We start from the raw sequence: 71291 nt of genomic DNA, 5'->3' as shown, positions 1-71291 counted from the left end.
TTCTCAATAAAATCTAATGACCTGCTGCATTTATTTACTACGTATTAAATATTGTAAATTATTTACCTACATGCCATGTGACCATTTGAATCACTGCAAATCAAAATTTTAATAAATGTAGCCTGCATTGTACTGTTAAGTGGTAAGAAAGTACATATTTTCCAGATCTAATCACAATAATCTTCAATGAAAAACATTTAACAACTGGCTATAATCTTACCACACCTTATTTTTTTTGTTAGGGTTTATATCTTTGTTCCTGCACACAATCTTCAGAAGCAGCAAAGAAAGCAAAGGTTGCAGAAACAAAAAACTTACCTGAGTTGTCTAGCTCCTTAGATCCCAGAAATATTCATCTTCAACTGACTGTATGGTATATACGTATTACTATCTTATTGCTTCATTTTGACAGCAAATGCTTTATTATAAACTTTAGAGATTATCATTCTACAGGTCTGCAAAAATATACCAGAGCCTATAATCATTCCCCTGTAACAGAAGATGCAATGGGTTCTCAACTTTTGTCATATCATTATTTTATATTATACATGATGATGGTATCAACCTATGAAAAAAGAGCTTTTACATTCACCATTGCACTCACATACTGTAGAAGGTGGTTTCTTGGCTCCATTATGCCCGCCTCTTTCCATGATTCTTGTCTTTTGTATTTTGCAGGCGAGTTGTTAGAGCCTCTCTACATTCTACCATCTTCTGCCTCGCCGCCATGAACTTTGAGTCATTTTTTCTGATGATGAACTCACACAATGGTGTCTATATTGCGAACTATGAGCGCTTATTTATAGTGTCGTCTATGATTATAGATTATAGAAGTTTATGTACATTTAATGTTAGTCTTGAAGATTGTACAAGTCATTTCAGATTTAAATTCATCTTGTATTTGTACTTGTATTGATATTGATGTCTTGTAATTATTATTTAAGTATACGAAGAGGCAAGATGAATATCCTCTTGAATGTAGCCAAAAATTATGATATGCATATAACCTTTCAAATTTCAATGTGAATAATGAATTCGAAATTCTCAAAAAAAACCCAAAATATCTTATCTGGCTTTATTCCAAAAGAAAACTCAAAATGTGTTTTATAAGCCAAAATATTTGAGCGGGAAATTTTGGCTCTATTGTGGTTTCCTAGGTGTGTGGCTTTTTTATATAGTAAGATAAGATATATATATATATATATATATATATATATATATATATATATATATATATATATATATATATATATATATACTTTTTAAAATAATTATCATTTTATTTATAAAAATGTTTCCACCTTTTTATTTATAACTATAGGTACAGAGTACTATTGATACCATTAAAAATTGGAATAAGGTTCAAATTGGCCACTGAACGTAACCTAAAAATGCAATTAGGTCACTGAACAAAAAAAAAAAAAGTGCAATTAGGCCATTGAACACTCTAAAAATGTGCAATTTCACCTGATAGCAGGTTACCCTCAATTTTAGCAGGTTATCTGCTTACGTGGCAGCTGAGTTGGCATTTTTAATAAATTTTAATAATAACTTTTTATTAAATTTTTTTTAAAAAAATAAAAACGACTTTATTTTATTTTTTATTTATTTTTTCCAATTTTTTATAAAATTTATTACTAAAATTAATTATTAAAAATTATTTAAAAATTATTAAAAATGCCAACTAAGTTGCCACGTAAGCAGGTAACCTGCTAAAATTGATGGTAACCTGCTATCCGGTAAAATTGCATACGTTGGAGAGTTCAGTGGCCTAATTGCACATTTTTTGAGTGTTCAATGGCCTAATTGCACTTTTTTTTTTTTCGTTCAATGGCCTAATTGCATTTTCAGGTTACGTTCAGTGGCCAATTTGAACCTTATTCCTTAAAAATTTTCTTAACATGCATATATACAATAAAGTCTCTATTGTAAATTATGATGTTGTTTCTTCTCGTAGTTGACCGTCGGTGAAAGTCTCGTTATGTGTTTTTTCTACGTAGTTGATCTTTGGTGAAAACCTTGTTACACAATACATGATAAATAGAGAAAAAAAAAACTAGAACAGAAAATAAAAAGGAAAAATACACGGGAGATTCTCATTCATTGCATAACAGAATAGTTCATATAATGTATATATTCTAAAAACTATGAAAATAACTAACCACTAAGATAATGACCATACATTTTAAATAATTATAACACTCCCATTTGGACATTATATTCTCATAATCATGCCTCATTAAAAACCTTACTAGAAAAGACTATGGGAAAAACCTAGTCAAGGAAAATAGTACATGATGTATGTATAATTATGTGTTACACTGGTTGCATCATTAAAAACCTTAGACTAAGAAAATCTAGTGGGAAACTTAACTAAGAGAAAAAGAGTACAACCAAATGCCTTCAAGGTTTAATCTTCAAGATTATGATAGCCTTATAGACCAATTGATCAAAAACATCTAGAGGTTGTTGCTACCCATAAAGGTAACAATCTTCCAAGCTTACGCATCCCAATTTTGTGAACATATTTTTCAAAGGTAGGATGTAGGCAGTGACTTGGTGAACAGATCTGCCAGATTGTCATTTAGAGGGCCTGAACAAGAATTTTGTCACTCTTCTATAGTTCATGCGAATAAAAAAAAAACTTACGTGCTATGTGTTTTGTAAGGTTTCTGATAAGTGTAAAAGACACACACTTTTAAGGTCCATTTGGGGTGAGTTCTAAGCCAAAAACAATCCTTTGTGTATCCATTTTATGCCAATTTAGCTATGTTTCACATATTATTGTAAATCATCACCACACTTTGTGTTTTATATGTTTTTAGGTAAGTTTCAGGCTAAAACAAGGCAAAGTGGCACAACTCGGAGGAAAGCATGACAAAAGAGGCAAGCCGAAGGAACCACGCAAGCCACAATGTCACGTTGTAACGTGCGTTGTGGGAAGACAGAAGCAGAGCTGATTTCCAGAAAGTTCAACGCGCATCACAACGTGCGTTGTGACGCGCTTTGGACGGAATAAGTTCTCGGACAACGTGCGTTGTCCGGGGCATTGAAGACGGCATGGAAGAGCTGCGAAAATGGATTGAAATGGGAGGCTATTTAATAGCTTTGAAAATGGGAAACCTTACACTTTACACTTTTCACAATTTTAGATTTGAGAGATTTTGAGAGAATGGGATTTTAGAGAGAACATTTTGTAGAGAGATTTTGGTAGATCCATGCTTGGATTGCTTGGGAGATTCATTGAAGGAAGAGATTGACGACCTCCATTTCAAGAGATCTTGCAAGACTTCTTCTTATTTTCTAATCTACTTGTTTGGTATAATCTCTACTCTTTTCATTTCTATTGCTTTGACTAGTTTTTCCCACGCACTTTGCGCGAAAACTTGTGCCCAATGTTTTAACTTGATTAGTAAATTATTTTTAAATAGATAAATTGCATGTAGTTTTTTTTTTTTTTTTTTTTTTTTATGAAGTTTCATAAATATTCACGTAAAATGTATTTTGTTGGTTTTTAGTACTTTTTCACAAGAAATTCACATTATGATGAATATAAACATTTGTAATTCTTTGTAATGATATTTAATGATATTTTACAACTATTTTGTACTTGTGTTATTTAGTTAACATGTATTGGCAATTGTTTCCAATCTCATCTAAAAGTATGTTTTTTACTGGTCCTATAAGTTTTGTAAATGAATGTGCAAATGTTGTAAGTTTTAGTTCGTGTAATTTTATTATTTTGTTGTTTGCTGGATTGAATATCATAGAATAAGTAATAGTAGTTTTTTTGTTTGAGAATATCATTTTTGTTATATGTAAAATAACTTATTTTATGACGTGAGCACATTGATGTAAACGCAATTGTAAATGGATAAAATTTGTTTAAATATCTTTTTGTTCTAGTTTGAGTTATCTCCCTTATAATTCATATTGTTGTATAGAAATCCAATAACAAGTGAGCCATCATATCCTCTATTCAATCCTGAATAGAGTGATCGTGTGTTAATTTACCAGTAGCAAACAAAAAGAAATATCACTATAAAAATTTCATTTTAAAATTGTAGGACCAGTCTTGGTCATTTTTAAATGTATGTGTTAGTGTTGATATATTTATGTATTTTTGGTTCCATAAATATAAATGCTTGATTTTAAATATCGCATTGCTTGAACATATATATATATATATATATATATATATATATATATATATATATATATATATATATATATATATAGAATTACAATCATATGAGAACCCATCTTTAGGTAGGAACATAAGAACTAATCTAAGCCGTTTATTTTAATTAATCTAGGGTGTGTGTTTTATTATTGTTAAAATTAAGTTTTACGGTGGATTTGGGTTATATTTGGGCGGGTAGGGGTAGTATGGTCAGGTCCATTGCGCGTTGAGGAGTTTTTTATTTTTATCGCTGAGATTTCGCTATCGCACTATTGCTGGAGTTCTCCGAGAAGGTCGAAGCTCTCCAGAGTCCTTCACAGCGTCGTCTTCATCGATTGGAGTGCCGTCTGAGATGGCCGGCGCCGATGTTCGGAATCCTAAGCGCCCATGGCCGGCGGCGAGGTCGGCCGCTGCTCCAGGTCGGTTTTTGCACTTTTTTTTTTAAATTTCGGATTCCTGTGCCTTTGTATGTATTCTTTTGATATATGAGTTGTGTCTTTGTTTGCATTTTTTTTTCTTCACATGTCAGTGTGTAGCTTGACAGTGTGGCTTCTTTGTCATTTGATTTTGGTGTTGTTGGTTTGCCGGTGGGGATGTTCTTTTTTTTTTTTTTTTTTTTGGGTGGTGGCTGTGGGGCGTTGCAGTGTTGGGTTTTGCAGTGGAGGGTGGGTCTTGGTGGGGGTTTTGCTTATACTGGTGGGTTTTGGTGGGGCTGTGACGCCGCCCTTTGTCTTTCAAGGGGGAGTTTGGTTTTGGGAGGGGTGGGGGGAATACTGGTGGGGCGAGGTGCGGTGGCACCTGTTTTTTTTTTTTTTTTTTTTTTTTGGTGTTTGTGTGCATCACTCCCCGATTCAGCAATAACATTATAAATTCCATCAATAACTATATTGAGGATGCATACCATTCATCTAGTCCATTCAATCACTATCCCATTTAGATGAACAAACACCATTCATGATTCATTGCATGTTGTTGTGAAAAGAGAATGATGAAGAAAACAACTGTTAACTAAAACCATCAAATATAGATTGGTATATGCACTCCAGTAATAAGCATTTAAAGCTTTTATTTTACAAACTCTACCTAAAGTTTGGAACACAACATGAAAATGAAAGGGGTAGGGGGTAGGGGGTACAATAGAAACTACCAGTTCCAAAGCTAAAGAAAACAGAAGAAAAATGCAAGCAAGCAAACATAATATTTAATACAGTAGCATAAAGCTCCAATAAGCCTAGTTATTATGATATAATAGGGGAATGATGATTGTTTACTACTTTGCCTATTCAATTTTACTTGCAATCCTGTTCAAAACAACATATTAAATTTGTTAATGTTCCTAAGTTTTTCTATTTAATTGTTTTTTTAATTTCATGAGTCCTAGTGATTCATTCGATTAGTTCTTGAATTTTAATTTAATTATCTTGCACTTGAGAGTTGATTCTTATCTTTGATCTACATTTTTAGCATTTTAAATTGTTAATTTAATTATTTTATCCTACTTTGACATTTGATTCTAGTACTTTAAATTATCAAGTCAACTATTTTTATGTTAAGTTTAGTCAATTTTTTCTTGCATTTTTATTGTTTTTTGGATTAGTTTTTGCTTTTTCTTTATTGCGTATTGTTATGTACTATTTTCTTTTATTGTTTAGTTGTTCTTTGTGGGGACCTCAATGTGTGATTTTGGTTGTCTTTGGTGGGTATACGGTGTGTGTGGTAGGGGGTGTGTGTGTATTGGTTGTGTGCTGGATGGTTGTGTTTATGTGTTTTTTTGGTGTGTGTATTTTAGTACTACTGTGGGTGCCCTTGTGGTGTATTGGAGTTTGGCTGCTGCCTATGTGTGTAGTTGTGGTCTCTGTCGTGTGGATTTGGAGTAATATTGGATGGAATTTGGTCTATTAGATTATTTGTACTTGGTGTGTGCAGTGGTGGGTGTAATGGTAATGGATTTTGTCAATATGCCAGTGTGTTCCTACTTTGTTCTTACTTTGGGCTGTTTCTAGTTGTTATGGTTGGAAGCTAATTATTTTTTTCATGTGCAGTTCATTTTCCCCATTCTTCAGAGTGAGCACTGTTATGTTATTAGTGTTGACACGGTCCGAAAACGGATTGACATAATCGACAATTCGTCGGCTAGTGTGACTAATGGGAGAAAGTACGAGGCTACACCTGATGTGCTGGTATGTTATTGAATTCCCACTACGTTAAGTTTTGGTTATGTTCTTTTGCTATTCGTTGCTGGCGATATTGTGTTGTACCGTCTCCGACTGCTGTGTATACGCACACGTTTGCCGATTGGGCACACAACAGGAGAGTAAGGTGCACACAGTGTGCGCCTTAGATGTGTTTCTGTGGGGTTTACATTGTTTGGCACACACAGATACTCTAATATGCTCACGCTGCTGTTTAATGGGTTTCATTTCCCATCACTTGTGTCCTTAGTCATGCTGTTTGTTGTGGCTTTGTAACGCTGTTGTGTGCTTTGACAGAAAGATTTTTTGTCTGTGTTCCTCGATGACATGGTTGACGAACGGTTTGGGTTTGTTGTACGGAGACTTATCCCAAGGAGAATGCAGATGTGTTGGCGGGATGTGCATAACAAAGTGGATTGTGGAGTCTTTGCTATGCGGCACATGGAGTGTTTCTCGGGGTAGCCCGTTAATCCATGGGATTGTGGTCTGCGTAAGGGTGATAGTAGGGGCCTTGATTTATTGAGGGCAAGTTATATGCGTCAAATTCTGACGGCTGCGTTAAACATACACCATTCCAAAAAACATTCGCAATGCAGTTGAATATCGTGGAGCTAGTTCATTAGCTATTAAGCATTCTTTGTTTGGTTTTAGATTTGTATTTAGATTATGGTATTAAGGAGTTTTTTTTTTATTATTCTTTTGGGACATTTTTACCGAATAAAAGGGTGTTAGAATTCGCAATGTTTGGTAGTTAAGATGTTGTATGTTTAAACAGGTGCTCAGTCTCTAATACCTATGTGCTCAGTCTGTGCTCGTGCACCCACGCTGCTCACTATGTCCTCACATAGGCACTCCCTGTTATTGTTGGCACTTCGCGCGCAGCGCAGGTGCACACAGGATCACTGGGAGTGGCACACTCAGTTTGGTACATGTGCATACCGTCCAGTACAATCTCGTTTTTTCCAAAGCAACTTCTAAAACAGTTCGGGTTTAATCACTTCATGTCGTCACGTGTATGAGTATATTTAACCAATTTGGTACACGCTTATTCGAATACAATTTGAGTAATAGAGATTGAGGATAAAAATAAAGTGTAAAAGTTATGTATGGCACACTGCTGGTCTCAGGACACACTGTTTTTGTTGGCACTTCGATCGTAGCGCAGGTGCACACATGATCTCTGTATGTGGCACACTCTGTTTGTTACATGTGCACACTATCCACTACAATCCCGTTTTTTCCAAAGCAACTTCTAAGACAGTTTGGTTTTATTCAATTCATGACGACACATGTATGATTATATTTAACCAATTCGGTACACATTTATTCGTACACAATTTGAGTAATAGAGATTGAGGATAAAAATGAAGTGTAAAAGTTCTATATGGCACAGTGCTGGTCTCGGGTGCTCTTTTGTTTTCTGGCTTTCAATCGATAGTTTACTCCAGGTTCTATCTCAATCCTGATTATAGGGTTCGTGTATGAATAATCCTCTAGCAACATTATTACTCAGGGATAAGGTCATTGGGGTGTAGGGCGCGGGGGTAGAAAGCTGCGGGAGTGTGGTGGCACACTTTGTTTTGTACAGGTACACCTTGGCTTTGTTCGCACTTTCATCGTAGCGTAGGTGCACATACGGTCTTGGTTTCTGATTTTTGGGTCGAATCAACAAGCGAGGCACACCCTGTTTGTTACAGGTGCACACAGCCCAGTACAATCTCTTTTTTTTCAAAATAAACTTCTAGGACATATTGGATCTAATGATTTCAGGCTGACACGTATGCGTCTATATTAAATCTATTTTACAAGCATTATTCGTTCACACATTGACTAATGAAGAACGAGCGGGAAAATGTACTGTCAAAGCTCTGGATGGCACACAGTACTGGTCACAGGTGCTCTTTTATTTTATTGTTTTCAATCGATACATTACTCTAGTTTTTATCTCAATCCTTATTTTTGCATTTGCGTATGAATAATCTACTTCCAGCCTCATTTCTAAGTGTGGTCTGTACAGGTGCATTCTGGCCTATTTGGCACATTCACTCGTGCACAGGTGCACCTACGGTCATCATGGCTACTGGTGTTAGTGGTTGAAAACTAGAACCAACAATGCCACAGCCCTGTGATGAGGATGTGTGCACTTACGGTTGGATAGTGGGTGCACAACCATAGATACTCATGCCTGTCTGTGCACTTCAGCCTCGTCGGGTGTGCCTTTTTGGCTGAAATGGTCTGAGTTCATTAGGTGTGGCACCCTCTGTTTAATACAGGTGCACACTGACCACTACAAACACTTTTTCTCAAAATTAACTTCCAAGGCAGTTGGGTTTTATTAAATCCATGTTGGCACGTATATGATATATGTGAAAACACTATGGTAAACAATTATTCCAATACAAATAGACTAATAAAGAATTTTAAATAATCTAAAGTGCAGAAACTCTGAATGACACACACTGTTAGCCTGAGATGCTCCGTAGCAACGCATCAGGTGTTTCTGTTCGGCCCGTTTGTCGTACCCTGTTTGATGGTCTTCGGTCGTAGCTCGCAGTTCCACTATCGTGGTGTCCGTATTTGTTGCAGGTCCAACACTTCCTTACATCCATTGCAGCTTGTTTTGATGCAATCTCCTTTAATGATTTCAATTGCTTCCCTGACCCTTTGTTCTTTGCAATGGCGGGGGGGGGGGGGGGGGGGGGGGGTGAACCACGATGTTCGGTGTCGTGGTTGACCCATAGAAACTACGAATGGTATCACTCTTCCTTGCGTAACAAGTGGGTATGGCGCTCCTCAATTACGTGTACCTCATAACCGCCCAGTATTCTCTTTGAATATTATTCGAGCGTTGCACCCCACTCTATTTGTGACACGTCGCCTTTTCGTATGGGCATTGTGTTCGGCCGATTCCACACCTACCCCGTCCCCTTCACTGGTAGAGAGTTTGAACCCAGCACATGAACACAACACATACTTCCACATTATTTGCCCTTGCCGGTCATTTTTCTGGGAAGCGCGTCGCACATCGAACCCAGTAGTAGTGGCGTAAGTTGTGTAGAACTCAATTCCTCCTTCCAACGTAGGGAACACTTGTCCCACGCATGGCTTCTTGGCTTGTTCACACTCTGGAGTCCAATACTTCGTTGATCCAGGAGAAATATTCATCAAACAGCCAGTTGACCCCATTGGTGTGTCGTTTTCACCTGTTTAGGATTGCAATTTCATTAGTCCAGTAAGTAGGTAAGTACTGCGGAGGTAAGTATTACGGCATCCAGTTTATAGCCAATGTGCACATTTAGCACAACACATGTGCACACTCGCCCATTATAGCCAATGTGCACTACCCCGCCCCACATGTGCACGTACACCCTTTATTGCCAATGTGCACTACCTCGTCAATTTGGGGGCACACAGCCATAACGTCCCAGATCTGTGTGTGCACATTAGCATCATAGGGTGTGCCTTGGTGGATGGCGAACCCAGTTTGGGGGGGCCTGAACCGTACAAGTTCCCCTGCGTTTCCCATAGTTCTATGGGACTCAATTTCATGTCGCAGTGCATGCTTAAACACTCCATCACCATTGCCATCAAATTTGAATTGCAAACACACAACATGGTTACGAATTCATAGGGTATATCTCACTTACGTTCATCGTATGCTCTTGCCATCGTTCTAGCCGGAGAGTAAAACTTCGTCCACCGCTTTGGATGCACACATTCGGTTGCTGATCGGAGGCGCTTGTCGGACAGTCTTCTGCACCGGAGTTGTCGTTCGCGGATGTGGAGAGGAATTAGAATTCTTCGTAATCTAGGCTCCTATATTCTTGGACTGAATTTATTTATAATATTAGTTATTATTCCAGGGGTGTTGGAAATTACCCTAGTATCCCTAGTAATTAGTTTCATTAATGGGCTACTTATTAATGATGAATTAATCTAAACCATTGAATATATGGGATTCTAAGGTTAGGATTAGTTCTTATGTTCTTACCTAACAATGGTTCCTACTTGAATCCCTCCCTATATATATATATATATATATATATATATATATATATATATATATATATATATATATATATATGAGAGGTGATTATGTACATCATTAGGAATTACAAAATAGATGTCAATAATTATTAAAAAATATAACAAATATTTAGAATCCACATATATGCATAATAGAATTATGGTGAAAATTGAGAATGATAAAAGGAGTAACCGCTTCATCTTGAAATGTTATAGGTTTGTACAAGTTTCCAGGTTTGGTCTTTGACTCTCTTGTGTTCAACTTTTCAATAACACAAACCTTACAACTCCATTGTTTTATCTCAGTTGTGATTTGATGAATTAGAAGGTGAGATTCCATTTCTGTACAACAAATAATATTATACCTTAAATTAGAAGCGAATATTTAAAAATATTATATATATATATATATATATATATATATATATATATATATATATATATATATATATATATATATATATATGTATGTATGTATATGTATATGCTATGAACATGTAGTAGCAGTACAAGATATTCATGAAAGCATGTGCATCAGAGGGGAGGGAGAGTGGAGTAGATAAGCATAAAAACTATACAACATTCTTAGCATATCAGAAAAAGATATATATTTTCATGGAAATACCGGTCTTTTGTTAGTGTGTTAATTTGTTGCGAAAAACTTTTAATTTAGGGGGTGTAAATTTATTCAAACAATATAGCTCAAGACAGAGTAAAAAAGTTTTTTAGGAAATGAATTGAACTTGCATTTTTATGAGTATTATTTATTGTGAAATAAAATCTCTCTTTGTCATATCAATAAAAATTAAATAAAATACTAATCATTTTTTTTTTGGTAAGAGAACTAAACTGAATAAGAATTTCAAGACATGGATCAAGTTCCCTTTTTTACATCTTTTTATTTATCCTTTATGCGCGATGCGACCATCATAACAAAAGACCGAATAGTGAGAGGAAAATCATCTATAGCTTAAAATAATGTGGTTCCTAAACATCCAAAAGCACAATAAAAGCACTGGATAGTGAGGGGAAAATCATCTAGCTTTACTCAGCACAGTTCTACAACTGTGAATAACTCAGTCCCTTAGATCTTCATAATGAGTTGTGATCATCCTCGCAAATCATTACAGGTCTGTAGAGATCATCAACATTCAACACATCCATCATTGACACAAGAATAAACCAAACAAATCAAGAGAAAGTAATATAGATGCACCAGTGTAGTCCAACAACTTAGAGAAACAATGAAGCACTGGAAGTAGAAAGAACATCACACCCATTTTGACTCCCTTAGAAAAATTATTGCAAATCCACTCCCCATTGTAGTGAGTTTGTTTAGTTATACCAAAATACCAATAAGAAAATAAGTCCTCATCACACTGCTCATGTTACTGTATGCTACATATCATTAAAAATAATTCAGGAGTAGAAGTGATAGACAAAAACTTTCTATAACAACTCAAATTCTCAAACAATTAAGCGTGTGAAGATATCAAGTGTGATGGAGGGATGTGATCCTAGACTTGTGGTTTATCTTTGTCAAACAACCCATATCCGTAGTTGCGAGTCTACTTCATATCATTATCTCATATATAGAGAAAAGAACAACATCACATCAAGAGAGTTTATTTTACTTAAGTCATTATTAGACCCATATAACAATTACTACATATAAAATTTGACCAATAAACCTCAACTACTCTCTTGTATTATACTCTGAATTTTCACAGTGATCATTATATGTTGTTGTGATATACACCACAATATGATGATCATCATGATTTGCTTTTGCTTGTTGATGAGCTTCATCACCAGACAAAACAACGGAGGGCAGACCCGGATTTTGAGTTGTAGCATGTAAATAATTAGATGAGGGGTTTAAAAATTGAATAATAGATAGCACTAATGTGGCCTTGTTTAGTGGCAGCAATGGAACAACACTGGAACAGGGAAAAGAAGAAAAGAAGAAAAAACGGTGGAGTGAGACAGAAGAAACCATCCATGTTGGTCAGGTCCGCAACTTATCATGAGATAAGATTTTCAGTTTCCCACATAAGTTCCCAAAAGAGTACTATCAAGATAGAAATGCATTTTCAGTTTCACAAAAAAACATACACTTCTACCATCACCTATAAAGCCAACCTTGATTCACTATGTTTTTAAATGAACATCATATGCATTACAAACCGTGACACTGAAACCTTAACCACCAGAATTGAATTCTCTACCTAAACATTTTATCTTTTTATTATTCCTACTCTGGATCAAACAAAAATGAAAATATCACCCGATAAAGCAACTTTCAAGACTTCCACACTGTCATAAAGAGTTAAATATACAAACTCTAAGCATCACTATCCATCCAACAATAAGAATAAACAGGGAAAGTAAGAACCTGAAGGTGGTGGAGAAGAGATAACAGAGGTTGGAATTACAAACTAAAGTTTTAGAGAAAGGAACCAATAAAAGCCTGGAATTATTGGATTGTGCCTTCAGTGTACAATGGAGCAGTATAAGTAGCTACATACATCCTAAAATCAAGCAATGTTCCAAAACTAAATAAAGTAATAAGAAATTCATAACTAATTTGACTGGCAAAATTTTGCAATTAGGTATTTGAGCATTCAAGGACTGCCATCAAATTGTATGAAATTAACAACAAATATTAATTAATTTACCTTAGATTAAACATTGAGGCGCAATTGATATTCATACCCATTGAATGCCGCTGCTGTTGATTGTAGTTGTTCTTACCGGTGATGAGAATGTAATAAAGAGGATTGCGCTGATTGCAGGTCCTCATAGGTACCGTATGAGAGATAGGAAATCAAAGATTAGCTTATGAATAATGGGAGGAATCTGCTGAGAAAATGAGCCGTATGAATTAGAGAGAATGCGGAAATAAAATTAGTGGACGAAATGAAGCTTGCCTTTTTTATATCATATTTAACGGTTCTAGCCAAGAAATCAGGATGAATCACAAAGGATGCAGAAGGAAAATGGGTGGACGAAATAGAGTTTGCCTCTTTTATATTATATTTAACGAATCCGTTTAATTAACTTAACACTAACAGAATACATTGGATATTTTTGTCCAAAACAATATACTGTACAACATTAGAAACAAAATGTACAACAACTTAAGCAGTTAAAAATGGGACAAAAACCAAGGACATAACCATCATTGGAACTTATTTAGTTTTTAGATTAGATTTAGATTCATGAATGCTTTTATGATTTCTATGGCTATTGTAGGCTAAATTTGTTAGGGTTTGAATTGTGAAAGTGTGTGATGATGATGCATTTGTGACTTAGTTCTTGAATTAGGGATTGATTGATTGCATTGCTTATATGTTTTGTTGTTGGGGATTGATTTGTTTGCATCTAAGGAGCTTGATCACCTCCTATGATTGTGTTGAGGGATTGACCTTTGCTAGGTCAATTCAAGCTCCAATCCTTAGCATTTCCTAGCTCAAGGAATCTTACGTGACTTGGTTGGTAAGGAGTTGTAGGCAAGGTATTCGAGGAAAGGTTTAGGTGAGCCTTAAACAAGTTCTAGTAGTCTAAGTTACGGAAGGACGCAAGCCATTCCCTAGACATAGCATTTGCATCCTCTATCCCTATGTTAAATGATTGTAAGAGCATCGTAATCCACACTAAGCAATTCAACCTTATCTACTTTACATTTATTTACAACTTGTTAGTAATTGTTCATTAGGTCCACTACAACCATCCATCTTATTTGTGTGCGTGACGTGCGGTCAAACAACATATATCGATGTCTTTATTTTCTGAAATTAGCAACTTAGGGCTAACTCCGATTTGCCGTCCCTTGAGAACAATATAATCCGGGATTCATCCCAACACAAAAATTCTTCTTGACATCCGTCACGTTGTCAGTTTCCCTTAACGTACCCATTACTCATATGTGTAACACATGTCGCATTGTCATCATACAGGATAGTGAGAATATCACCTTTACTTTCTATACTGCATGAGATATTGATATGATATATCAACAATCTTAATCATACACACTCTCGTGAAGCCTCATATAGAGCAATAATCTATGAGTGATTAGATGAGGTAGCAACTAAGGTCTATTTAACAGATCTCCACAAAGGAAAACATAACCAGACTAAGATTTGGCGTTATGGGGATCAGGCATGTAGCCAGCATCTGAATAACCCACCAATGTAATATCCTGGTTGTTCTCAAAATAGAAATCAAGATCTTTTGTACGTTGAAGATATCTGAGGATATGTTTTACTCCATTCCAATGTATTCTAGCTAGAGATACACTAAACCTAGCTAATAAATTCACTAAAAATGCAATATCAGCCCTAGTGCGCAGAACCCTAGAATTCCCCTATAAATAGATTCTTTCATGTTTTGGTAGAGAGAGCAGCCCCAATGAACAGTAGTAGGGAAAATTTATATATTAGATTATTTATAACTTTCCTTGTTATTTTATTGATTTATCAAGTTATATTTTGTGATTCTTAGCTTAGATTACTTGGTTCTTGTGTTTGTTGCTTTTATCTTGTGAATCTTTACTTTATTGAAGGATTATCTCTGTATTTATTTCTTTAATATATTCTTGGATGATGTTATTTATGAATGTTCTTCTGTTTTTCATATTTATTATGAGTGAGTAGTTTAGTATAGGGGTTGGATAGTGGTGTATATTGTGTTTGATACATATTGCATAAATAAAAGGGTTTGAAACCCAACCTAGGGTTATTATTATTGTGAGATGTTTTGTATTATTGTGTTGATGATTTTGTGCACAACCTTGTCAATACTTATTGGTTTTAAGACTATTGAGCTTTCAACGACTGGCCAACACAACCGTTAAAATAACGAGTGTATGAAAATATAGAGAGAATATGGGTATTGTATTGTGGAACATTGTTTGTCCCTCTTCTTCATATATTGGGGGGGGGGGGGTACTTATACATATTTTGGACTAAGAGCCCTACAAGGACTATAAATACTAGATTGCTTCCTATTGAGAATCCGAATTACATTGAAAGTCAATATAAGATAAGTCTAATCCTATCGAAAACTCCTTTACTATCTTCGTATTCGGGCTCCCTCTTGGGATTTCGTGATTCAATCATTTTATTGGGTCGGTCCACCCAGTCAGCTTGGTACACCATCCATCATCCAATCCCACACTTCCTTGAGATTTTGCGGAGTTGGTGTCTCAGGAAAGTAGATTAATCTATAAATTCATCAAAGGCAAAAAAAAAAAAAAAAAAAATTGATCAGTTGGTGGTGCCTATAAGCCTAGGCTATAAGTGGCTGCTGGCGAGTCCCCCCAATTCAAAATTCAAGTTTCCTTTTTTTTTTTTTTTTAAATTAGAGTTAATACCTCCAATGGTTCTCTGAGTATTAGCCATATTCCACCCTTGGTCCTCCAACTTTAAAACGACCACGTGACATCTTTTGTCTTTTTTAAAATAACCACACGTGGTCCTCGCTTAGAGATTGTGTTAAGTAGACGTTAAATGTGGGGCCAAGTTGTCATTTCCCATTTCTTTTCTCTTTAAAGTCGTCGTTCCAAGTATGTAGGTCGCCATTTTCGTCCAAATCTCTCACAACCCTAATATACAGTGAATTGAAGCTCATTGGTTCAGTGTTTGGCAATGGAGGCGTCGTATGGATCAAGTTCCACGTTTAGGAGGCGCAATATTGGAGAGTTTAATGGTCGAGTATGTATACGTGGAAACAATATGAAGCTTAGTACTTCATGGACAAATCAAAATCCAGGGCGTAAGTATTTGGTTTGCTCCAATGAAAGGGTTAGTATATTTTTTTTCCTGTTTTTGGCGTAATTTTATTGTTTAATTCACAATTGTTTTGAATTGTTTGGTTGGATTCCCAAACAACATAGGGGATTAAAAATTGTTCGCTTTTCGAGTGGTTCGATCCTCCCATGTGTTCAAGATAAAAAATGATAATACTGGGGTTGTTAAAGATGATAAACAAGAATGGACAAGAAATTGAGCGGTTGACCGGGCAACTTCAAGAAATCCGATCAATGCGTGTTGAACCGGGCATGAAGAACATTTACATAGGGTTGATATTAGTAGTTGTAATACTATTGGTTTTTTTTTTTTTTTTGAATTGTTTGTGTTTATATAGAAAAAGTTGTAGGTTCTAATAAGATTAGGATGTTGTCCTACAATTACCATTGATGTGTAATGTTAGCAATGGTAATGGTTATGTTACTTGGCAGTGAATTGTGTTGTATGAATTTAGTTGGCAATGGCAGTGAATTGTTGGCAATGGAAATGGTTAATTTTGTTAGTTGGCAATGAAAATGGTTAATATTTGGTAGTTGGCAATGCAAATGGTTAATTTTGTTAGTTGGCAATGTAAATGGTTAATTTTGTTAGTTGGCAAGGACACTGGCTCCACTGGAAATAAACATGAAGTAACTAACATGCAGAAATCAAGATTTGAGTAGCACTGGAAATAAACACAAGAAGAGATTAACATTTGCATTGAACTGTGGCTCCACAAGTGGCTTGTCAGTACAAATTAACATTAACAAAGCTATTCTTAAGCCTAACATTGGTAATTACAAACAAAAACCAAACAATGTCAACAATTTGCCTTGCAAAAGAACTACTGTTTTCCCATGATTAAAACATTCCAAAAACCAAAACCATTCCAAAATGTCAAGTGTTTGCCTAGCAGCTATTCTAGTCAATATTGAAGGGAGTATCATCAGAAGTTGGTGGGAATTTAGACTTGAATGCTTGGCTAGCAGCACGGGTTGGATATTTCCTACAGTTGACAACAACATGCTTAGCTTTCCGAGTTGGAGTTATCCTTTGTTGAGCATTGTGATCATCTGGCTGAAGTTGAGTGTTGTCATCATCCCCATCTATATGTGGCTGAGTAGAGGGGGTGTGTAGGTCTATTTCTTCATGTTCTTGGTGCTGTTGTAAAATGCCTCCACTGGCTCCAATGCCTCCTATAGCAGTTCAAATAAATTAGAGGTTCAAATAACAGTTCAAATAAATTAGCAAACCTTGCTGTTGTCCAAGAGTTATGCCACTGCCATTAATCAACTCAGTAACTAGGGCATCAATATCCAAATTAGCTAACAAATTATATGGAGTATCAGTCTCCATTTCAGCTGTCATGGTTGGGGGTGCTTGACTTGGACTTGGATCAACTGCCCTGGTTGGGGGGGTGCTTGACTTGGACTTGGATCAACTGCCATGTTTGGTGGTTCTTGACTTGGACTTGTACCAATAGGTAGGGGTGTGCATAACCGACCGAACCATTTGCCGTCTTCATTGCATCCGAACCGAACCGTCATCCGAACTGTATAGGCCAAACTGCTACATTAATTTAAATGGTTTTCTTCATTCGGGTAGGGTGTATGGATTACCTACCCGAACCGCCAGAATATTCGATAAAAGGGCTAGGGCTACAAATGCTTAGTATTAAACGCCGTCGTGTAGATTGTGTATATAGTCCACGCTTCTGTCTTAGGGTTTCTCGCTTTTGGCAACAATAGCATAGTTAACCATCTTGTTCTTCCAAATCCATGTGCACCCTTCATGCCTATTAACTAAAGTACTCACCCTCCAATTCATATCAATGTTTTCTTTACTAAGGGTTATCTTCCAAGGACATTCATCATGTTTACAAATAACTATACATCTCACATTATCATTTTTAAGGTATTTCAAGTCCTTCCCATTAGCAAAAGCATAATTCGTTATAGCTTCTTTAAATTGTTCCTTTGACTTAAAAGTTAATCCAATGCAGAATTGTGATGACTTCATCTCACTATGAGGCCTAAATTGTGGTAGTTTTAGCCTCTCATTGTCTGAATTGCTATCCCTTGCACTATCTTCATCATAGTAAGTAATCTCTACATCAATATTAATCTGTTTTTTAGGAATATTGGTTGCTGCCTCCACCTGATTTTCATTACCACAATACTCTACACTTGAGATCTATATTAATGTCATAATCTAAGTCATCTTCCCCACCACATTCACTTTCATCTATTCCCCATTCATAACTACTGTCTTCTCCACCAACTACCCAAACCTCAACCACATCAAACAAATCCAGTTGATTAAATGTTTCCCAAGCTACCCTGCCAGTTACTAACTCCACTAAACCCCCAACAGTAGGTATAAAAAACTGAACACTTTCTACAGATGTATATCCCAATTCCTTCATTTTATCAACAAGAGTGATTAATCCCCATTCACCTACTTCCATGTTGTTAAACATTTCTGTTGCTCCTCCCACATACCTAAGGTTTTCACCTTTTCCTAAAAACCCTCCATGTTTTAACCTAAGAGTAAACCCACTATTTGATATTGTATTTTCTACAAATGAAATCACATAATACTATTAATACACAGAGAAAAGAATTAAAGCACAACACATCCAACTGTGTTTCCAGGAGTAAAGCACAGTACAATACATTTATCTAGGGAGTAAAGCACATGTATCTATGAGTAAAGTTATACAAAGAACACTTTCCCACACACCCACCTGCTAAAGTTAAACAAAATATAGACAAAAAAAACATGGTCCCCGACACTTTCTCACAACATATATAAGTCTAAATATATTGTGGGTACCACATTTGCATTAAAATACACAGCTAAATGCACATTCGGAAACATATATATAAACCTTACCTTCATTACTTGTAGCCATGACTGCTGCTTCGAACACTACTTCTTCTCTGCTTTGTCGACTGGGTGTTATCCGCTTTCTATGGAGGTGGTGTCGTCAAGCTAATTACAAGAACTTGGTCGAGTTCGCAGTTCGCATTCTTCTTCGTCTTCGCTTCGTCTCTCTTATGGTGAATTCACAGATTATGGCTAAAATGAATTTGGGGGGAAATCTCAAACGATATCAGCATTATAATTAAAAGAAATAGAAATGACATGTTTGCCCTCAACCTTTAACGTCCACTTGACATCAACCCTAACGGAGGACCACGTGTGGTTATTTTAAAAAAGACAAAGGACGTCACGTGGTAGTTTTAAAGTCGGAGGACCAGGGGTGGAATATGGCTAATTCTCAGAGGACCATTGGAGGTATTAACTCTAAAAATGATATCAAACTAATGGCCTTATTATGATACTACAATAGTCAATTATACATAGTAGCTAACTATATTGGTTTATCTTCCTAACTGTTAATAGACTTTCTTAAGCTGCCTTGAATTCCAGATGTGCTTAATTGGTCTTCCCTCCATTGTCTCTAGTTGATTACGGGCATATGTTTCTAATTTCATTCTTCATGTTCCTCACAGTCATCGTCTCGCTGATTGGGACATTCTAGAGGGGGTTTTTGTCCTTGGGTCGGCAAGGGTGTGATCCTCGACTGGGGGCTAGGGTGACCGACATTGGTTAGGGTGATTAGTCGGTCGTCCTCTTTGGATGAGGCCTTCGATCTCCATTCGCAGAGTGATGCATTCTTCGGTAGTGTGTCACGCACTCTTGCAGTAACGATAATATTTGGGTCCCCTAGTGCCTGGTCGGACACGTTGCGGCCAGTCACTTGGACGTAAGGGAGGTGGCGACAACAGGTCCGCTGCAGATGTAGGGTGGGATGGTCGTATCTTATACACTAGTTGGGACCTAAGTGCGGGGACCGCTCCGTAACGGAGGTTGATTGGTTATATGTCGGTACCTGTTATGTTTTCCCTTTTGGACTGTCGATTCATCGGATGTGTTTCTGTTTCTTCGCGGGGTTGTTTTGCCTCCTGCTGCCTCTTTTAGCGTAAGGCCTCCTCTGTTTCTTCGTATTTGTTAGCTCGCTGAATGGCTTACGTGTAGGTTTCGGGGGTTTTCCTCCGTAGGCTGGTTTATAAGTCCCCTTATCTCAAAGCTTCCATGAAACAACGTAAGCACTGTTCGATCATCTAGGTCATCTATTATATGTACCACTTTTTGTCACCATTTCAGGAATTCTTTCAATGTCTCTTACTATGTTGTACAAAAGCTAAAACCATGAAGTGTTTTTTAACTAATAGATTAAACATTTTTTCTTAATTAAACATTGATAATTATGTTATAGGTTTAATCTAAATTCAATTTATGTTTTAATGGTGACAAATTATAATTCACTATTATACATGCACACCATAGTGTATCAAATATTTTCCCTAAATAATTTATCTCATGGGAGACCTATACGATAACTGAGGTCTGAGGATCAAAATCTCTTAATTGAAATCTTGTAACATCGTTCCTTTCCTTCTACGCCGAAAGTTTAAACTCCCCAGTACACAGAGCACTGTGACGCAACAATGGCGGACGCCCAAGAAGTCAAGCTTGAACGGTTTCTCCAGTGGCTACAGGTTAACTCGAGTGTTCACTCTCTCATTTGTTTATCTTTTTATTCGTCAAAAAAAAAATCCACTATGAAAAATGTTGTTTTTATTTAATCACAACTTGATTTCAGTTGAATAAAGTGGAGCTACGCGGTAGCAGTATCAAGTGCAGCGGTTCGAACAAAGGGTTTGGAATTTTTTCCTCTAATGATGTCTCTGATGGTAATCTCAAAGTAGCTTTTCAGTGATTTTTCATTGAATGCTAAATATTCAATCTTTTAAACTGTGGTGGCTGGAAGGTTTGAAAACTGACCAGAAAAGGAATACTTTCAGAGTTTCAGCTTTGTGGTGTTAACTGTTAAGCCTAGTAAAGCACTCCAATGAATGATGATGCTTTTGATCTGAGAAATATAGTATTTACTCTTCATGTTTCTTTTGTTCTTCAAGAAAAAAATTTCTCTTGTCAGTCTGTATTCTCTAATTTTTCCCCAATCAATTTTCTTTTGTGATGGCTTCTTCTAGAGTTCATGCTTCCTAGGTTTCAATTGACTTTTAAAGGTGAATTCATGTTCTTGCAAAGAATGATCACTTAGTGATAGTCTCTTACTTTTCACATTGTCATTGCTCACGTTTATCTGGTAGAAGTTGAAAAAAGTAGTAGTGCTTTGGCAATGTATACATCTGAGTTTCTATATAGTTTGGACTTGGGATGAATAAATGTGTTACTTTTAGTGGTGTTGAAAATTTCAGGGATACAGCTGGTGGTTCCACTTGATTTAATTATAACTCCCATGAGGGTGCTTCAAGACCCTCTTTTTGGACCCCATTGCCGGGCCATGTTTGAGGAAGAGGAAGTAGATGACAGGTTCTTGATTATTTTGTTTCTAATGGTGGAACGCCTACGGAAGAACTCTTCTTGGAAACCGTATGCAATGGTCAATAATTTTCATGCTCCCACTACAAGTTTGTCCTTTTATAAAATGATAGTAATGCTGTGTGATTATCTTAATAGGTATTTTGATATTCTTCCAACCGAATTTGGGAATCCCCTTTGGTTTTCAGATGATGAGCTCTCTGAGCTGAAGGGAACTACATTGTATCAGGCAACTGATTTGCAGGTCTAGTCTCTTAATATATGATGGTGCTATGATTAACATAAGATAGTTGTTAGACACTAAGATATGATGATTTAGGTCTTTGGCACTTATACTATAGATATGTACTTTTTGAATTATCATGCTTGACCATAATAACATTTGAGGTAGATCATAATGGATTGATCGAAAGCATATGTTGCAGAGGCAAAAACTGCAGTATCTTTTTCATGAGAAAGTGAAGAAGTTGGCTGAGAAACTTTTAACTCTTGATGGATGCCCTGAAAGGTGTGTGAAGCTGTTCTATGATCATTACCACCAATGTGATCAGAACTCAGCCTTCTTTTTGCGGATTCTATTACCATATTTCTGCTATCAATATCTATTTTATCATATATTTTTTTTTCCTTTTAACATTTGACAGTGAAGTGAGCTTTGAGGACTTCCTATGGTACACATCTTTCGCAATGCTGTTTTCTTGCTTTTTGCTGCTTATGGTGCTTGATTTTCCTTGTACTGCAATGTTATGTTGCAAAACTATATTTATCCTAGGGCAAATTCCATATTTTGGAGTCGAGCACAAAATATACCTCTTCCACATTCCTATGTATTTCCAAAAAGTTCAGAAGGACAAGGTACGTCAATTCCTAAGAAATTTGGAGATTCTGAAACTTTTAGTAATCATATTTTTAGTGACAAATTGGATGATGAAGATATGAAATGTGACCTCACTGTTCAGGCATTTCTTTTACTGCTGAAAAAAACTTTTCTGTTGAGTATTCTAATAATTTATTTCTGTCTCTACTGAACAACATTTAAATCAGAACCTGTGTCTGATGAATCTGCAAAAAAAGACACAACTGTTGCATCTAAATCAGGAGAAGATACAGTTTGGGTAGAGGGTATTGTCCCAGGCATTGATTTTTGCAACCATGGTAAGTTGCAGTTATTATTGCTATACATTAATAAGGTTACCTTAGTTCTTTTTATATTTGACCAACTTGTGTTAATTTTCCATATTAGACTAGGATTTTTTGTCATGTTCTTATACTAGTTTTACTTTTATAGACTTTTAACTATTTAAAGAAAGAATGAAGGACTTCTTTGTATTTGTAAATGTAACATTAAACATATGGTTTCAGTTATTTGTTGCTTACAGTTAAACTAATTGAGGAATTAGCTGATTGTTTCATTTGGTGTGAATTCATAGCTTTCTGATATAATTATGCCCAGGTGTAAGGGCCACAGCTACATGGGAAGTTGATGCAACAGGACTTACAACTGGAATCCCGTTTTCTATGTACCTTCTTTCAGGTATCATCTTCTCCTTATTTTTTAATTTTGGCCCTGTTTGGTAAAAAATTGGCCTATAGGCCAATTTTGGCTTATTTGACCACCTATTAATTATTTGATTTAGTTAAAATATCAATATAAATGTTTGGTTAATTAATTTTTTGCAACTCCAAAAGGCTAAAATTCAAAAAGCTAGTCCAATCAACTTTTTCAATTAGCTTTTTGATAAAAGAAATTATGCCAAACAGCTATCAGCTAACAGCTAATTTACCAAACACTTTTCTACCATCAGCTAATGTTATCAACTATTTATACCCTCTAATTAACACAATTAGCTAACAACTAACAGCTATCAGCTAACAGCCATTTTACCAAACAGGGCCTTTATGTTTCCTTGATGCTGAATTACTTCTGTTTCCTGTTGCTGATATATCTTATTGATTATAATTATTTTCTTCCTAATTCCAAAGTTGGAGAAGTTCCTATCCATAGTGGCGAAGAGATATTAATTAGTTATGGCAACAAGGGAAATGAGGTACAGTCTTCTTTTTAGTTGTGGTAGGCTACATTTTTTGGGTGACGGGGGAAATCCGCAGCCACTACCCGAGGATGTGCACTGGGTAAACCCTGCCTTGTGACCCTAGCCGGCAAAGAACCACAAGGAGGTAAATCAGCCTAGGTTGCCCATAGCTGACCGCCTGACCAGCTCAAACCAAGAAGGTTGGGCTTCGAACTCGTGATATTGTGGTTACAAGTTTGTATTCTTAGCCATCTTGACTGGGGTTACCCCCTAGTAGGCTACCCGAGGATGTGCACTGGGTAAACCCCGCCTTGTGACCCTAGCCGGCAAAGGACCACAAGGAGGCAAATCAGCCTTGGTTGCCCATAGCTGACCGGCTCAAACCAAGAAGGTTGGGATTCGAACTCGTGATCTTGTGGTTACAAGTTTGTATTCTTAGCCATCTTGGCTGGGGTTACCCCCTGGTAGGCTATTATCTGTACCAGAAAATTATTTTTCCATGCTAGATCGATCACTCATGATAAGAACTGAAATTGACCCACTGATTATACAGGAGCTGCTTTACCTGTATGGATTTGTAATGGAGGATAATCCAGATGACTATCTCATGGTAATCTAATCTATGAATCTATCTAAATCCTGCCAAATCTTTTCCTTATTTCAGAAAATTTTCTAAATAGTTCACAGCCATAGATAGACCTCTGGCAAATGTTTCACCAGAAAGGAAAGAGAATTCTTTGCCAGCTTTGTGTAGATGTATATGTATATACAAAATATTTATCTTAGTTCGATATTTGTATTTGACATTGAAGGTTCATTACCCTGTGGGGGCTATTCAGGGCATTGCTTTCGCCGAGTCCAAATCACAGCTTCTTGAAGCACAGGCAAGAAACATTTTTTTGAAAAAATGAGAACGTGTAATCTAACATTTCCAAACATTCCAATTTGATATTTTTAAAAAAAATAAAAAAATTCAAGTGTGAATTTGCCATCTCTTTGAAGACATGTCTATAACATTTTCCCTTCTCTGGTGTCTCGACCCTTTTGGTGTGTGCAGAAAGCTGAATTGAGGTGTCTCTTACCAAGAAGTTTGTTGAAAGATGGATTTTTTCCTCCATGTATGCCTCGAATAGAAAACAATGATAAATGCTCCAGTAATAGTATCAGTGCCTATAGTTGGAGCGGTCAGCGGAAGATGCCCTCTTACTTGAATAGGCTTGTTTTCCCCGAGGATTTTTTGACTGCCTTGAGAACAATTGCAATGAAAGATGAGCTATATAAGGTCACGTCATTACTTACAGAGGTTTGTTTTCTCTCTGTATTGCTCTTAATTCAATTTCTGATAGAAAAAAGAAAGAGCGCATAAAGAAATTAGTACTCCTACAAAGAAATGCGAGAACTCTTGTTGCTATAAGCCTATAATATCTTCACAATGGTTGGAAAGGATTCGTCTATATCAAGGGATGTTTGCTTTGCTATTTAATTTAATAATTTTGCACTTCGACGATGTTATAATCTAAGATTGGGTCAAGGTTACTCAATTGGGCTATAATGCACATGGGCCAAACCACACTAACAGATTGGGCAAATTATTCTGTGGAAAGGTGGACCCAGGTCTAAATGTTCACAATTTACATACTAAATATTCACAATTTACCTTTTAAAAATTCACAATTTGTATACTACGAACACACAATGTTAACATATATGTAATTGATTACCTTTTGTATTCACAAGTTCCTTTCAAATACTGCAGTCACACAATATTAACAGATTAGGATTTGATGACCCTGTATTGTATTCAAAAATTCTCTTCTACAGTTATGTGTTTTGACTTAGAAACACATTTTATATTCTAGAAGTTCACAATTCCAATACTAAAAATACATAATTTATATATCGTTTAGGACTAGGTCCACCTTGGGCCCTTGCAAGGTGGACCCTGGTCCATGGTATAACAACTCAACAGATTGAATCCAATCAATTAGCTAGTCTAACCATAAACCCATATGTTCTCTCTTATATTTTCAATGTGAGACTCTTAATAGACGAATTAGTTCTGTTTTTTGTGGTAATATTCTAATTTCCTTCGGAGTGGACTTTGTTTCATCATAAGCACAATACAATAGTATCCGTTTCATGGTTGTTATTGTTGGTCATTAACCTAGTACTTATTTGTTATGAAGCTTGTTGGAGCCGGAGGCCAAAGGCAACCATCTGATGCAGAAGTTCGAGCAGCAATTTGGGAGGCATGTGGTGATTCTGGAGCCCTGCAAGTGCTTGTTGATCTGCTTAACATGAAGTAATTGCGATGTTTTGAACTATAGTCATGCTAAAGCTAATATTGTAGGCAACCATTTTCTTATCTGTGCGTGTAATTCTACACGGTACTGAGCGTAAAATATACTCATTTGACCTAAACTGCTGATAAAATATAGATAGATCAACGAAAATGCCCGTCTCTTGACTTGGTGAATCTCATGTTTTTAAGGATGACGGAGCTTGAAGAAGGTTCTGGCACAGAGGAGAATGACGCTGAATTACTTTGCAGTGCCCGCTCCATAGATAATTCAGTGGATTACCAAAGGTATGTTTTATACAATGCATTTCCCTTGATATAGTTACTAACCCTCCTCTATCAGGGTACCTCTGTCCCATTGGACATGCGGTTAGGGTTGTCAATGCAGGCTGGCTTGCTCCATCGCGGGTAGTAATTTTTGTAGGCCTTTGTGGACCAGCCCGCGGGCTAGAATTCTTCAACCCTAACCCATTCTAGCCGGCAGGCTAGAATTCTTCAACCCTAGCCCGCCTCATGCAGGTCCCACAGGCCAACTTCAAGTGCTTGTTAGGGCTTCAACCCAACAATCCTAGAATTCTTCAACCCTAAACCACCATGGGGCGGTTCAGGGCTGGCCTGCAGGCTTCGGCCTACTTTGACACCTCGCAAATTATGCCGTGCAAAAGTGGGCAACGCGTCTGACTTAAAAAAAAAAAAAACAGTTTCGATTGCCGTTAACGGCGTTATATTGTGCATAATTTGAACTATATATCCAGAATTAATGAACTATATATCCAGAATGAATGAACTATATATACCAGAATGAATGAACTATATATCCAGAATGAATGAACTATATATACCAAAATGAATGAACTATATATCCAGAATGAATGAACTATATCCAGAATGAATGAACTATATAGTTCAAATTATGCATAACATAACGTCGTTAACGACAATCGAAACTGATTTTTTTTTTTTTTTAAAGTCGGACGTCAAAACGACGTTGTTTTTGCAACTGTGTGCACAATGCACGGTGCACATGGTTGCACAGCATAACGCTCCGACGCCTCTACATGCGAACTCCATCACCTTTCTCCTAAAGCATCGGTTTTACGTGTTGGTATTCTGCTCATTTATTAAAACTATTTGATCCACATTCCTTGCAGCAAATACGATAATAATGGCACCAAAGAGAACAAATTGCTAAGCAGAAACAGGTGGTGTAGCATAGTATACCGCCATGGGCAAAAGCAACTCACCCGCCATTTCTTAAAGGAAGCTGAACATGCCTTGCAGTTAGCATTGAGTGAGGGAAACTAGAATTAGGGGTGTGTGGGCAGCCTTGAAAGTAGTTATATTTGAATAATAATGAGCTTTTCTCGTCATAATATATTTGTAGAAGACATTGCATGCTAAACTTGATTTCTTGAACATTTTACAATGGAACAAGTGTCAAATAGGTCAAAGAATTTATCGCTTTTGTGCAATTGGATTACTGAACTTAAAAAGTGTGCAATCGAACCATTAAATTAGCAAAATATGGACAATGGAGACATGTTTATGATTCCTTTTAATACAATTTAAGTTAAAAAGATTTTACTTTTTCATCCCAACTAATATGGTAGAAGAAAGGGCAATTCTTAGTGCATGCCATCTAAGTAATAAGATTGGATTTTAACTTGTTTAATGGTTTAATTGTACACTTTTTAGGTTCAATGATTTAATTGTACAAAAGGGGTGTTCGGCAATTAGCTGATAGCTGATTGATTTAATTGATAGTTGATTGTGTTAAATGGTTTGTTTGATCAGTTGTTTACTCTTAATTGGTTATATATAAATAACCTGTAAAGATATAAATATATTATGCTATTTTCTTAACTCTTAAAGTACTTTTACAATTATTATCATTATTAATTATTTTTAACTATTATTTTTTGTTTTATTATTAATATAATGTTATAATTATAATTCAATATTAAAAATACAATTTCAAATAAAAATATAATAAATATAAATTACCAAGACTATGTGGTCTAATGGTACCCGGGTTGGACTTCCATTTAGAAGATTGTGAGTTCGAGGCCTTCACTTTTAAGGCTATGCCATCCTAAGGTGTTGCTAAATGGATGGATCTTATCAACGTCCATGAATGAGAAAAAAAAAAAGAATAAATATAAATTGTTAATAATAATTCATGAGTTCTCAATTCAAATGTCGGGTTCTATGCAATTTGATATATTAAAAATGTAAAATTGAATAATATAAACACTATAATAACCCATAACTATTAAAATAAAATACAATAAGCTTATATTGATATTATGCCAATAAGTTAAGTTAAAAAACTGTTTATCAAACACTTATAGCTATTTGACCAATCAAACAGCTAAAATTGGTCAAATAAGCTACACTTTAGTTAATAAACCATTTTTTAAACACCTCAAAAATAATAACTTACTTATTTGACACTTTTTTTTTTTTTTTTTGTTTACAATCTGGTATGCAAAGCCTGATTCTTGAATATTTCATTTCAATGAATTATTACTAACTTCAGGTTTTGATGAAAAGGTAGTTACTAATAAACTACCTAATTAACTGCTTTCCCTCCTTCGCTATGCATAAACCTCTCTTAAACCCTACTGTTAATATTCCTACTTCTTCACTGCAACACTGCCTGCCAGTCTGCCATGAGATCTCAGGCGAAGAGCTTTTAAGATCAGAGATGGCTACCACAGACATCAATGAAGCTCGTCGTCGCAACTATCTCATAAATCTTGACTCACAAATGGTGTACAAGATAATCTCCGACGACCCAATCGGCAGAGATTCCGGCAACATTCCCGTCTACAAAGTAACCCACTCCGCCCTCCATGGCACAAAGGTTACTTTTAATCCCCACGACTTTCTTTGCGTGAAGAAGGCGAATCTCCGCCGCCGTGAAACCAATTCTTCAACAACGCCGCCATTGGACGAAGAAATCTCTACAAGAAACAATGCTTTGCCTCATCATCACAAGAACTTGATGCCGGTGGATGCCCATTTCGTCGACAAGCTAAGTGAGGATCTCTGCGTTGTGATGCCGTTCCCGGAGCGGGGCTCGCTCCGGTCAATCATGGCCGACGAATTCCCGTATGGGTTCCCGGAAGTGTTCATCTCCGTGGCCCTGAGATCGGTTCTCAAGGCCCTCCGGTTCCTCCACGGCGCCGAGATCCTCCACGGAGACGTCAACGCCGGCCACGTTTACGTGAAGAGCGGCCCTAAAATCATGCTGGGTTTCGCCGCCACGGTCTACGAACACCAAGTCTCCAATGTGGAATGTTCGTCTCACTCGGCGTTGCCGGCGACCCAGATTTCGACTTGGGCCGCCGCGCCGGAGGTGTACGATGGTGGGAATGGGAATAAGGCTGCAGACATTTGGCTGGTGGGGATCACCGCCATGGAATTGGCTTATGGGGGAATCAGAGTTCCGAATCGCGAAGCGCTTGAGGTTCTGATCAGGGGAATAATTGAAACCAAAAGGCTTCCCAAGAATTACCAGTTAGAAGAAGAAGGAGAAGAAAAAAGGTCATTTTCCAGGGAGTTTGAGAAGATGGTGGCAGAATGTGTGGCGTGGAACCCTGCGGATAGGCCCTCTGCTTGTACCCTTCTGAAACATGAGTTTTTCAGCAGGAGGATTAGGGGGTTGAAGAGGTCCACCTTCAAATCACACTTTCAACAAGTTGTGATTGATGAAAAGATAGAGAACTCCAATACCAACTCCTCGTCCCGGTCACCGTCACCGTCCTCGTCCTCTCTGGGTTTCTGGTCCTCTCCAGATGTTAACAAGAGGTAAGCCCGCTCTTCAAACTTATCAACTCTTCTGTAGTTATAATTGAAACTAACGCATATTTCATCTCAACTAAAAGCTAGCCTAAACAGACTTTTTAAACCTTTTGAATTGAGCTTGCTCTTGAAACTTATCAACTTAACCCGGCCCTTTGTAATTATAATTGAAACACATGTTTCATCTCACTTAAAAGGTTAAATAGACTTTTTAGACCTTTTGCATTGAAACACGTGTTTCATCTCAACTAAAAGGTTAAATAGACTTCTTAGACCTTTTGCATTGAGATGCTCTTGAAACTTATCAACCCTTCTGTAGTTATAATTGAAACATCTACTTCATTTTAACTAAAAGGCTAAACAGACTTTTTAGACCTTTTGCATGTGAAACAACATATATACTTTTTAGATTTTTGGCAATTTGCATGGGGTTAATCTCATATCAAATTGAAACTTTGCAATTTGCATGGGGTTAATCTCATATCAAATTGAAACATGTGTTCTAGTTAAGCTGATAGTTGGATTTATTACACGTTTATGCATGTGTATATATTGTATGCCAACAGTTATCCTTATAGTTTATATAATAAATTGATGTGCTTACTATACTGCTATGAGTCCCACCAATAATTTTCCTAATTAAGCTTGTGTACAATATAATGATGTTTCTGTAAACACTTTAATTTGTTTAATTTTAAGCAAGCCTGATTAGATTCTGGGATAACTTACGTACTGCATATATATATATGGTATGATATTAAGGAGGGTGAAATCTCACATTTCAATCCCTGGCCGGCCTGAAAGCTTTGATAATGTGTTTGATGATGAACCACTTAATCTCAACTTCAATTTCCCCAGCAGGTACGTATTAATTATATAATTAACTCCGATCCTCGCTCATATATATATAATTATTGTTAATTGCTAATTAATTAGGCACAAATTTCACATGTGGTCTACAGTCTACAATTTTACAATGATATCATTAAAGAAGTATCACCGAAGTTGCGGTTTTACAAGACGCCCAAGAGGTACGTACGTAATTAATGTAAACAATTAATTAAATTGCTTAGTTACTAACTCTTTCTTCATTGTATTGAACCTCGTACGTACACTTGTTTGTATAGAAAATTGTTTGACGATGATCTACCAGCAGGCCTCCATGAAGAATTAATTGATGAATATATAGGGGGTGATGAATGGAAGCTAACACTCGGCCGGAAAAACAAAAAAGTTACGTTGAAGAAGAAGAAAGATGAGATCAAAGAAGATAAGTAGCGCTGAATTGAAGCTTCCAATCAGACCCTAAAGCTAGGAAGAGAGAGAAATAATAATGTTCAAACCCCAGAATCATTTGATCAAAATACGGGGATATGATGCTTGATGAGACAATATAATATAATCTATATAATTCTAATAAAAGCAAATAATGTTAGGCCTTTAATTGGAATAAAAAAATGTCTGTAGTATTATTCTTAAAATGAATGATTCATATTAAAATGCATGACCTATGTACAATAGGAGGGAAATTGATGATGAGATCCAATATTTGAATGCATGCATGCATGGAAGTAGCTAGCTAGTTAGCTTAGGGCTTTAATCTATGAAAAAAACAATAATACTATTGGAAAGCATAATGCCTAAGCTATTGAGTAAGAAATTAAAAGTAACCACTAAAATATTGACCTATTTAATCATTATTAACAGATTTAAGTTTAAATAATTAATCTAAGTATGTAATAGAGTCAGTAACATTTAAAAAAAAATACTCCGTATTTAATTAACTTTTTATAACAGTTAAACACTAAAATTTAAAAAACTGTTCAAAACGTTATTTTCGATCTAACTTTTTTAAAAGGTCATTTTGTATTTAATTAAAATTACCAAACATTTTTCAACAATTCATTAATGCTATTAATCAATTACATTTTTCTACAATAATTAATGTTATTAATTAGTTAAATACTCAAATTCACAAATCTAACAGCCATTTACCAAACACCTCTAAGGCCCTGTTTGGTAAAAAATTAGCCTATAGGCAAACTTTGGCTTATTTGACCACTATTAATTGTTTGATTTAGTTAAAATATCAATATGAATGTTTAGTTAATTAACTTTTTGCAACTCCAAAAAGCTAAAATTGAAAAAGCTACCCCAAGCAACTTTTTCAATTAGCTTTTTGAAAAAAGAAATTATACCAAACAGCTAACAGCTAACGGCTAATTTACCAAACACTTTTCTACAATCAGGGTTGTAAAAATCCCGCCTAGGCACCGAGTAATCGGCGCCTAGGCGCTAGGCGCCGATAGGCCGTGGCGATTTCCGCCCTAGGCTCCCGCCTAGGAGACCGGCCGCCTAGGCGCCCGCCTAGCGCCTAATTCAGCCGCCTAGCACCTAACTCGTCCGATTACGCCGAGTTAACTCGTCAATTTCTGTCGAGTTAACCCGACCGACTCGACTTTGCTAATTTTTTCCATTTATATGACATATACATATAATATGACATATATACACTCATAGACTAATTTGATACTTTCAATCTTTGGATGATTGAAGTATTTGGATATTTCATTTGAGTTTTTTTTTTTTTTTAATATTCTTTTGATGGTATGACTTATGAATTGTAATTATGTCATTTATTTGGATGTGTTATTTGATTGAATGTTGAAAACAACCTCATTAAAATTGTCAAATTGCAAGTTTGCTACTATTTTTTTCGCGACCGCTTAGCGCCGCCTAGATTCCGCCTAGGCGCCAACTAGACCGCTTAGGCGCTAGGCGCTGCCCGGGCGCCCGACTAGCGCCCAGCGCCTACTGCAACCATGTCTACAATCAACTAATGTTATTAACTATTTATACCCTCTCATTAACACAATCAACTAACAACTAACAGCTATCAGCCATTTTACCAAACAGGGCCTAAATCTCACTGCAGCTAAGTGTTCCCAATGCTTTTGTGTGTGTTTCCTGCCTGGTTCATTATCTTTGTATTTCCTTTCTGGGCTCTTCAATAGTTAGTTCCTTGAAGTGGAAGTTTTTGGGGGTTGAGCTTAATCCCTAGCCGGCTAGCCCTTCGCCAATTCGCCTCAGCTGCGAGCAGCACCAACGACGACGACACTTACGACGCGACATTGTGTGTAGAATCAAGACATTGTGTGTAGTGTGTCTCAATGTGTAGTTTCACTATGGCTCATCAAAAAATATTCGGTTTGCACATTATACATATATTTCCTGGCAGAGCTGAATAGATTCACCCAATTAAGTCAACCTAAAGGAATGCTCAAGAAATCTACTTCCTTTTATGGTACCAAACATTTTCTTTCTTCCATCCTGAGCATCCCATGGATTTACCTCCAAAAACAAACCTTGCATTCTTCCCCTCCAAATGTTTCGATTCTTGAAGCTCTATGCTCCGATGGTGACTTAACAGAAGCCTTGATTGAGATGGGCAAACAAGGAGTGAAGATGGGTTTCAGGGACTATAACAGTCTGCTAAACGAATGTATAAAACAGAGGGCAATAAGGGAAGGGCAAAGGCTGCATGCCCACATGATCAAGACGCTTTACCGCCCTGCTGTCTTTCTCAGGACTAGGCTGATTGTTTTCTATGTAAAATGTGAGCTTTTGGGGGATGCTAGATGGGTGTTTGATGAAATGCCTGAGAGGAATGTGGTGGCTTGGACCGCGTTGATTTCTGCCTATGCTCAGAGAGGGAATTTCTTTGAAGCTCTTGATCTTTTCGTTCAGATGTTGAGATCAGGTAATTTCTTGTGAGGAATCATTAAGATTACACTTGATTCAGCTATATTGGAATGAGTGGGCATTGTTGTTTAGTACGGTTCCCTGTGATCATAAGACTAAATTCATCTGTTTTGTCCGCTGCAGGAATGGAGCCAAACGAGTTCACTTTTGCCACGGTGCTCACATCTTGTATGGGTACGTTTGGTCTCCAATTCGGAAGGCAAATCCACAGTCTCTTGATCAAGACTCCCTTTGCATCTCATATGTATGTTGGAAGCTCACTTCTTGATATGTATGCCAAAGCTGGTAGGATACACGAAGCTCGCCTTGTCTTTGCAGGTCTGCCAGAAAGGGATGTTGTTTCCTGCACTGCCATGATTTCGGGCTGTTCTCAATGGGGGCTTTACGAGGATGCTATCGAGATATTCTGTAAGTTGCAGGGAGAAGGAATGCCATCTAACTATGTCACTTATACAAGCCTTTTGAATGCAGTATCTGGACTTGCTGCAATTGAGCATGGCAGACAAGTTCATGGCCATGTTATCAGATCAGAACTACCTTTTTATGTGATCCTTCAGAATTCTCTTATTGACATGTACTCCAAGTGTGGAAACCTCAGTTATGCTAGAAGGATATTTGACAGCATGTCTGAAAGAACTGTTAGCACGTGGAACGCCATGCTTGTTGGTTACAGCAAACACGGGATGGGAAGAGAGGCGGTTGATCTGTTCAGAAAGATGAGAGAAGAAGATGAAACTAGCCCGGACAGCATCACGTTTTTGGCTGTGTTATCGGGCTGCAGCCATGGAGGAATGGAGGAGACAGGCCTGGACATCTTCAATGAGTTGGTTGCAGGAGAGAACAAGGTTGATCTTGGGATGGAGCACTATGGTTGTGTTGTTGATTTGCTTGGCAGATCGGGCCAAGTAGAGAGGGCTTATCAGTTTATTCTACAGATGCCTTTTGAACCGAGCACCTCCATTTTGGGCTCGCTTTTAGGTGCCTGCAGTTTTCACCTGAATGTCGACATTGGTGAACTCGTAGGCAATCGCCTCCTAGAAATCGAGCCAGGATGCCCGGGGAATTATGTCATCCTTTCTAACATATATGCATCTGCAGGAAGGTGGGGAGATGCAAGAAGAGTAAGAAAGTTGATGGAAGAGAAGTCAGTCGTGAAGGAGCCAGGAATGAGCTGTGTTTAACTGAACTAAACCCTGCATAGCCTTTTATCCTAGTAAAATGTCAACTAGGATAAGCAGAAGAGGAGGGAGAAAATGCTGCTTTAGCCTGTGGGACATTGGGAGAGTTGATTGGGGTCTGATTGTGATTCAACTGAATTAGACTCATTCTGCAGAACACAGATATTACAGTACGTTTAGTTCATGGAACAAGGCAGAAATGAAATAACCTTCTCGAGACTAAGCTGTGATTGCTTTTGCACCAATAAAAAAGGTCTTCTTGTCATTCTTGCTGATGTTTCAACTTTTTGCTTGAGGAGCTTATAGTTTATTAGTGTAAGCATAGGCTGAACCTCAAGAGGTCTTAGGTTTAATATCCGTTCCAGCGCCCGATTAACCATTTGCTTTACATGGATTCCCAGCTTTGTGTCATCTTGGAAGCCATTGTTGTCAATTCAGTGACAGATGACATCTTGTTCACACTTCTTACTCGATGTAAACCAAAGAGAATTCTGCGGTTGTTCCTTGTTCGAAAATGGACTGATGTTATCTTTTTTTTTTTTTTTTTTTTTTTCCCACCCTTTCGGTTGAATAGGTCTCTCATCTGGTAAAACATCATAGAAGTAGATAATCTTTATAGGAATTTGAAAGAGATTTCGGGGAATTGTTTCATGAAAAGGGATTAGTTAACTAATCTAGGTGCGTAATCTTTGGGGCTCAGACTGTTATTCATATCATTGATTGTTGCCCATATCATTAGGTGATACAGCAGGTTCTGGTCAGGCTGTGCCCTTAAATTTGGTCAAACATAGGTTGAATAGCTGTAGCCCGGTGCTCTTAAATTTTGAAGACCTTGCTTGTAGATATTGTTAGCTGGCATTCAAATTAGATGTAAAAGGAGGTTAAGTGTGAAGAAATTTCACTCTGTGTGGTCCTTTGGAAACACTCTTTGGTGCATAAGAATTAAGATGTGTGACTGTGGGTGTGGGCCCCAATCCTACCTACAGATGGAATTAAACTCGTTTTTCTTATTATATATTGTCATAATACATTTAATTTTAAAAACGAATGTGTTTGGTTTAAATGCATAGTTAGAATTTATTGTGGGCTGAGATAATGTAGTGGTACCCGTAAAGAAACCTTATGTATGAAGTTTGGCAGCATTGAAGAACCCATGCCAAAACTCTAGAAGGGGCTTTTCTTCTCTTGATTAGCTGCTAACTAGCTATAGAATACTAAGACTGCCTACAAGAGCCTTTTCTTCGATCTGATTTGCTCTGAAGTCCTTGACTAATTGGACATAATGCTTTTATTGCCTCTATTATCCTCAGTCCTTTTTATTATGTGAAACCATTGCAAAGAGAGGGACGCTTCCCAATGCTACAGAGATAATCATTGCATGCTATCCAAGCCATTGCTAAGGCACCAACATGATTTCTCAAGTCCATTGATATTTAATGAAAGGTTTCATTGATCAACTGCAATGATATTTAATGTTAGTTCTTATTCCAAGGATGTGAAAATACAATTCGATGCTTGAATTGTACTTTGTGTAAAAACATCACTATTTTGTAGGGCAGAATCTTGGTCAAAAATAGTAAACTAAATAGTATAGAGTACAGCCATCTGTCTTTCGTAGGTAGAACAGTGTTTCACTTTGGAAAAAGCTTAGTTGAAGGAATCCCGTAGTGGCTTGTGGTTCTGCATCTCCCTGGTGAATTATTGCTAGGTCTCAAACTATGCTAAGATTCAAATTCAACCTTATAAGCTATAGTTCACAGCTAAAGTATATTCTATTCTTTCTCCACCTTGAAAGAAGCTTGTAGTGGCCATTCCATAACAAGGATCAACTTGGTGTAGTACCCAAGTGTTCATCCCTCGGATCAAATTTTTGGAAATCGTTTATGTTGCATACATTTTCTTCCACAATCCATGCATGGGAGTCGTATACACCATCTCTGACCTTTATAATAGGTCTTTAGGACAATTCTTTCATTTAGATGGCACTCGGTAGTTGGCGTTCAATTTGCTGAAAGTCATTGCTCCTTTTTAAGCCTATAAATCCATTTACCTTCTAACTTGCTAATTTCGTGATCATTTCCTTTGCAGATTTCAGGTACTGCAATGGTGCTGGATGACTGGATGAGATCATTAACCATGTCCAATACCTACAGCGTCAAGTGGAGGTTAGACTTAACGGACCATTCATCTAATTTATCATTGATGAAATATGTGTCTTCACTAAAATACAACTGTCTCAGTTACAAAATTGATGAAATATAAGGCCTTTAGTAGTTTAGTTGGTGATTTTTTCGATAGTTGTTACTCTTCAAGAGATGGTATAGTTGCTGTAATGCTATAACAGTCCTTAAGTTGAAGTGTAGGTGGGTGGTGTTTCGTATATCATAGATGGTTGGTGGTAATGCAAAATGATGGAGGATGGGGGGATATTTGATGCTAATGATCGGGAAAAGAATATAACGTCCTGCAGTTAGGCCTCATTGTTACTAATCTACTATCATATGAGGCTACAGTGTGTTTATTTCTTCGTTCTTTTGATAAGTGGCTGTTGCCTGTTGGTAATCCTACTCATAAAATTTAAACTTTACGGTCGTATAGTATTTAATGCTTTGTTGCTTTAAATTTTTTTTCCTGATCGAATGTTTATTTGTCTACAGTTCTTATCAATGAGACTCACAGCTGTTAACCCAAGAATCGATTTTAACGTTGATGCTCTCTTTGCTGCTGAAGTAAGTACGATGAAACCCTTTAGTTGTAATAGCTATGTAAGAACTCCCGATTTTAGATTAGATCAATGACACCATCTGTGATACTATTTCGCTAAGTTAGCTAATCTGTAAACATTTTCACTCTGACATGTTCATATGAATATCTCTCACCATACCTATAATGTTGCTTGCCTTTGGAGTAACCTTCCGTCAGAGTCTGAATAGGTGGGTCCCTATATTCATAAGCCGCAAAATGTAAAACATTATCACGAGCAACTATATTCAACTTGTGAACAAGTTAAGGACTGTTGTTTTCCCCCAACAAACTTAAAGACTTCCATCCTTGTTTAATTGGAGATGTCCATGTAATTTATAGTTTGCGTATAGCATTTATTGATCAAACTATTGTTTAATTCTTAACATTTGCAGACTGGTTCCCCATTAGAAAGCAACTTTCCGGGCATGATCATGCCATCGATGTGACCTGAGGGACAAGCCAACTAACGGAAACAGGCAACCTTATCAACAGCTATGGCATTTTGATGGACTTCATCGACCTGTGTGGAGTAGGGAAGACGGGAACTCAGTATTAACTTACTACTCAACAAATCCAGGTGCATACCAAATCTATTATCCCATTATCATCTCCATATCTTAGATGGCAAAGTATTCCAGACAAATCTCACTAGTAATTCTGTATCCTCTACTGGCACGGCTTCTTTGCATGCAAATAAGCAAAAGATGGAGCTATGAAGGTAAAACGCGAAGCTTTTGGCTGTAGTTAGGCATGTATATATGACGTGGTAGTAGATTGCAGGGAAGTAGAGAGGCGGTCACAACAACTGGAATTCGGGTTTCCATGATCTCTAAATTGCAGCGAGCTGGAAATCCTGGTATTATCTTGCCAGAAGGGATGACTGCTTGCTAGTCTTAGTTACATATATACCCATATACACACACACACTGGTGTTTTGTGTCTTTGTGAATACTAACAACTTGAGAGTCATTCAATCTTATTGGGTGCATGAAATGATTGGAGTGATCTTGGGAATTAGACCAGAATCACTGCAGATTACGAGTGATTAGTTATGATTATGGGAGTCTGTTTTCTGTTTATTTACTATTTGCTCACTGAAGATTATTGTCTTTCTTGAATGGCTGCCCGTTTCCCAGGCTGGATTCAGAAAAAATAAAAAAAGAGTTAATTTCAACAATGGTCCTTTAACTATAGTGATTTTCCAAATTTAGTCTCTGTCTTTTAATTTGGACGAATTAAACTCTTTGACTATCAAAATCGTTCCACCATTAGTCGTTCCGTGAACCTAGCATTAGTTAGAAGTTAAAAGCAGGGATAAAATCGTCCATTCATCTGTTGGGTCTTTCTTGCTCCCACCTAGCTCAAAAAGTTAAGGACAAACCTCTCTGGTGCATGGCAAGTAAAGATGGCTTCTCAATCACAGCAAAGTGGCAAGACAAGAGAGATATGACAGTTGAGATTTGCATGATATTCTTGCATAGCGGCTGGTCTTTTCTCTCGTTGACGGTGGCGACTGGTGAGATCCGGCGACCTTCCTTGTACAGCGGCGAGCTCTGGCGACCTTTCTTTTACAGCGGCGAGCTCCGGTGCAACTGGGACTTCCGACGACGGCAACAACAGTTCCGGCAACCTCTGTTTACGGTTGAGCAGTAGCGGCGACTTGTGAAAGGGAGGGGAAACAAAATCATAGCCACAAGAAGCTTAAAATAGCGACTTTACTTCATAGAAACAACCTTTCTCTAGTGAAGTGACGTCTTTATGACTAGACCCATTCGATACCTTTATGTTCTCATCAGGTGAAGTTGTTCTGCATTCATCATCATTATTTGGTGAGGAACTCCAAAGCTGGGAAGTGTTGTACCTTTCTTCTTAGAATGTTTCGGTTGGACACATGGGATTTCACTAGTTTCAAAGTCCGGAGAACCCTGATCACTGTTCTGTTTAACACTCAACTTTAAGCTAAAATTGGTCTCCACATGTAAGTTTCTGAGCATATTTAAAGCACACTAACACCCACTGAACACTCAACTTTAAGCTCAAATTGGTCCCCACATGTAAGTTTCTGAGCATATTTAAAGCACACTAACACCCACTACCAATTTCACACAAATTAAGTAAAGTAATCTCAAAGTCTTACCACTGACAGCCATTCGATTGCCTAGTGTGCAGCGCGAGTAAATAGAGACTGGTTCACTTCACTGGAGCGCGAGTAAATGGAGCTTTCTTCCTTCGTCGATGGAGTCTGATTCTCTTCACTGGAGCTTTCTTCCTTCGTCGAATGAATTAGGTTTCACAGGTGGGTTAGTGGAGTCAATTAGAATTAGGCGGGTAGAATTACATTTAGGCGGGTCAGGTAAAAATTTGGTCAACAATCCGTTTTACCAAATCGTAGAAACAATATAAAAATACGATTTTGTCCCTTCCAAATCAGTCCATTTGTTAACTTGCGTTTTTTCGGTCACAAATCGCCGGTAATTTGGCCGGCGTGATCAAAATTGATAGAAATCGCATAGTCAAGGTACTAAATTAACATTTTTGATAATCAAGTGCTGCAATTAACACACCTCTAATAGTCAGTGGACCAAAATTGAAAATTTTCTCTTATTAAAATGAAACTAGTATATGAAAAATGAAACTAAAATCCAGAACTATACAATAACATATATTGTCAAATGAACGTGGAGTGTAATTAAAACAATACTTTAACATATTATTATAATTGAACTAATCTGTGTGGCGGGGTGAATCCTGTGGATGTGGAGCTGGATATGATTGATATGTGGGTACAGCTGCATGACATGCCGAAGGGGTACACATCTCATGCAATTCTGGAACAGGCGGGGAATTTTTTGGGCTCTTTTGTTAAGCATGATGAGAGATTTGAAGGAGCACCATGGTTAACCTTCCACCGTATTCGGGTATCAATTTCGGTTGATAGGCCGCTTAGGAGAAGGATGAGGTTAATGAAGAGAGATGGGACTACAACATGGGTTAATTTCAGGTATGAATGGCTGCATAAGTTTTGCTACTTTTGTGGTTATATGGGTCACTTGCATACTTTCTGCCTACAAGCTAGGGAGGAGGGAATTCCAGTGGAAAGGTACCTGTACGGTCCAGATATGCGGGTTGGTGGGTCCCGGAGCGCTCCTAGAGCGGTTGGGATAGCTGGCTCGTGCCGGTAGGCGGGAAACCACGTCCATTGGTGGTGAAGCCACGAATGATTGAGGCGGTAGACGGGGGTCGGGGAGGTGGTGGAGTCACACCCACGAGTATGTCTGAGGATGAGGTGGTGGTGGCTACGGCGAAGCGTCGTAGACATAGGACGGAGTCTGGGGAGGATGGTGGGAATGATGAGGTAACAAACACTGTTGGTTCAAAAAACTTGTCCATGGCGGGAGCTGATGTCCAGCCCCGCCCATCATCATGAGTACGATAAGCTGGAACTGTCGTGGCTTGGGCAATCCACGCACAGTTCGAGAAGTAGTGGACCTGGTTTCCCGTAAGAAGCCAGAGTTTGTGTTTTTAATAGAAACCAAGGTGGCACGGAGTCATGCGGAGAGAGTTCGTGTCAGGCTTGGTTATGAGGGTTTGTTTTATGTGAATAATGAAGGCCTGAGTGGGGGTATGACACTCCTTTGGAAGAAGAACAACACAGCTAGATTGTTGAGTTACTCGCTCAACCATATTGATATTGAGGTTAGTATGAATGACATGTTATGGCGTATGACATGTATATATGGATGTTCGGATCGAAATAGAAGACATGAAACCTGGGAGCTGCTGAGTATGTTGAAGAATAGATCTGGGTTACCTTGGGTGGTGATAGGGGATTTTAATAATCTTCTCTATCAACATGAAAAGAGGGGGGGGGGGGGGGGGGGTGAATCCATACCCGAATAACCTCTTACAAGGGTTTGGGGAAACCATTGATGAGTGTGGTTTGGTGCAAATGCCAATGCGGGGACGCCAATTTACTTGGGATAAGAGTAAAGGCACAGTGAATTGGATACAGGAGAGGCTTGATAAGGTGCTTATTACGGAGGAGCGGGGTGGTATGAATGAGAATGAATGGGTGGAGAATATGCAGACTAGAGAATCAGATCACTCGGCTCTATTTCTAAATATAAATGCTCTCAGTATGCGTAGAGTAATAGGACCGAGGAGGTTTAGATTTGAAAATACATGGTTATTGGATGAAGGGTGCAACTGTGCAAGGAGGTGGTGGAGACAGCCTGGCAGGAGGGGAGGCCGGAGGGCTTGTTGCACTGTCAGCAATTTTGTGATATAAAGTTTATGAGATGGGGTGGGGGGGGGGGGGGGGGGACCAATTCCATAAATTTGGTCACCGAATAGGGCAGTTGCGGAGGCAGCAGGAGGGGTTCTGTGATATAACGGATCCGACCGCATTGGCCGAATTCCAACAGAATGAGAATCAGTTAAAGCAACTGGAGGCCCATCCTCCAGGAGGATGTTTTTTGGAGACATCGTGCGAAACAACACTGGCTCCGGGGTGTAGATGCTAACACCAAGTTCTATCACAGGTATGCTTCTGCCCGTAGAAAGAAGAATTTTATTGCTAATATTAAGAATGAGAGTGGGGATTGGGTGGAGGATACAGATATGCATACAATGATTCTGGATTATTTTAAGAGCATATTTGCGTCTAATAATTTGAGCTGTGATGATCCCCTCTTTAATGATTTTTCCCTCCGTGTGTCGAATGAGAATAATGAGATGTTGAATCAGCCTTTTTCGAAAGAAGAGGTAAAAACCGCACTCTTTTCTATGTTCTTGGATAAAGCACCAGACCCGGATGGAATGAATCCGGGCTTCTATCAACACTTTTGGTCTATTGTGGGGGATGATGTGTCCGATTTTATATTGCATGCTTTGAACTCTGGGGTGTTTCCAGAGGGTCTGAACGATACTAACATAGTATTGATTTCTAAAAAAGAGGTCCCAGAGACAGTTGCAGATTTGAGACCGATTGGGTTAAGTAATGTCATATATAGAATAATGGCAAAGATGTTGGCAAACAGAATGAAAATTTTGATGGGAGATATCATCTCGGAATCCCAAAGTGCATTTATGCCTAACAGGTTAATTACAGATAATATCTTGGTGGCAGCTGAGGTGGGTCACTACTTGAACAGGAAGCAGTGTGGTGTAGTAGGCTGGAGTGCACTGAAGTTGGACATGTCAAAAGCATATGATAGACTGGAATGAGGTTTTCTGGAAAAAATGTTGACAGTGCTGGGTTTTAGTGATAATGGGTTAATTTAATAATGTTGTGTGTGACAACAGTGAGCTATACTGTAATGGTGAATGGGGAGGTAGGGGGACGGGTCAAACCGACTCGTGGACTCAGACAGGGAGATCCTCTTTCTCCTTATTTATTCATTATCTGTGCTGAGGCACTTTCGATGTTGTTGCAGAAGGAACAGATATCAGGATCTATACATGGATGTAGAGTGGCCAGGGGTACTCCCCCGGTGTCTCATTTATTCTTTGCGGATGACAGCCTGCTTTTCTTTAAAGCAAATATTCATGAGGCTATGGTGATTAAAGAATGTTTGATGAGGTATGAGAAACTATCTGGACAGGTGGTGAATTATAACAAGTCAAATATATGTTTTAGCCGAAATACCCACCACATGGTCAGAACGCAGGTGGTAGACTATCTTGCGGTAGTGCAGGTAAGTAATTTTGGGAAATATCTGGGCCTCCCATCGTTTGTGGGCAGAAATAAAAGAGCAGTTTTTTCCTATGTGGAGGAAAAGATCAGGCAGAGGATTGGATCGTGGAACACAAAGTTATTATCTCAGGCTGGTAAGGAAGTTTTATTGAAAAGTGTGGCTCAATGTATGCCAACTTTTTCAATGAGTGTTTTTTTGTTGCCTGAAACAGTTTGTCAATCCATTGAGAGAGCAATGAATAGATACTGGTGGGGAAGTGGCAAAGATAAGGGGATTCACTGGAAGGCATGGGATAAGTTATGTATCCCCAAGAAGTTTGGTGGTTTTCAAGGAATTGAGGGCTTTTAATCTAGCTATGCTGGGCAAGCAGGCATGACGTTTTTTGACAAACCCAGAGTCTCTGGTGGCAAGAATATATAAAGCCAGGTATTACCCCACTTCTAGTTTTGTTGATGCTACTATTGGTAATTGCCCAAGTTTTTGTTGGAGAAGTATAATGGCAGCACATCCAATAGTGGTAGCTGGGATAAGACGCAGGATTGGAAATGGTGAGACAACTCTAATTTGGGGACACCCATGGCTGCAGGATAATCCAAGTCCCTTGGTACAAACAATTATGCCTGAGGAGTTAAGAGAAGCACGAGTAGCAGGTTTGATTGACCCACAAACACAAACATGGGATCCACATATTTTATCTGATTTATTTATCCCTGAGGATGTGAGCCGAATAGTTATGGTTCCTGTTAACCCTGATTATGATGACTCATGGTACTGGACAGGTGACCCAAAAGGAATTTATTCAGTAAAGAATGCCTACAGGCGTATTGTTGGTGATTATGAGAATAACCCAGGTAATTTTGATAAATGGGTTAAGATGTGGAAATTGAAAGTACCACCAAAATGGAAGACTTTTTTATGGAGAGCAGTATGTGATATTTTACCCACTACCACGAATCTAATTAATAAGAGGGTGGAGATTGACCCGACATGTCCTATGTGTAGACTTAATAATGAAGATGTGTTGCATGCATTAGTTTATTGTGAATATTCTGCATTAGTTTGGAATATAACACAATTACCTATCACGAATATTATTACAGATTCGTTTGCGGCATGGTTAACTGGGGCTATGACGATTCTAACCGAGGAACAAACACAGCTTTTGGTGGGAGTTCTATACAATATTTGGAGGAGCCGCAATGCAGCCGTGTGGGAAGGGGCCATGTCACTGCCGCGGGCTGTTGTGAAGGGGGCGGCAACATTGCTGAAAGCCTATGGTGCGGTACACGGCCGTTCCACGCGAGAAGATGTACAGCCACATGTCGAACCAGTGTTGTCCAACAATCACATGCGATGCTATATAGATGCGGGGTTTCGGCAGGAAACCGGGGAGGCTACGTATGGAATTGTGTTATTAGAGCTCGGTGGCTCGTTTGTGGCAGCTAAGAATGGCAGATCACCCGTTGGTTTTTCACCACTCATGGCTGAAGCTATGACTTTTAAAGAGGCACTGTCCTGGTTAGTTGAAAGGAGTGTTAATTCGGCCAATCTGCTCACGGATTGTATGGTTCTGCGATCCACCATACATCACCAGATTACTCCCATTCACTCGTATGCGGGGTTGATAATTGACCAGTGCAAGACAATGATGTCTTTATTTAATTTTATTTCGTTAAGCTATGTGCCTAGACAGATTAATTTACATGCTCTTGCTTTAGCTTCGTTAGCTTTTACTCAGGAACATTCTATGTATTGGGATTCTATCCCTCCTGAAACTATTATAACTTTCATCAATTAATACAATCGACAGATTGATTTTTCAAAAAAAAAAAACTAATCTGTGTGAAAAATGAAACAACAAAATAGAGCTCATACAATATATATTGTCAAATGAAACTCTAGTAAAATTAAAATGATACTTTAAAATTTTCCTAATAAAATTAGTAAGTGTAAAAAATGAAATTAAAAAACAAAATAATATTATAAAATAAAACTAAAGTGTAACTAGAATGATACTTACTTTACGAACCAAATTAGTGCATGAACCATGGTCCACAGTAAAATTTGCCATTTGGGTACCATTTAAAATTTCAGTACTATCTAAAACATAAACGGGATCGCAAGTTCGCAGCTCTGTTTTAGCAGTTAAGCAAAGATGCCGTCCGCGAAACCCTTCGCGACCGCCGCAGGGATGCTGAAATCCAGATTGAGCTCGGGCCTTCGAACCCGAGGAGGACATGGCCCGAATCCATTCCTTACTCCCGGCCACCAGGAGCGCCCCAATGGCTACCTCTTCAGCCGTACGCCGCCGCCGCCTGGGCAATCCCGGAAATGGGAGGATTGGGAGCTGCCGTGCTACGTCACCAGCTTTCTCACCATTGTGATCCTCGGCGTGGGGCTGAACGCCAAGCCCGATCTCACTATCGAGACCTGGGCCCATCAGGAAGCCATCAAACGGCTCGAGCTCGAGTCCGAGTGACTGATCGGATCAATCTATCTTGGTATGCTTTTGATTCGCCCTACTTTGGAAATTTTTCTAAGTTAGGGTTTTGGAAGAGAAGATGGGGAAGTCTTCTGTTGATATTTTTTGGTGCAGTTGTTGAAAAATAAGCATTGCGTTTATTAACTCATGATTTGAATTGGTAGCTTACGACTTTGTTCCGGAATAACTTCAATTTACTGCAATGTTTAACCTGGTAATATTGTGTTGTTTCAATGATAATACATTTCCTCAGTATACTATGAAAAGTTGAATTTTTCCCATTTCCTCAAGTTTGTTGTAGTGATTATACAAGAACTTAATTAAATTATCCAGTATGTGTTTCATGAGTTTAGAGAGTGATCTTTGTTGCTGGAGTTGCGGTTGAGTATGTTTTGAGCCCAAATGCTTTGCATAGGTTTAAGTCAACCACATTATTTAGCAGGAAAGTCAATGCTATGCAAGTGGGGGATGCAATGTGTTCATTCATTAGTTCTAGTTTAAAAGCCTAGAAGAGTTGTGTGCATTGGATTTTGAAGGCTTAATTATGAAATGATTGTTAGTCTGGTGTAACCTTGTCCCATTGAGATAAGTTATTTCTACCATTTGCAAACCCCTTCTGCTTTTGAGCTTTTCTTATGACCTCAACCAAAAGTAGAGCAAACAAATTTGATTTGCATAATAATGGGGTAGTATAGCTGCTGTAATTTAGTGTAATTTTCTTCATGTTACTAGACCTTATGTATGAATTATGATGTATTGATATTTTGCCATATTGGTTGGTTTCCTTGACCATTTAAAATAATACAAACAAAATGGCATTGTAGAGCGTGTAAATAATAGAGTATCTAATTGCTTCATAAACTTCAGTCTGACAAACTGACAAAGAAAATTGAACTTGAATTACAAGAATATCTATCAAGCTAGATAGGGTTCTTTTATCACATTTTTGTACCTTGAACCTTAGGCGTAATAGCATGGTTTGTATAATGAGCCTCATGCCTTCATGTGTTCAAGATTGGAATTCTGTTGATACTTTTGGGCTGTGTCAGTATTAAATGTTTCTAAGCCAAATCAATTTACTTTACTTGATTATTATTATTATTATTATTGTTATTATTATTATTATTATTGCTTTGTTTTTACTTATTTATTTCTTTATTTTATTAATTTTTGAGAGGTGATAGTGCTCATATTGTGACATCAACTTCATGTTCTTTTTTTTTTCCCTGTAAAAGTGTAAATTTAACTTTAATGTTTTCCCTCTCCTTGATTAAATATATTTGTTCAAGGAAATTGACAATCTAGGCTAACTCCCTGCCCTGCCTAATGTTCTGTTACCATTAGCTGTTTAATTGAATTTTGTTATCCTGCAGTCTATGCACATAATCGATCAATGTCTTACAATTTGCTTACAAAATTTCTCATATATGGTAGCTGTTTGGTTTGAGGGGTGGGGTAGGATATTAGTGATGATTGATGAGAATATTTATTCCTTGTGTAGTGCAAGGATAACCAAACCCTTCCCCTCCCCACTTGTGTTTAATATAAACTTAACTTTCGAGATCAGTCGAGGACCACAATTTATACCCATTGTATTATTGCAGCAAAGTTGAAGAACAGATGGGAGTAGTGGAAATTTCTAGTCCAAACCCCTCTAATGCTATGAACAAAATGAGCCTTCATTTCCCCAAGTTAGCCATGTGTTGTTTAGAGAGTTACCCTTAAATTAGCATGCACAACTGGGTGTCTTCTAGTCTTATAGATCAAACTATAATTTATAAGGCTTGAGATGGAGAAGTGTTCTACATACAAGTGTGATGAGAGGTATGTTGCACACATAGTTCACTCTTCCTTCCATCCAATATAATGGGTGCATTGAATTCTACTAACCTCTAGTATGAGGAAATGAACATTTTGTCATTCAGGTGTTAAATTATTTGTGTTCGTGTTGTGAGTTTATTTAGTTTCTTCCAGTCTTGCGAAGCCAGTCCCATTTTCAGGTCTTCCTTCTGAAACGCGGTTTAGCATTGAAATATAATTAGTAGTAGTAGGTGAGTGCATTTTCAGCTTATCTTTTAGAATATAATATGCACTTACATACATTTTTACTTTGTTTGAATTGGCTTATGAGATTTTGAAAAGTTGTCTTGACCTCATTTCCATAAACCAATTTAAGGAGTTGATTAAAATAAGCTGAAAACATCTTTTAAAGAAGATGTGAGTTTCTGAACTTATTTATCTATTTTGATCTTTTCTTATGGAGAATATTTAAAAAGTGTCCATTATAAAAACACTTATGTAAGATCTTTATCCAACTTGGCCTTAATCGAGATTATATTAATCCTGGCTCTAAAACAAAGCAGTTTGCTGTTAAATATTCCAGACTATAAGCTTTATCTAATGTTTCTCACTGAATTCTAGCTGCTTAATGAACAGATCTGGTATTATGCACAAGTCTCTGATTCTCCACACATTTTTTTATTTTTTTTTCTGGAATTCCATTGTGGGTATTATCTATAGTTAGATATTCTGTGAATACCATATACAAGGAAATGAACTTTATTCCTATTGGCATGCATTTGTTATTTGTACTACTCACTGAATGTGAACATTTATTTTAATGAAACTAATAGTAAAATTGAAGAGTTTGCAAAGGTTCATGTGGTCTGGCTAGCTGCCTCCCATATTTTATTATGGTGACTCTGAATTGAGATCGAGAACGTGAATGAGCAGCAAGCCACCAACTTCTCTTCATTCATCCTATCACCACCAATTTTTTTTTAAGCAAAAGAAATGATAAAGAAAGATATTAGAGTGTGTTTGGAAACCAGGAAAATGACTTTTGAAAAATGTTTTTTTGGATAATGAGTCATTTTTCAGAAAACATTTTCATTTTTCGTGTTTAGTTGCATTTCACAAAAATGTCCTTGTGTGTTTGGTTCGTTTTTTAGAAAATGAGCAGAATTGTATAATTAAAATTTTAATTGTTAACTAAAAAACGATTTGATAACAACTATTTTGACAATAGCTATGTTTTGCCTGACTATTATTTTTGAAATAACAAAGAAAAAGAAAGTGGAGTAGAGGTTTCCGACGGAAATCAGTTGGAAACTAGTTTGTGTGTGTATATGTATGCTTGAGAACACTTCCATAGATAAGAAGGAATAAGAAGGTGCAAACAAACATGCATGAGTGCAAAATATACTCAGAATCTTCACTATCATTTAAGCATGAGTGCCCAATATATTCAGGGTCTTCATCATTAGGGGTGGAGCCACAGTGGGGACAATAGGAACAGCTGTCCCTCTCTCTCACCCCACGCCTTTATATATATATAACATTAAATGTTATATAAAAATTATATTTATGTTGGAATTGTCAATAGTTTAATTAACTTAGTTGATTGAACTCTAAATTTGATGTTAAAGGGCGTGTGTCACACACTTTTCTTTATCTTCTGCCATTCATTTTATTTCTTTCATTTTTTCATAAGATAAATTAAATATTTTTGTCTATTTTTTTAAGCATTTAGTTATCAAATTAAATGAAATTAAATATTTTAATCTATTTTTTAATCATTTAGTTATTAAATTAAATGGTCTTTTAATCTATTTTTATAAATCATTTACTTAAATATAGTATACAAGTTTATATTATACTTTATTGTATTCGAATTAATTTATTGTATTCAAATTAATTTAAAAAATTGAGCTAACTAAAAGAAATTAAAATTAAAAAATATTTATAAATATAATGTTATTCAAATTCTTTTATTCTTTTATTTAATTAATTATATTTCATATTTTGTCATAAATATTTTCATATTTTCTCCGCTCTTATCCACCATCATTTAAGCATACCTGAAAATAAGCATACCTGAAAATTCATTTGACAATATGATTTTGGGTTTCCCTCGTGAACCTAAAATAAGTAGATAAAAACAAGTGGAAATCAATAATAAAAGAAAAATGAGATATATTCATAAGGTAAGGACAGACCACCACTGTTCGGTCTAACTTCTACGTGCTATTTGTTTCTGCAGGAGATGTTAGCTAGGAGCTTAGAAGCATTTTAAATTATACATAACATTAATTTCTAGTACAGTGCTCTAAAAGAGTAATATATATATATATATATATATATATATATATATATATATATATATATATATATATATATATATCAATCTTCCAAGCCAGCGACATTCCTAAGCGTCCACCCAATGGCATAAGCAGATGCACCAGCAATGGCACCATTGGAGAGTGTTATAGCTACTGAAACAGTGTAACTCTGGCTGGCAATCTTGGCCTTGGCAATGCCAAGCAGTGTAAGGGCAAGCGCCGAGAGCGCACAGGCCGCCATGAACTTGTGTGTTACGTTCTGGGTGAAGGGGATGAGAATGATGAATGCGAGGATGGGCGCACACCCGAATACAACAAAAGCCGCGAATGTAATCAGGCCGTTCTTCCACGGCTTAGCAGGCTTCTTTCCCTTTTCCAGGGGTGAGGATAATCCTTTCTTGGCTGCCATTTTCTCTGCCACCAATATGTCCATGTACTTGGCAAATATGGTCACCACCTGATGGAATTGCATCATGATCAGAGAAACCCCATCACCCATATCATATATAATAGAATGTAATTAATGAATTGAAACAAGTAGAAAGAGATGATGGAGAGTAGTATGAGTGTACGCACTGTAGTGGCATCATTGAGTTCCATTCCAAGTGCTTGATAATGTTGAAGCAATTCCTGCTGCAAAGCTATTGGGGTATGCATCACATCCCATTCAGCCACTATTTTCTCCTTCGCAACTACGTCTCTCTCCGTGCTGGTGGACACAAAATCCCCAAACCCCATTGATATTCCATCAGCCACCAGATTAGCAAACCCCAACACCAGAACATCACCTGCCAAGTACAGAAAAAACAAAGAAGATAAGATTTATTGAATAATGTGCATACATTCACGGGAATGAAACTATTCTTTTATTAATTGTAATGATAATATACATTATATTTATGATGAAACACCCCTGTATATGGGGCTGTTCCCAATCTATTTTACTCTTATTCCTTATATACCAGAAGAAAGGCGGCCGGCGGAGATGGAAGAAATGAGGGAGAAAGAAGTGACAATGGCATCAAGGCCGGCGAACACAATACTCCTCACGAATTCTCCTTTCCATGGTTCTTTTGGTCGTCGTTTCTCACTTTTACCCTTTTTCTCCATTTCTCCATCCTCCACACTTCCTCCTAGTTGCACATATCTGCTACTTTCAGCCATTTCTTATCAAACTTTGTTTTCTTATAATTGTTTAGTTTTTACCGCTCCCCCCTGATGCCCTCTTATTATATTTTCACCGCTTTAGCTGTTCAGCAAGCCAAAAGTGGGTAAGGTAAAAACACCGATCTGAGGCGTCACCATGCATGAGTATGTGTTGTCAACTGGAGAAGGTTTGCAGAGTGTCGACGTGGCGGATTGTTTGCCACTTTTCTCCCAATCCCCTATAAAGCACACAGTTGTCAATATTTGGACTATCCTTACTCACTATACCTATATATGCTATGTTAGCCTCTTCTAAAAACAAAAATTCAAAATACAATTCTTTTACTTCATATTTTATTGATTCAAGAAAAAAATAAAATTAGGTGAAGTTTGTATATTTATTTCCTTTTTCTACCTTCAATAAAATGGAACAAAGATTTTAGTCATTATGGTATATTCAACTTAATTAGATAAATGATTATACCAAGCACCTTGTGCACAGATGGAATCCGGATTGAACTTTCATATGGAAGGTTGTGAGTTTGAGACTCAGTTATTGGCTCTTTGTGCTTCAATCAATAGGTTGACATTGTAATAGAGTCACTAGCAAATCAATCTCAATTTTACATGGCATTTTTGTAATTATTATCAAATCTACTATACAAATTTGAACACTAAAATGTAGGAATGGATAATTCAGTTCAATTTTCTCAAACCGAACGGTAAAAATTTAAATCGAAACGAACCGAGTACGTTTGATTTTTTTTTAATAAATAAAAATTTAATAATAATAATAATAATAATAATAATAATAATAATAATAATAATAATAATAATAATAATAATAATAATAAAATTCAAGTCTCTTGCTGCCTGATTCGCCGTTCATCTCATATTCTCACTGGTATCTCTCTTAAATTTTTTATTTGATTACTTTATGACTTATTCTCTACTGCAATTGTTCTTTGCCTCACAATTGAGTTATTCTTACAATATTCAGTATTTTCCTTAGTTTTATGTTTGTATGAAATTAATGTGCTTCAACATCATTCTACTTTTGATTTCTAATGCTTGGAAGCACTGGAATATTTTTCCAGTACTAGAATATATTTCCAATGCACTAGAAATATATTTTGCCAATGCAAGTGATAGTGTTAATTGCCACGCAAGCGGAAATAAACAAACACAAGACCAATTAAAGTAATTAAATGTCTCTTATTGATCAAGGTGAAGGCCCTAAGTACAATCTAAATGGCTGTTCCGAGTACCGACTGACTGCGGTCGGGATTCTCTGATAACAACCTATCGATCGTCCAAAAGTCCCCCACACTGTTGCTATCGCGGGTAATTATAGCCGTGGAGCCAGAGACACAAGTTCGGCCGTCCTGCATGTCGCCCACGTAGCAACCACGTGTCGCCCTCCCGGGTGCCCTGCCTGTCAGCACGTAGTGCTGCCACGTGTCTCTTCTCAACTTTCTTGTCTAAGGGCTACCGCTCGGTGGTCGACGACGCCGGTCGGGTGCTGCCCGGTCGGGGTCCGACCGGGTGTCTTCTAAAAAATCCGACTTGTAACCTGCAAAGACAAGAGCAAAAGGACGAAGGCATGTCGGTCGGGGTATTCCCTACCAAGAGCCCTCCAGCCCGTGCCTTTTTGAGCGTCCGGGAAAAAACGGGATGGGATGAAGAAGCCCCACCGCCCGCCGCCAAACCGACCGGCCAGCTGTCATTCCCTTCGTGCCACGTGTCGATGACTGCCGGCCTCTGCGATCGCAACGGTCACCTCGGAATCAGGAGCGGTCGCGTCACGCAAGTGGATTGGTTTCCCGCCCAAATGCTCTCCTATAAATAGGCCTTTGAGGCCCTCATTTGAACTTTTCCCAATCTTCTTGAATCGATCGGTACCCTCAGAGAGTCCCGAGCGAAGCATCTCAGCAGATCGGTCGAGCAACTATCTTTCAAACTTTCTCAGCACTCGGTAAGTTCTCTGGTCTTTAACTTTTATTTCTTGCTTTACATTTCCACATAGCCATTGTAGGCGATAACTGACCTTGACCCAAACATCCCGAACCCTACTAACCCCGACCGGCCTTTAGGTAGACGAAATGTCACAATCGGATAGCCAGAACGCGTCGTTCGCGGACTACGACGACGAAGTCGAGCAGATCAGCGAGGAAGTGGACATAATGTCCTACTCGCCAGAGGTCGTCCAACGACCACAAAAAGCCCCCGAGCGATCCCCCGAGCAACGAAGGTCATCGAGTTCATCTGGGACGTCGGGGACTAGCTCGAGCGAATCGGGGAGCTCGAGCGGAGAGAGCGGGGAGACGTCCACAAGCGGGCGCAATCTCCCGAGCGAAGGCGTTCGGGACACGCCAACTAGGGTAATTGGGGATTACCCTCAAGCCGAGCCCCGGGAAGACGATCGAGAAAACGCTGCAGAGCCGGTCGAGGAAGACCCGGCCGAACCGGCAGTACCGGCCGCAGGCGGATTCTAGTTCTTGAACAGCGAGAACGTCGAACTTCAGATGAGTAAACTGACGAAAGGAGAGGCAGCCAAAATCGCCGCAACACTCAGTGGTCGGGTTGAGTTCGACACTAGTCGCCGGCTCGGGAACGTCATTGAGCGGCATTGGGGAAAGTGGATCGGGATGCATTATGATTCACTGACGGTCCCGATCACTTTCCCCTTCACTGGCCTTCTAACCGCATTCCTGGGCTACTACCAAGTCGTCCCAGCGCAAGTTTGCCCGAACGCGCACAGGATGATTGCCTGCTTCCCTCAAATATGCGCTCGGCACGACATGGCCTGCACAATGGAGCTGTTCAACTTTGTGTACCAGGTGAATGTCCTCGCAGCCTCATATGGGGGCGGGTTCCTAATGACCCAATCCCGAGCCGAGATGTGCTCGATTAAGGGCCTACCCGGGAATAACCGGGGATGGAAGAACAGGATCTTCTCGGTCAAGTATGACCCGTGGATCCTCCCGGTTGAGAGGACTTGGAGCAGCCATTTCCGGAAACAAGTTACCCCGGTCGAGACAAAAGCCCTCCGGGACGCGGTCACAAACATCTCGGGCGAGATCTATGAATAAAAAATCTTCCGGACGGCCGAGAGCTACGAGGCAGCCCAACTACCCGCGCCGATCTACGAACTGACCGAGAAGTACAAGCTCGAGCCGATGGGCGTAACGATCGCAAGGGCGCCCGCTCGGGGCAAGCGGAAGGACAAAGGACTAACACTAACCAATCCTCCCCGACCTTAACACCCCGAACGCCCTTTATTCCCGGTCTAACCACCTTTTCCTATTTGTTTGCAGAGATGGCAGGTTTTGATGAGGATGATGCACCTTCGGCCCCGGTGGCCAAGATCGTACTTGGGAAGAAGAAGCCCAAGACCAAACCGGCCGGGGATAAAGAAATCCCGATCGCCCGACCGATGGGTGCCTCGACCGTCACTACGCCCGAAGGCTACGTAGTCGACACGTCCGATGTCCTAATTGCCCGGGTGGCTGTCCCCAAGGGCAAGGAGAAGGTGCCGGAGAAAGGAGTGGCTGAGAGTGGCGCCCTGAAGCGCCGTAGAGAGCAGCGCAGCCCGAGCCCCTCGGTCGGGGGTACTAAGGGCGGCTCGTCTGTCCTCACCCGGATCGGCAACGCCGGGCCAGTCGAGGAGGATCTAAGCAAGCTAACACCGACCCAGGTGGCCGAGAAGATCGGCTACGACCTGACAGAGGTAAGACACTTTCGTCCTCTCGTCCTTATACGTAAGTAGTCTCACTCGGGCTGACTCCGATCGTACTTTGCATTTGCAGATCTCTCGAGCGGCTCAGCTTCTTCAACGTCGGGCTCTGCAGGCCAACGAGGCCGAAGCCCTCAAGAAGGTCGCCGACCGGCGATTACAAGAAGTCAAGGACCTCCAGGCGGAGTTAACAAAGGCCAAGGAGGACCTGAAGAAAAGCCGGGAAGATCGGGATCTTTCCGAAAAGGTCGCTCAACAAGCGATCGGGGAGGTCGCAGAACTGAAGGCCCGACTGAACAATCCGGGCGAGCTGGCCCAGTTCCTCTTCCAGGACAATGAGTCGGGCACGCAATTCCTCCGGGCAGTTCGGGATACGAAGGTCGGGGAGGAACTGGTCTGGACGTTCGGGCGGTGGGCGTTCAAAATCGGCCAGAGGAAGATGCGCGAAAAGACGCAAAAGATCATGGAGCAAGCGCTCGAGGGAGAAGATCTTCAGTTGGTCCTGACCACGCTTCCTCAGGATATTCCCGACCCCGGGCCACCACCGTTCAACCCGAAGGAAGAGACGGCCGAGCCAAGCGGGGCTGCTGCTGCCACACCGAGCGACGTGGAGCCTACGAAGAAGTAGATTTAGTTTCTTCTTCGTTTTTGTAAGTGAACTCGATAGGGAGCCCGGTCCCGAGTTGTACCGGGCGTATTTTGAAGTTAATGAAATTTGTTTTTTGTTCAACTCCTGTGGCTCGTAGCTGCTCATACTTTACTTTTATTCGCATGCATATCGATCGTCTAATGCCCAACCTCGTGGCCTCATGGCCTGATCGTGCACCTTTCGACCGGAACATCGACATTCTAATGGCCTACCCGATCGGGGTTTACGCGACCTTCTGGCCTTGTCGATTTTTTGAAAATTATAAGGCCTCTTCACTCGGGGTGTTCCCGAGCGACGGACCTATTGCACTTCCTTCATCCTAGCCCCCACACTATTGTGCGCTCGAGGCACGAGTGGGTGCAATAGTGGAAAGAAGTTGGACGGATCGGGGAATTCTGCTGTAGCTCTGACTTTACCGATCGGTGGCGTGACCCTGATGTCCGCCGAAGAAGACCACATTTGACCGGTCGATGGATTCGCCCGGTCGAGATAGCGTGGTGATAACGCGGGAGTGAAACTACCCTACGTCTAACGAAGGCAATGAAAAAACCGATCGGGCCGCCGTGTGCAAACGGTCGATCAATCACCGATTGTATATACATTGACTTTTCCCGCTCGCAGGCGGTTGAGAAAATATTCACAATTTACAGACTAATGACGAACGAGGTCGACTCGCAGGCCGAGCCCCCACTTCGCCTAACATTACAAAAAATAGGCTAGTGCCTAAACATCACGAGGTGCTCGGAATTCCACGTCCCCTCGATCACTCGACCAGTTGTCGTCTCCAGTCGGTATGTTCCCGGCCGTACCACAGCGCTGATAACGTACGGCCCTTCCCAGTTCTGAGCTAGCTTCCCGCCTTCCAAAGGTTGACTGGCTTCCCGTCGGCGTAAGACGTAATCTCCCACCTGAAAGTACCGAGGGCTGACCCGGACGTCCTTTGAACTTTTGACTCTCTTTTGATACTCAGCCATACGCCGAGCGGCTTGCTCTCGATTTTCCTCGACCCCATCGAGATCCACGACCATTGAGTGTTCGTTCTCCTCCGCGTTGTAAGTTCGCTCCTGGTCGGTCGGGATCCACGCCTCGATCGGGAGTCGGGCTTCAGCTTCGTAGACAAGGGCGAACGGCGTCTCCAAAGTCGCTTCTCTCGGGGTCGTCCGATAAGTCCACAAAACATAGGGCAACTCATCGGCGCAACTACGACCAGCCGAGTGTAGCTTCTTCTTCAGACCTTCCAGAATTGTCCGATTGGTGTTCTCCACTTGTCCATTTCACTGTGGGTAAGCCACCGACGACCGGACGTGGGTCGTCCTGATCGTGGCCAAGAAATTCTGGAAGTATTGGCTTACAAATTGGCGGCCGTTGTCGCTGATGAGATGCACGGGCACACCAAAGCGGGAAATCACATTGCGCCACAAGAACCGAGCACATTGTTGAGATGTAATCGTAGCTAGCGGCTCGGCCTCGATCCACTTGTAAAAGTAATCGATTGCGACAATGACAAACTTTCTTCGACTAGCAAGTTGAGGAAACGGTCCCAAAATGTCCACCCCCCACCTTGCGAAGGGAATTGCAGTCGTGACCGGCTGGTAGAAGTTGGCCGATCGTCCGGGCGTCCGGGCAAATAACTGGCACGTCTCACATTCCCGAGCGAGCTTCTCACAGTCTAGCTGGAGGGACGGCCAATAATATCCGATCAACATGATTCGACGAGCTAACGATCGACCTCCTTGGTGTAGAGCTGTCAAAACGGGCCAGCCTGGCCCATATGGGCTGGCCCGTCACGGGTTGTCAGAAAACGGGTCCGACCCGACCCGACCCGTTTTCCAATACGGGTTGGGAAACTTGGCCCAACCCGTATACGACGGGCTGGCGGGCTAAACGGGCCAGCCCGTTTATTTTTTTTTAAATTTATTTTTTTAATTGTTATAAATATTTGTGTATGATAAAAATTGAACCTTTGACCTCTCATGTAAATAATCAAGCTTTATTCCACTTGAACAACCTATAACTTTTGAAATAAAATTGTGTATAAATATATATAGATATATATGAAAAGTACACATAGTCACATATACCCACGTGTAACTACAATTAACTTATAGAGTTTATAAAATATATAAAATAAATAAACTTTATGTTAACTATATAATTATATTAATATATACATAAAATTATAATTAATCATATAAATAAAGCTTGTAAACATAATATGATTAATTTAACTATATATAATTGAGTTTATAATTATTTATCCGTTATATATATATATATATATATATATATATATATATATATATATATATATATATATATATATATATATAATGCTAGTTCATTAAATGTCAACCAATAAAATGATTTATGAATTATACAAATATATAATATATAATTATGAAACATAATGTATGTAATTATGAAAAAATATAATACATGTTCATATGTTGTATGGTTATATATTTATATAAATAATTTACAATTGAGTCTCCGTACAACTACTCATGTACAGGCGTACAGCCGGTATAGCTGTGGTATATGTCTAAATAGTTGAGCAATATATGTTTATGTACCAAGGATATCTATATTGATACTTGTTTTATTTTATACCGTAAATCAATAATGAACCTCAGCTCGCTTAACTATTTAAAGTTATGACTTTTGTTGTGTAAATGAATTTCTAGCATCATAATTTCATTATATACATTCAAAAAAATATATACATTCTTGAACAAAATTATATTCTACGTACTACAGTTGAAACATGCTTTCTAGTAAAGCCAATTATTTATATAAATAATTAAATATAATTAAATATATAACCATACAACATATAAACAATAAGTACAATTAGTTTAATTGGTTAGATGTTTGTAGTAGAAGTGAATTAAATTGAGAGGTTATGGGTTCAAGTCTTGCCATAAGTAAGTATTTTACACTTAAACTAAAATATATTAAAAAAAAATAAAATTAATAATGGCTAAACGGGCCTACCCGTGGTTGGACCCGTGTAACAGTCGGGTTACACGGGCCGGGTCTAAAATTGCATGACCCAACCCGTCGTAAAAACTGGTTAAACGGGCCCAACCCGACGGGTTGGGCCCGTTTTGACAGCTCTACCTTGGTGTGACGAGCAAATGCCGAGTGCAATTCCTTCATAACAAGATCGGCCTCAAATGCGGTCAAGCAACGCATAAGAGGGCTTCCATACGATCGCCTATAGAGACGACCATCCAAGACTTGGAACCTCGGGGCTCTAAGCTTGGCCTTCCGAGCACGCTGGGGGTCGTCTGGGAGCCGACCGTGCTCAAGGAATTCCTTCAGATCGGTGATCCAGTCGTCTTCTGCCGGTTGGATAGGATTGACCGGCAATCGGTGGATACTGTGTCTCGGGATCACCAAAATCTGAGCGATCTTTGACATGTGTTCCGGGGCGTCTTGGGCCAATTTGGACAAGATGTCCGCATCGGCATTATCCAATCGGGGTATGTGCCAGACGGTGTACCCCCGGAACAAACCAAGCTTCTCCATTGCAAGGTCTCGGTATAGCTGCAGTCGTTCTCCATTTACTTCATAATCACCGAGTACCTGCCCGACCACGAGCGCGGAATCCGTTTGAGCCCGAATATATACAGCCCCCAAATCTCGAGCACACTGCAAGCCGTTGACAAAGGCTTCGTACTCGGCTTCATTGTTGGTCGGATGGAACTGATACATAAGGGCGAAGTAGACCTTAAATCCCTCTGGGCTCGTGACTACTACTCCTCCTCCTGCCCCTTTCTTACTGCTCGACCCATCAGTAGCCAGCGACCACCACTCGGCCTCAGGGTCCGCGACCTCGGGGGGTCGGGTATCCCGAGCGGTGCACTCGACCAAGAAATCTGCAAGGGCTTGACCTTTGATGGCTGGCCTTGGTCGGTATTCAATCGCGTACTGGGTCAGCATTAACGCCCACTTGACTAGGCGACCGGATGATGAAGCAGTTCGGAGGACTGGCCCGATCGGCTGATCGGTCAACACGCGAATTGCTCGACCCTGGAAGCAGGGAGCCAATTTCTTCGCGGCAATATACAAGGCGTAGATGACCTTCTCAAGCCGGGAGTACCGGAGCTCAGGCTTCGACAGCACAATTGGTGACATGAGATACTCCTTTAGCTCGTCGAAAGCCGCTCGGCACTCGTCGTCCCAGATGAATCCATTGACTTTACGCAATACCTTGAAGAAAGGTAAAGCGCGCTCGGCTAATTTGGAGAGGAACCGGCTAAGCGCAGCCAACCGACCGGTCAATTGCTGGACCTCCCGAACGGTTGAAGGTGGTTGCATGTCTAGAATTTCCTTAACTTTGGCCGGGTTGGGCTCGATCCCTCTCCTGGTCATCATGTAGCCGAGGAATTTCCCGGTCTGAACCGCAAATGTGCACTTGGTTGGGTTCAGCCTCAACTGGTACTTCCTCATGATTTGGAAGCACTCCCGGAGGTCCCGAGTGTAGTCGGATCGGTCCCGACTCTTGACCAGCATATCGTTAATATACGCCTCTATCATTCGGCCTAGCAGATCGGCGAAGAGCATATTGACCATCCTCTGATAGGTCGTTCCCGCGTTGCGGAGGCCGAACGGCATCACTCGGTAGCAATACAGCCCGTCCGGGGTCACGAAGGCTGTTTTGCTCTCGTCTTCATGGTGCATCATTATTTGATGATATCCCTTGAATGCATCCATGAAGCTCATCAACTTGGCCCCGGCCGTCTCGTCGACCATCTGGTGGATACTCGGTAGTGGATATGGGTCAGGCGGACAGGCCTTGTTGAGGTCGGTGAAGTCAATGCACATCCTCCAAGCTGGGGCTTAGGAACAAGGACAATATTGGCCACCCACTCGGGATAGATCACCGGTCGGATGTGCTCGATCGCCGCCATTTTCTTGACCTCCTCTCTGACGAACTCGCGGCGATCGGATGAAAGGTGCCGGGTCTTCTGCACGACCGGCTTTGCTGCGGGATCGACGGCTAGCCTGTGACAAATTACCGTTCGGTCGATCCCGGGCATGTCTTCGGGCCCCCATGCAAAGATATCGGCATACTCCCGGAGTATTGCCAAGATTTCCGCTCGGAGCTCGGGGGTAAGGTCCCGGCCAATCTTGATCTTCCTGTCCGGTCGGTCCTCGGACAGGGGAACTTCTTCAATTTCCTCGGAAGGCTCGGGTTGTTCCTTCTGGTCTTTGGATACCTCATTGGCGATCTTGTTCACCCGGGAAGACGGACCGGAGTCACGCCTATTGACCGCTCGGGTGTAACACTTTCGGGCGGATTGGACATCGCTACGGACCATACCGACCCCATTGGGGGTGGGGAATTTCATGCACAGGTGGGGCATCGAAATTATCCCACTGATCTTCATGATTGCGGGTCGGCCCAAGATGATGTTGTGGACGCAATGCAGGTTGACCACAACTAATTCCATCTCGGTCTTTATCGACTTCGGCAGGGTGCCGATCTCAACTGGGAGCGTTATTTTTCCTTCGGGATAGACGAGAGCCCCGGTAAATCCCGACAAGGGTACGCCGACCGGAGTCAGTTCGCGCTTGTCGAGGTTGAGCTTTTCGAACACATCCAAATAAAGGACGTTGACACTGCTCCCAGTGTCTACCATAACCCTCTGGACGTCCGTCCCTTTCACGTCAATAGTGACCACGAGAGCCTCCATGCCGTGGTCACCGCTGCTAGGTTGATCTTCGAGGGAGAAGGTTATGGGTTCCATCTTCTGTCTCTTCCCGGTGTCTCGGGAATCCACGATGGCGACCGGGCAGTTCTCCCTTGGTCGGGAAGCGTCATCCAATCCACCAAAGATTACGTGGATGGTCGGCTTGCCTGCCGGTTGGCTGCTAGATGGGGGGTCAGGGTCCCGTCGGTCATCTCTGCGGTCATCTCTTCGGTCCTGACCCGACCGATCGGAACGTCCATCACGATCAGAGCGATCGGAGCGGTGATGGGATCGTCGATGATCTCTCCGATCGGTATTCTTCTTCGTTTCCTCTCTCTTCCCCACACACTTGTCCAACTTTCCAAAGTTGAGCAGATCTTCCAATAGTTGGCGCAAGTGGGTACACTCCTCAGTGTCATGCCCGGCACATCGATGGTAAGCACAGTGCTTACTCTTATCCGGTCCGTCTTGATCGGGATGGGGGAGTTTGATGAGATTGCAGGACTGGGCGTACTACATGGCCTCTGCTGCAGATCGGTTTAGGGCCGTAAACTCGCCAGGCCTGGTGCTAGATCGGGGATGGTCATCTCCCGATCCATGGTCCGCCCGGCCGGCCAGTTTACGGGATGAGGACCCGACCTCCTGCGAGCGTTTTACGGCATTCGCCTCGCCGGCGTTGGCATAATCTGTGACCCTTCGGAGGGCCTCTTCATACGTGGCCGGGGGGTGAAGGATGAAATCCTGATAAAGATAACCCGCTCGGAGAGAAATATGGAGCATGTGGGTGGCGGTGGCATCATCCATTGGCTCGACTTCCCCGATCGCAGCCTTCCACTTGATAAGGAAATCGGTCAAGCTCTCCCCTTCGAGCTGCTTGGCCTTTTCCAGATACATATAGGGCTTCCTCACCACCTTGGAGGTGACGAACTTTCTCACGAACTTGATCGCCAAGATATTGAAATCGGCAATAGACCCTGGCTGCAACGTTCGGAACCATTCCGCCGCCTGACCGGTAAGGGTGGAGTAAAAAGCCCTGCACATCACGGCGTCTGTCATGCCCTTCATCATCATATTGCCGTATTAATCATTGACGTGGACCTCAGGGTCCGTACGGCCATTATCTCCGCTGTAAAAGGTGTCCTCAATAAGGACGACTGGTCGATCGGGGGTCTCACAGAATGCTCGTTCCGAAATTGAGTGAACTCCGCCTGGAGGTTATAGAAAAGTCCTCGGGTCTCGTTGAGCTCGGTCGTCTGGGCTTGGGTTGACTCCTGAGCGCGTCGTCGACGGTGAGATCTCGACCCACTGTGCCCGGATGAAGACTCCTGGCTGGCCTCCTGCATCTGTACATCTCCCGGGTGTTGGCTCGGGTCTTGTGGTCCCAAGCATTGTCGCATCGCCGGTCGGAGGCGCTGAAAAGCCGCCGCCCGGTTGACTTCTTCGGGGTCCTCCGCTCGGGCTTGAACCACCGGTTGTACTTGTGGAGCCTGCCGTGGTACCTTCATCGCATCAGCACCCCCCGACCCCAACCGCGAACAAGCCGAGCGTCGAACCCAGGAAGTGGGCTGATGCTGCGGCTCGACTTGAGCAGACGGGTATACTGGAGGGGCGGCGGCTGGAGCCGTGTACGCAGGCGTGTAGGGGGGATACCCGGCCGGTGGTGAGTAGAACATGGGTTGACCGGGCCAGTATCCGTATGGTGGAGGCGGGGCCGAGTAAGGATATTGCCCGGGATACTGAAACTGCTGGCCGGGTGTTGGATATCCCGGCTGAATGTAGTTGACCGGCTGTTGGGCAGCCGGATAAGTGTTTGATAGATGTGGTGGCGAGAGGTTAAGGTTGAGGTCCATATTCTGACCTTGCTGCTGGGTCGGCTGATGATCGGATGAGCTGGCTGCATCCGCTTGATCATCGCCGAAGAGGTTGTATGCGAATGGATACATGATAGAGAAGAGACCGGGTGCTCGTCAAACGATAGCTTGCTTGCACGGGTCCCACGGACGGCGCCAAAATGATAGTGTTAATTGCCACGCAAGCGGAAATAAACAAACACAAGACCAATTAAAGCAATTAAATGTCTCTTATTGATCAAGGTGAAGGCCCTAAGTACAATCTAAATGGCTGTTCCGAGTACCGACTGACTGCGGTCGGGATTCTCTGATAACAACCTATCGATCGTCCAAAAGTCCCCCACACTGTTGCTATCGCGGGTATTTATAGCCGTGGAGCCGGAGACACAAGTCCGACCGTCCGGCATGTCGCCCACGTGGCAACCACGTGTTGCCCTCCCGGGTGCCCTGCCTGTCAGCACGTAGCGCTGTCACGTGTCTCTTCTCAACTTTATCGCCTAAGGGCTACCGCTCGGTGGTTGACGACGCCGGTCGGGTGCTGCTCGGTCGGGGTCCGACCAGGTGTCTTTTAAAAAATCCGACCTATAACCTGCAAATACAAGAGCAAAAGGACGAAGGCATGTCGGTCGGGGTATTCCCTACGAGCAAGCAATGACGGATTGTGTCCAAAAATTAACTATATAGTATTTGACACTTGTTCTCCAAATATTAACTATACAGATGAATGATTCTTCATCTTGTCAAGAAAATGATCCAAGTGAGCCACTTGAAGAGTTGGTTGGGCAAAAAAGCCAACTGATGTTTGCTAATTAGTACTTAGTAGTGTGATTGAACTTTGGATTGCTATTTTGTTATACACATATGACCACTTAAAGTCTAACATTTATGATTCAGATTTAAAATTTAGCTTTTTCGTTGATTTTATAAAATTTACCGGGTTTGCGTATTTAGTTGTTAAAGATTGCATGTAACACCCCGAAATTTTAAAACTTTTGAAGCTTATATAATGAAGGTAAATTCTCATTAAAATCCAAAACATAATATAATAGAGTACGGGGTGCTATGCCACACCTGGGCTCGAGAACCCAGGTGCACAGGCCAACTAACTAGGGATGGCAATGGGTCGGGTGTGGGTCGGGGAGGGCTACATCCATCACCCGACCACCTTATATTTTCTCCACCCACCCCCACCTCCAACCCGCATCGGGTGAACTTTTTCAGAACCCACCCCCACCCCCACCGAGTGCGGGTGCCCACTACGGGTACCCACCACTTATCATCTTATTATGTTTTTCAAAAAATAATATTTAAATTATTTACACATAATAAAAAAATAAAATCCATTAGTGATACTAAAACATAAATAATGGAAATATTTAAATATAATAACTAAATTGTTAATTTTAAAAAATAAACTTAGTAGTTTTAAATTGATATAAAAAATAGTAAAAAGATACACGGAGTTATATAAACTATTATAAATAACTACATACTAGTATTTATTTTACTATTATATATATATACACACACACATGGTGGGTCGGGTGGGGTTCTAGGCGGGTCTTGTACATAGAACCCGAATCCAACCCGACCCACCGCGGATTTTCTTTTTTAAGACCCACCCCCGACCCACCACCCACCATCACCCAAAAAAACCCGATCCATGCGGGGTGGATTCGGATGGATATTCATGGGTCGGATTGAAATTGCCATCCCTACAACTAACTAATATCCTCGATAATGTAAATACATAAGCATGGCACGCAGGCCGAAAGGGAAAACTATCTACTCTACGCTCCAAATCTCTAGCGCGCTCCAGTGTCTACTCCTCTGTGCCCGAAAGCCAAATATATCTGTTCAGCGAGAGATGCTGGTAACCCACTCCAACGCGTTGAAATACATTATATATATATATATATATATATATATATATATATATATATATATATATATATATATATATATATATATATATATATATATATATATATATATATATATATATATATATATATATATATATATACGAAAACCATTTTGAAGCAGGAAGATATATTCTTAGGAGACACTAGTTTTAAAACCAAGAATAGACTGGACAGATAGGGATAAACACATTCAACAGTTATAATCAAGCACATAGAGACACTAGCACATATCCTATGGTCACAGATTCACTTCATCTCATCCATATCATCATCCCAATTCGTATCTCATCACACACAAGCACACTTTGGTGGCGCCACAGGACCAATCGCATGCCCATACATGAGGGTCAGCGCATATAGCTCTGACACGGCCCCGCAGCACCCTGTCTCGTATCGCAATACGAAGGGGTCGATCGCAACCGACCAGTGAACCGCAGCTCATCATAATGTTTGATCGCAACCAAGCAGTGGACCGCAGCCCAAGAGTAGTCATCTGACCGCAGCCAGGAATATGAACCGCAGCTCATGTAAAACATTTGATCGCAACCAAACGGTAGACCGCAACCCAAGAGTGTAATTCTGACCGCAGCCAGCTTCTGAACCGCAGCTCAGGAATAACCAATTTGATTGCAACCAAATTGGGGTATCATGCACACATAACACATAGCAAGCACATGCAATCCATATTAACACATTGGGGAAAAGGGGAGAAAACGTATAACGAAACCTATGCGTGGTCATCCACATACTAGGAATAATCCTAAGGGGTTCATACTTCTTTCACCTAGGCCAATGGGATACCAATTCAACTAGCATGCGATATATAAGACTCATTTATCCTACGAATGGTACCCGAAATATCAAACTAGACTTAGGCACGATAAACGGAGTCCGTTGGGACACCACGAGGGTCGGGGAAACATCAAACGGGGAAGCCGGAGTCCCGAGTTGGGATGATTTCCAGCGGGTAGCCGGTGGGTGGTGGACCACCCGCCGGCGTCAGGTCTCCGGGCAGCGGGTGCCCGGCGGGCAGTCGCCTGCCCGCCGGCTGCCCGCTGCCGGCGACGTCTCTCTCAGGTAGCGGGTAGGTGGTGGGTCCCCCTACCCCCCACTGACTCTTTATCAAAATAAACATCCCGGGATCCGTTGTGGAACCCGAAACCATGCTTAGACACTTTTAAACGCAATTGATGACACCACGTAGACAATTAACGGATTAAAAGCAAGAATCATATAGCACATATCCTATCATGACTTCTAAACATAATCAACACCCGAACATGCAAAATCCCACCCAATCATATCAAGAACAACACAATACGAAATTCCCAATTTTAACCTAGGGCTCTAATCATATTTAAATCAATAAAACCATAGTTCATCTTTTAGTCATCTAAACATCAAGATTCATCAAGAACATCACATAATCATCAAGAATCTCTTATCATCATCAAGATCATCAAGATCACACATAAAATCATCTCACAATCATCAAGAACTCATCACCAATATCATAAATGATTCATCAAGACACAAGTATAGAGAGGAGGCCAAAGAAGATAATTATAGCAAGGAAAATAGGTTTTGTTGACACATGGGTTACCTCTTAGCCTTAATTAATTTCCTTGGCTATGAAGGGTCTTTCTTCAAGATTCCTTCTTTCTTGATTTCTCCTAGGGGGATTCTTGGAACTCCTTGTGTGGTGAGGGATTATTGTGGTGTGGGTTCTAGGTGCCTCCTATGCCCCCTATTTATATACCTAAGAGTCCCTAATTAGGGTTAGTTCTATTCCTTCTAGAACTAGGGGATTGGGTTTAGGGATAAGGGCCCATGGACTATAGTGGGCCTTTTCTTAATTAATTATTGGAATTTAGTCCTTTCTTTTGGGTAATTGATTAAATGATTAATTGGTTTTAGGGGCCGTAACACGGGGTGTTACATTGCATATTTAAGTGTTCAAGTTTGCATAGTAAAATTTATGATAATTACGAAAATGCCACTGTATTTTTTTAAAATATGATCAGATCCACCAAATTTTTACAGATGTAAGACTGAGATTAGTTCTTATTTATATCCTATAGTACTGTTTTCATAAGATCTTTAGCCTATATATATAAATGCACACAATTGACTACACGGATGCATACAATCTGCTCCAGTGGTAGATTGTGTGCATTGTGCACCTGGAATATTTAATTGTGTGCATTTATGAAGTAAGTAATATGCATTGATATAGTAGTTTGCAGATTCTCACCTAGATGAAAAGAATCTTGTAATTTTTTTAATATATTAGCTAAATTGAATAAATTAGACCATATCCCTGTTAAGTAATTCCAGACAATATATTTGTTAAGTACAATTTTATTAGAAAAATTAGTTAAAATGTTGTTAACGAAATATAATTAAATTCAATAAAGAACATATTACAAGCATTTCATCTATCTATTTTTTTTAAGAAATACTTTTTAATCTCTAATGTACCATTACCAATGAAAATAACAGCGGTCCCTAACTTTGCGAGTAAATTTTACACCTCCATAGCTATACAAGAAACAATAACACATGACATCTGTCTAGAAATCCCATTTTATATTTGCTTTCAGTAGAAAATAGAGATGTGATTCCTGTTACGAACAAGCTAAGGGCAGATTTAGAGGCCTCGGGAGGTCAAAACTTCCCTTTATTTTAACATTTTTACTCCCTTCCCAAGTGGAAAGGGGCTTTATTATAATATTTTTTTTACCCTTAATATATTTGTAATTGACATCAAAACTCATAATAAATTTCTGAATACGTCCCTAATTATGAATATTTTAAATTTGAGTGCTATCACTAATATATATAGTAAATGTTTTAATAATAATATATTATTATTTATAATGATTATTGAATGTTATAGTAACTTGATTTGGTAATAAGTCTCTTATTATTGTGAGAACATATTGGTGGCCCGGCCCACCCTGCTGGCCTATATTGACAGGTGACTCACACACACAATAATTGAGTGATGAAGACATTATCTTTTTTTTTTTTTTTTTTTGTGACCCAGAATTGTAAAATGTAAGTTCTATTTTTTAATCGTTCTTGGCCATGCAGGCGGTGGCGGAGCCTCCGCTAACCGCTCTAGTGGAGGTGGGGGAAAGAATGGAAGGGGAACCAAGGCTCACCAAAAGAATTCGTCTAACTAAGTGTACGTTGCTGAAACCACGACGTCAGCACTTCGTTTGGGGTGACGTGGGGATATAAATGATGATGCAGATTGGTTTGAGGAGGCAGTGGATGTTGAGTCGGATATAGAGGGGATAACTATTCACCAGATGATGGGATTTCAGTGGTTCACTTACCTAAGGCGCTACGTAAAGAACTTGTCTGACCTTGGAGGAATGCCAAGGAAGCACGCAAAGCCAAAGCAAGAGAAAAACTAGTGAAGACGTGAAGCAAGTATAGGAGAAGTCAAGACTTAGCCATCACGATCAAGTCATGAGTTTTCAAAGGAACCATGGCACGGTGGATAGCAAGGATAGCCCAAGTCAAGACCCAAGTGTAACAAGGAAGAACAACACTGGAGGAAGACTCTATCGTTGCAAGAAGTGCGGGAGGGATCACCCAAGAACCAACTGCAATGGGAACCCAATAAGGTGCTTCAAATGTGGAAAGGTTGGACATCGAGCCTATGAGTGCTGCGCAAATCAGAAAGGGAACACCTTAGGTCAATGACCTAATGAGAGTGGACGCCAGCTGAAGAAAAGATCTTATAGTATCCAGTCTGGGAACAAGAATGACAAGGGTGGACAAAGGGGCAACCACGACAGTATCAAGAACAAGAGAAGTAGGAAGATAAAGCAAGACCAAAATGGTGGTCGCGGTAATCAGCCGATGAAGAGGGCTCAAGTGAAGATTGTTGGCGTGGAGACAGGTACACTCCTTATGAACGCCATATCTGTTTAAGTAACATAGTTGATTTTGAAATTTCAACCTTCTATGTCTGTTATGATTTTGGATTGCTAGTGAAGAGACCTTTAAAGGTTAGACACGAAGAATAAGAGTTGAATTAGAAACATAGAGAATTGGAACGTAAGATTGGGTTATTCATAAGCAAGACAGTTCTTTCTATCTTTAAGAAGTTAAGGAAGATATGAACTAGTTAGGGGTTGTGAACTCCGAAAGAAATGAAGTTTAAGATGATTGACAATGACTTTGGACTTGTGAGGTGTATGAAGGTGAGGATGAAAGTTGTAAGTAAGTAGTGTGTTTTATGAAATGTGAGGAACTAAGAATGGAATTAAGTAAGAAAAGAACAAGTTAGGGTATGTGAACTTGGAAATGATAAGTTGTGAGAGAGTTGAAAGAAAGGAACTTAGTGTTGAGATTGAAGAAGTGGTAAGAACGATAAGAATAAGATGAGTAACAAAGAAACTTTGAGTTAGTGAATTCTAGTAGTTAGATTGAGCTTAACACCTTAGTTATTTGGGTGCTTGTTTGGAAATCAGAGATTCCATTTCTTCCTAGCATTCCAAGAGAACTTCAAAGTCAATTCTTGAAATTCTTGCCATCTTTTCGAAAGCTACCGTTCTGAGAAAATCAATCTGTTCCTTCTAAGTTTCGGGACGAAACTTCTTTTAAGGGGGGTAGAATGTGACAACCCAAAATTTAATTTTATAAATCCAATTTTAAGAAATTCCAAAATAGCCATTTTCACTCCGTTAAAATTTTTTGAGATAAATTGGTGTTTGAATAAATTATTTTGAGTTACATTTTAAATTAATTCAACACCGAAACTTATTTTAATTCTAAAATCTTAAATTTTTGGGTACATCGCGTACCAAGTTTTAATCCCAAATGTCAATCTGAGTGAAACCGGGAGAAATCGGAGGAACCTAAACTAAATAGTTGTCTAGAAAGTATTTTTGAAAAAATACATTTTGACCCCAAAAACTATCCTAAATTATGATTCTAGACTTGAACACCTTGTCTGATCTTTTTAGAACAACCACCAAATTACCACTTTGTCCCCCACCAATCATTGAGCATCATCCTAGGGTTTTGAACCCATATAAAATGAATAGTAAGCTCACCTCTTCTCCTGATTCCATTCTTTGTCTTCCCCAACCTTGAGCTCTCCAAACAAGAAGAGAAACACAGTGAGTTTTCCAAGCCAATCTCATCCATCCATTTCCTTCTCTAGTTTCCATCTCTGAGGTTCTTGTCTTAAGGATGTTTAGGTGGTTTGTTTGTTATGTTTATGAGGTGAAGGAGGGTGTAGCTAGCTTGGGAAGAAGGTGGAATCCCAACAAGAAGAAGAAGTCTACAAAGGTATAACCACAACATGGATTCCCATCTTGATTTTTGGCTCTGTGAAGCCTTTGTTTTATAGGTAGAAATGAGTAGAAATGCTAGAATGTTGTGTGTTTGAGCCATTAGATGATTTTTTGGGGTTGTATGATGTTTTGGAAGTGGAGAAATACCTGGTTTGGCATTACAGATGAGGAAGAAGCCACTACTACACCTCATAGTGTGCACCAGTGGAAGTCACGGACCTAGCCAACGACCCACGAGGGGAGCCGTTAGCTAGAGCCGTGGCTGGGCGGCCCTAGGGCACGACCCTAGGAAAGGGCTGTGGCCTTAGGCCGCCGTTGGCCGGCTCTAGGCGGCGGGCCTCTCTTAGCCCCGCCGCTAGGACCTTTGTAGGCCTCTTGTGCAATGGTCAGGCCCTTGTGGCTCAGCTGCGTGTCGTTTTGGATCAGGTGTCACGGGTCCTTGTGGCTCGGTACCTTGGGGCCGTCTTGACCCACGTTTTGGCTTTGATTTCGTTGAATTTGGATTAGAAATGAGCATGTTATGATGGATTTAGTGATGAATTTGCTTCACAGTAGTATGAATTGAGTTCACTGCCTTTGGAAATTACTGTGTGTTATCTCCCTAATGCTAGTTGTGTATTAAATATAGAAGCATGAACACTATGTGTTCAGTTTGGATAGAAAAGCATGCCAAAAATGTTTAGATGATTGGTTGTGTTGTTTGCTATTGTTTAGCATTATTGAAAGGGTACAGAGCATGTTCAAATTGAAGGTTAAACTACAGTAAATGAGTTCCTTGAAGCAATTTGAGTTCCAATAGTATGTTAAATACTTGTTAAGTGTTTATTGAAATGAATTTTTAAGTTTTGAGTAGCAAGCATGATTTATGAAATTGTTGAGTTTCACAGTAAATATAAGTTAGAGGCATCAATTCACAGTAAATGGCATTGTTGAGTATATCATGTTTTAAAAGTGCATAAGTGGCCAACATGAGCCTAGGTATTACTTTCAAAAAATTCATGAGCATACGGTATATCATTATCTTGTTGCATTGAGAAGTTGTTGAGATGTTACATGCATAAGTTTGGTGCATGAGAGAGATATATATATTATCTATATCAGTGAGGTTTTGGAGGGCCCGTTGGGACTATGTCCTTTCGGAGTAAAAGAGAAAGTAACGGATATTGCGATTCGACAGATTTATCATGTAACGCGGTGCATTCCCACGTTACGAGGTTGGAGACTGCCCGCCAGGCTT

The 71291-nt window shown here is 39.8% G+C and overlaps 6 protein-coding genes across 9 annotated transcripts; 5 read left to right on the top strand and 1 right to left on the bottom strand.

Annotated features, from left to right (window-relative positions):
- Nucleotides 1-20580: 20580 nt before the first annotated feature.
- Nucleotides 20581-27487, top strand: LOC109157650 (ribulose-1,5 bisphosphate carboxylase/oxygenase large subunit N-methyltransferase, chloroplastic). Of its 2 annotated transcripts, XM_019305504.1 has the most exons (16): nt 20581-20761; nt 20866-20956; nt 21485-21659; nt 21747-21852; nt 22034-22116; nt 22253-22279; nt 22381-22463; nt 22653-22763; nt 23062-23142; nt 23592-23656; nt 24195-24251; nt 24454-24525; nt 24699-24944; nt 25828-25943; nt 26133-26228; nt 27092-27487. In XM_019305504.1, exons 1-16 carry the CDS (start codon nt 20711-20713, stop codon nt 27243-27245), a joined length of 1614 nt encoding a protein of 537 aa, XP_019161049.1. In that variant the 5' UTR covers nt 20581-20710; the 3' UTR covers nt 27246-27487. The 2 variants fall into 2 exon arrangements, with proteins under 2 accessions (XP_019161049.1, XP_019161051.1); XM_019305506.1 differs by lacking the exon at nt 27092-27487 and having other exon boundaries at nt 25828-25987; nt 26133-26224.
- A 1052-nt stretch (nt 27488-28539) lies between these two features.
- Nucleotides 28540-31065, top strand: LOC109157598 (serine/threonine-protein kinase 10-like). Its single transcript, XM_019305452.1, has 4 exons — nt 28540-29753; nt 30510-30608; nt 30710-30778; nt 30875-31065. Exons 1-4 carry the CDS (start codon nt 28540-28542, stop codon nt 31023-31025), a joined length of 1533 nt encoding a protein of 510 aa, XP_019160997.1. The 3' UTR covers nt 31026-31065.
- Nucleotides 31066-32911: 1846 nt separating this feature from the next.
- LOC109157651 (putative pentatricopeptide repeat-containing protein At3g13770, mitochondrial) lies at nt 32912-38518 on the top strand. Of its 3 annotated transcripts, XR_002050263.1 has the most exons (5): nt 32912-33507; nt 33633-34940; nt 36776-36852; nt 37345-37416; nt 37825-38518. XR_002050263.1 is itself a non-coding variant. In XM_019305507.1 (2 exons), the coding sequence occupies exons 1-2, from the start codon at nt 33024-33026 to the stop codon at nt 34688-34690; spliced, it is 1542 nt and encodes a 513-aa protein (XP_019161052.1). In that variant the 5' UTR covers nt 32912-33023; the 3' UTR covers nt 34691-35185. The 3 variants fall into 3 exon arrangements, 1 of the variants encoding a protein (XP_019161052.1); XR_002050264.1 differs by lacking the exons at nt 32912-33507; nt 33633-34940 and adding an exon at nt 35898-36676; XM_019305507.1 differs by lacking the exons at nt 36776-36852; nt 37345-37416; nt 37825-38518 and having other exon boundaries at nt 33633-35185.
- A 5106-nt stretch (nt 38519-43624) lies between these two features.
- LOC109157596 lies at nt 43625-44777 on the top strand. The gene is made up of 3 exons (XM_019305451.1): nt 43625-43979; nt 44229-44646; nt 44765-44777. Exons 1-3 carry the CDS (start codon nt 43625-43627, stop codon nt 44775-44777), a joined length of 786 nt encoding a protein of 261 aa, XP_019160996.1.
- Nucleotides 44778-45283: 506 nt separating this feature from the next.
- Nucleotides 45284-45607, top strand: LOC109157595. The gene has a single exon (XM_019305450.1). It carries the CDS (start codon nt 45284-45286, stop codon nt 45605-45607), a length of 324 nt encoding a protein of 107 aa, XP_019160995.1.
- Nucleotides 45608-49792: 4185 nt separating this feature from the next.
- On the bottom strand, nt 49793-51001 carry LOC109157636 (vacuolar iron transporter homolog 2.1-like). Its single transcript, XM_019305488.1, has 3 exons — nt 50694-51001; nt 50308-50519; nt 49793-50188 (listed from the first exon to the last, which is right to left on the bottom strand). The coding sequence occupies exons 1-3, from the start codon at nt 50893-50895 to the stop codon at nt 49793-49795; spliced, it is 810 nt and encodes a 269-aa protein (XP_019161033.1). The 5' UTR covers nt 50896-51001.
- Nucleotides 51002-71291: the final 20290 nt, after the last annotated feature.

This window comes from Ipomoea nil, unplaced genomic scaffold (genome assembly GCF_001879475.1).
Source record: "Ipomoea nil cultivar Tokyo-kokei standard unplaced genomic scaffold, Asagao_1.1 scaffold2791, whole genome shotgun sequence".
NCBI classification, from domain to species: Eukaryota; Viridiplantae; Streptophyta; class Magnoliopsida; order Solanales; family Convolvulaceae; genus Ipomoea; species Ipomoea nil.
This window is presented reverse-complemented; position numbering and strand designations above follow the sequence as displayed.

What these genes read in the sequence shown, in the direction of transcription:
- LOC109157651 (XM_019305507.1), top strand. Translation starts at nt 33,024, where the DNA reads ATGCTCAAGAAATCTACTTCCTTTTATGGTACCAAACATTTTCTTTCT. An exon ending in CGTTCAGATGTTGAGATCAG is followed by an intron (nt 33,508 to 33,632) that starts GTAATTTCTTGT and finishes TGTCCGCTGCAG; the next exon opens with GAATGGAGCCAAACGAGTTC.
- LOC109157650 (XM_019305504.1), top strand. Translation starts at nt 20,711, where the DNA reads ATGGCGGACGCCCAAGAAGTCAAGCTTGAACGGTTTCTCCAGTGGCTA. An exon ending in AAGAACTCTTCTTGGAAACC is followed by an intron (nt 21,660 to 21,746) that starts GTATGCAATGGT and finishes TTATCTTAATAG; the next exon opens with GTATTTTGATATTCTTCCAA. An exon ending in ATCCAGATGACTATCTCATG is followed by an intron (nt 24,252 to 24,453) that starts GTAATCTAATCT and finishes TTGACATTGAAG; the next exon opens with GTTCATTACCCTGTGGGGGC.
- LOC109157595 (XM_019305450.1), top strand. Translation starts at nt 45,284, where the DNA reads ATGCCGTCCGCGAAACCCTTCGCGACCGCCGCAGGGATGCTGAAATCC.
- LOC109157636 (XM_019305488.1), bottom strand. Translation starts at nt 50,895, where the DNA reads ATGGCTGAAAGTAGCAGATATGTGCAACTAGGAGGAAGTGTGGAGGAT. An exon ending in CGCCGGCCGCCTTTCTTCTG is followed by an intron (nt 50,520 to 50,693) that starts GTATATAAGGAA and finishes TGTACTTGGCAG; the next exon opens with GTGATGTTCTGGTGTTGGGG. An exon ending in AACTCAATGATGCCACTACA is followed by an intron (nt 50,189 to 50,307) that starts GTGCGTACACTC and finishes CAATTCCATCAG; the next exon opens with GTGGTGACCATATTTGCCAA.
- LOC109157598 (XM_019305452.1), top strand. Translation starts at nt 28,540, where the DNA reads ATGCATAAACCTCTCTTAAACCCTACTGTTAATATTCCTACTTCTTCA. An exon ending in TCTCCAGATGTTAACAAGAG is followed by an intron (nt 29,754 to 30,509) that starts GTAAGCCCGCTC and finishes TATGATATTAAG; the next exon opens with GAGGGTGAAATCTCACATTT. An exon ending in AACTTCAATTTCCCCAGCAG is followed by an intron (nt 30,609 to 30,709) that starts GTACGTATTAAT and finishes TGTGGTCTACAG; the next exon opens with TCTACAATTTTACAATGATA.
- LOC109157596 (XM_019305451.1), top strand. Translation starts at nt 43,625, where the DNA reads ATGGCAGCACATCCAATAGTGGTAGCTGGGATAAGACGCAGGATTGGA. An exon ending in TGATTATGAGAATAACCCAG is followed by an intron (nt 43,980 to 44,228) that starts GTAATTTTGATA and finishes ATATTATTACAG; the next exon opens with ATTCGTTTGCGGCATGGTTA.